The sequence below is a fragment of the Elgaria multicarinata genome, chromosome 12 (assembly GCF_023053635.1).
Source record: "Elgaria multicarinata webbii isolate HBS135686 ecotype San Diego chromosome 12, rElgMul1.1.pri, whole genome shotgun sequence".
NCBI lineage: Eukaryota > Metazoa > Chordata > Lepidosauria > Squamata > Anguidae > Elgaria > Elgaria multicarinata.
The window spans coordinates 31,050,795-31,122,883 of record NC_086182.1 but is presented as its reverse complement, the minus strand read 5'-3'; the positions used below and the strand labels follow the sequence as shown (position 1 = coordinate 31,122,883).

At 44.8% G+C, this 72,089-nt stretch overlaps 1 protein-coding gene across 1 annotated transcript; it reads left to right on the top strand.

The window, feature by feature from the left end:
* Positions 1–14,869: 14,869 nt before the first annotated feature.
* Positions 14,870–45,476, top strand: TTC12 (tetratricopeptide repeat domain 12). Its single transcript, XM_063139025.1, has 17 exons — positions 14,870–14,898; positions 16,337–16,458; positions 18,698–18,757; positions 24,720–24,791; positions 26,280–26,340; positions 26,568–26,756; positions 27,053–27,122; positions 29,444–29,532; positions 30,547–30,715; positions 34,358–34,450; positions 34,841–34,904; positions 35,859–35,993; positions 37,406–37,510; positions 39,855–39,923; positions 41,120–41,221; positions 43,812–43,911; positions 45,178–45,476. The coding sequence occupies exons 1-17, from the start codon at positions 14,886–14,888 to the stop codon at positions 45,474–45,476; spliced, it is 1,812 nt and encodes a 603-aa protein (XP_062995095.1). The 5' UTR covers positions 14,870–14,885.
* The last annotated feature ends 26,613 nt before the right edge of the window (positions 45,477–72,089 follow it).

The window sequence follows — 72,089 nt, the reverse complement described above, 5'->3', positions numbered from 1 at the left end:
AATTTTCAAAAGAAACAGATTTTAACTTCTGTTGAAAAACCTTCCACAGTTCAACAAGCTTAGAGCAGAATACAAATTGATCCTGGTCTTGGGAAATGGGAAAGGAGGCGACCTCCAGGTGCTCAAAAGTTTTGCTATCTCCACCCTAAAAGAATGGTTGCGCAGAAATGACCAAGGCCATTGTTAGACCAGGGTTTAGCCCAGTGCGAGGCCCGGGCTCCCTGCTGTGCATGCAGATGACGCACAGGGGATCCCGGGGTCAGGCCTGGCTAAACCCTCCCTTGACGCGGGATAACCGGATCCACTTGTGGGCCAGTTTTTCCGCAGCCCTGGGCTGAGCTCGGAGCTGCGGAAGGTCTAGCTGGTTCCGTGGCTTTTCCTGGCTGCTCGCTTACTCGCGAGTAGCTGGGAGAAGCCGAGCGCTGTAAAATCACGGGGGGAGATGGGGGCTGGGGGGGAAAGAGCAGACCCGGTGGGAGAGATGGGGGGGAAGAGCGGAGCCAGGGTGGGGAGATCACGGATGGGGGGGCAGGGCGGAGGGGGCATCAGACATGGCAGGCGGGTGATCAAGCGGGCATGGCAAGTGGGCGGGTGAGCGAGCAGGGGGGAATCAGACATGGTGGATGGGGGGGAAGAAGAACGGGGCCAGGGCAAGGAGATCAGGGACGGGGGGGGGAGAAGAACGGGGCCAGGGCAAGGAGATCGGGGACGGGGGGGAGAAGAACGGGGCCAGGGCAAGGAGATCAGGGACGGGGGGGGAGAAGAACGGGGACAGGGCAAGGAGATCGGGGACAGGGGGCGGAGGGGGCATCGGACATGGCGAGTGGGGGGTGGATGAGTGAGCGGGGGAATGGGCGGGCGAGCGAGCGGGGGGCGGACATGGCGAGCAGGGGGCAGATGGGTGAGCGAGTGGGCGGGGGGGCATCAGACATTGTGGGGGGGAATCGGGGGCAGGGGGAGCGGGGAACCCTTTATTTTTTTTAAAAAAAAAGACTTACCATTTCATTGGTGCGCTCCTGCGCACACGGCCCCTTTAAGATTAAAAAAAATGGCTGACGCGACGGGGCTTTCCCTTACCCCGTTGCGTGTTACGTCTAGCTAGGGGTGACGGCCTGCGCTAGCTGTAGCGCGACCTCGCCCCTACTCCCCACCGGATTATCAGGTAGGTCTAGCAAGGCCCCAAGTTAACTGAATATGCTGGTCTGAGAGATGGACGTCTAAAAACGGCTCGTTTTTCTAACGCCTGGCACCCTTTCACTCTCTATATGAGAGATTTAGACATCAATAGAAAGAACTATTTCTCCCTGTTATAGCCTGACCAAAGGGGGAAGCTTACGAATGTACTCTCAATAACCTCTGTGATCGGTGTCACTTTATATCTTTGTTAATTTTCAAATTTATTGATGTTAAATGCTATTGCGGTTTTTTTAATTAATTTTTAAAGATAAACATCCCTCATCATGGGCTTTTTTGACTCTCACTTAAAAATCTGCTACCATGTGTGAACTGAAGATGTAACAATTTTGATTTGATCACAATGAACTATTTATCATTTTTATTTATCATTTATTTACCCTTGGTCTGATCCAACAGGGCACTTAGGGTCTTATAGTCGATAACATTCACTGTGAACAATGCTCTTCAAATCTCAAATCAGTTCTGAACTCATTAAGTGGCCTTAGGCAAGTTACTATATTCTCTCACCCTCAACCTTCTGTTTGTAATATATGGCTAAAGTTGGCCTACTTTACTGGATTATTCGAAGGTTTGAGAGAATAGGAAGGAGAATTGGAATAGGAGGGCCTTCTCTGCTATGGCACCCCAGCTGTGGAATGAGCTCCCTAAGGAGGTTCGCTTGGCACCTACATTATATGCTTTTCTCCCAGCATTTTAACAGTCTATAAATAAATTTTAACTTGGTGTTTTAAATTTGTAATTTTGCATTGCTGCTGTTTTTATCTGGTTGAGCTTTTATATTGTATTTTATATTATGGTTTTATACTGTTGTTTTATACTTTGAATGGTTTTAATTTTTGTGAACCGCCCAGAGAGCTCCGGCTATTGGGCGGTATAGAAATGTAATAAATAAATAAATAAATAAATACTAAAAGTATTATTATTGCCTGTTGGCATACCAGGGGCTTCTTCTCATGGAGTTTTTATTCTGCAATTGGGATTGGTTACTTGTGGAAGTTTGTGGGTCCTTTACATGATGTCGTCAAGCTCCAGCGCCTCTTCTGTGCTTTCCCAAGCATTTCTGCAGCTTAATTTTGAAACAGAAATAATGAGCTAACAGAAATCTCAGCTGTCAATTGATCTTACTTGCACGTAAAAAGAGAACATGGTGCTATACATCAGCCACTTGATGGCAGTGTTGTAAATGAAACATAGATCTGGCAGATAAATGGGAAAAAGGATTTGGACGGTGGTCAGCTAGTAAAGGACTGATCTTATCCGGCGAAGAATCTGGAAGTGATAAAATCCTGGCACAAAATGCCTCAGGGTGGAGAAGGTCTACAATGGAATACAGAGTCTGATCAAATAAGAAAGTTGATTAGAGAGAATATTTAGAAAAGCAATGGATTTGTATTATTATTATTGATTACATTTATGCATCACTTCCCACCACAAAAAACAGTCTTAAAACAATTTACACACACATTAGATATCCACAGTTAATATAACAATAAGAAGAAAAGGGGAAGCTTGCATACCCCAAATCAATATAAACCATAACCGGCACAATACAAATAAAAATCAATACCGCAAAAACAGGCCCTAGTAAGTTCTAAAGCCCTAGTAAAAGGAAGCAAGATGGAATTCCTATTCCATCACTTTTTACATCCTTGAAATGCACAAGAAGTTGTCACTAATTTTTTATACTTCCACAATGGCCAGGTTCAGACAACGCGCTAAACCAGGCTGCTTAACTACAAAATGGTTAACAGAATGCATTGACCTTAACGCATTCCATTAACCATTTTGTGGTTAAGCGGCATGGTTTAGAGCAGCCTTCCTCAACCTGGGGCGCTCCAGATGTGCTGGACTGCATCTCCCAGAATGCCCCAGCCAGCTGGCTGGGGCATTCTGGGAGTTGTAGTCCAACACATCTGGAGCGCCCCAGGTTGAGGAAGGCTGGTTTAGAGTGTTGTCTGAACCAGGGCACTGTTTCTTTAAAGGCCCTGTGACCAAGTTTCTGCATTGTAAATGAATAAACTGAGGCAAAGTAGGATTATTTTACTGGAAAATTAGCAATGCACTTTGTGCTTCCAGTTGAGGCAAGTAATAAGGAATAGGGCTTCATTATTGCTGCTTCAAAGTTTACTGATGCTGAAAAATCTGTCATTCAGTATTCTGTGTGAACCTTTCAGTTACACTACTGAATGTAATTTTGAGATTAGGATCCAGTTTGATGGAAGGGGGGTGGGGGGGACCAAAGGGTGTATTATATTCCTGCTATGCCTGCTTGACTTTCTAGATGAAATACACAGTAAACTGGTGGTAAATGTGAATCATTATCTTTTGACAGAGAATGATAGTTTTGCTTTGCAATATCAGTTGGATCCTTGTGGGCAAGGATTCGGCCCGGCTATCTAGAGAGGATTCTTGATTAGGTGTTTGATAGTAGTGGCGATTTCATATCTTTACAAAAGACCGTTGGTTGTTTCCTTGTTATAACACACATATTTCCCCTTTGGAGAAAGCCATGAACAATCCTGGTTCTTTTAGAGAAAGTAACATTTGCCTTTCTCTCTTTTGTAAATGAATAAATCCAAGGAATGGAGGTGACGTGATTTTATTTGAGCTTGATAAACAAAACTAAAATAATAACCATAAACTCAGAGAATCTGGAAGTTCGAAGAGGAAGCCCATCACTATAATATTGCTGAAACGGGTTGATACAAATAACTGCCATTCTGTATTAACCTCAACTGAGACACATACTATATGCTAATGAGGTGAAGCAAAAATTGCCGACGTTTCTGGCTTGCAATCCTTTTTGCAGGTAAGTGGATTTGCTTGTCCATTGGATTTCGTAAGTCGGAAAAGACTTCCCATCCGGGGTGTACTAATAGCCATTAGTACATTAAGAAACAGAATGGCCATTGAAATGCATTGGTTCATTCTGAATGTTCATAGGAAGTCCTTGGAAGAGTTTAGGGATCATTGACCTTGATACTTTTACCACTCTGTTGTGCTAAAAGCAGCCATATTTTAAAGGACAAAAAATTAGAAATCCCTGTGAGGCTCACTCTGCTGCCTCATGAGTACACTCTTGTTCCTGAGTGGACCTTATCAACCTTGACCGTCTCAGTGCTATGAAGCATAAAAAAGAGCTATTAAAAGAAAGGGAGAAAGAAGGGTGAAGTCCTTTGGGTGCTTCCTTGTGTCTTCCCAGCTCTAACTTGAGAAGGGTTGTCTCGGGAAGCTAGGGTGACCATATGAAAAGGAGGACAGGGCTCCTGTATCTTTAACAGTTGCATAGAAAAGGGAATTTCAGCAGGTGTCCTTTGTATATATGGAGAACCTGGTGAAATTCCCTCTTCATCACCACAGTGAAAGCTGCCGGAGCTATACTAGAGTAGCCAGATTTAAAAGAGGGCAGGGCACCTGCAGCTTTAACTGTGGTGATGAAGAGGGAATTTCACCAGGTTCTCCATATATACAAACGACACCTGCTGAAATTCCCATTTCAATGCAACTGTTAAAGATACAGGAGCCCTATCCTAGGGTGACCATATGAAAAGAAGGACAGGGCTCCTGTATCTTTGAACAGTAATGTAGAAAAGGAAATTGCAGCAGGTGTCAATTGAAGTGGGTGAAATTCCCTCTTCATCACAACAGTTAAAGCTACACTAGCTATAGTAGAGTGGCCAGATACAAAAGAGGGCAGGGCTCCTGCAGCTTTAACTGTGTTGGTGAAGAGAGAGTTTCACCCTCTTCCATTGACACCTGCTGAAATTCCCTTTTCTGCATTACAGTGAAAGGTACAGGAGCCCTGTCCTCCTTTTCATATGGTCACCCTACGGGAAGCTGAACATTTGCAAGGCTGTTAACTTTATGGCGGAATTCCTCAAGTGACGCGTGTTGATTTCCTTTCTCTTTCTTTTTTCTTCTATGAGCAAAAACCAACCTCTCCGCTCCTCCCCCTCCCCTCCGGCACATTTGCATAGCGTCCTCCCGTGACCACGCCCCTTCGCTCGCCCAACTGAACCCGAGCCGCCATCTTGGACTCTGGGCCGGTTGCCATGGAGACCGCCGGGACGCGACGCGGCCTGCGAGAAATCGAGGGGAAACCGCAGCCTTAGGCCCTAGCGCCCCGCTCCGACGCGCGGTACTTCCCCCCCCTTGCGACCCCCCACCACTTTGCGCTCCCCCTCTTAATCACGACCCTTCCCCTGCCAATTCCCCACCCCTCATCTCCGCTGATAGGGCTTCCCCCCCCGCCCGCCCAGTGTGGGTTTAGGAGACGGGGTGGGGTGGGGAGATAGGCAACGTTAGTCCTCTTCTTAGTCCGATTCCCCCCCTTCCCCTACAGCAGCCTTTCTCAACCTGGGGCGCTCCAGATGTGTTGGACTGCATCTCCCAGAATGCCCCAGCCCTGGAGCGCCTCAGGTTGAGAAAGGCTGCCCTACAGCCAACCTGTTGATTGCAATAGATACGGCTATGTAGAGCTATAGGGGTGTGTGTATCATATAATCTATTATTTTTACATGTATACCCAATTTTCTTATTGGGGTGGCCCTATGGAAAGGAGGACTGGGCTCCTGTATCTTTAACCATTGCATTGAAAGCAGGTGTCATTTCTATGCATGCAGCACCTGGTGAAATCCCCCTCTTCGTCACATCCGTTAAAGCTGCAGGAGCCCCGCCCTCTTTTTATCCCGTCACTAGATACAAAATTAAGCCTGTTTTTTTGGTGATATCATGATCATATCTCATTAGGACCTGAGCAGTAGGCTGTTTGCAATGCACATTTGCCAGTTCAATGGCCTTGACCTCCCCTGAGGTGGGGGTAATGGGTATTTGAGTATTGCGAGGCTGTAGCACTGAGGATTCTAATTGCCTCTCCAGAAATTTCTCAACAGAAGCTGCAGCGGTAAATTTGGTTTACATGTATACAGTAGGGTGAGGACAGGGCTCCTGTATCTTTAACAGTTGCATAGAAAAGGGAATTTCAGCAGGTGTCCTTTGTATATATGGAGAACCTGGGGAAATTCCCTCTTCATCGCAACAGTTAAAGCTGCAGGAGCTATACTAGAGTGACCAGATTTAAAAGAGGGCAGAGCACCTGCAGCTTTAACTGTTGTGAAGAAGAGGATATTTCCCCAGGTTCCCCATATATCCAAATGAAGGAAGGAAAGGAACCTCTTGTGCAAGCACTGAGTCATTACTGACTCTTGGAGGGACGCTAGCTTTCTGCTGAAATTTCCTTTTCAATACAGCTGTTAAAGATACAGGAGCCCAGTCCTCCTTTTCATAGGGTCACCCTAGTATACAGGGTAGGCACAGCTCAAGAGTGGCATTAGAAAAATGACTGCTTGTAAACTCTAATAAATAAATTTAAAAAATCTTAAATCAACCACAAGGTGGCAAGCATTAGTTAAGAAATAGTTTGTTCTCTTGTATCATTCTTTCCCCCTCTTGTTCTTCCTTCACACAGGTTTTCTCAATATTGGCGGTTAAGATGGCTAAACAGCAAGAAGAACAAGATTTGCAGAAGTTCCTTAGAGACGTGGATGAAGTTAGTAAGTAGACCATACATATGTTTAAATAGAGCCACGCTTGAGCTGAGGCTGTTGACCATAGCCCACCCAGAGCACAGTTTTAAAGGCTACAGGGGCCATTAAGGGGAGCTCTGAGCACAGGTACTTACTTTCCAGAAAAAGAATCCCCACAGCCAAAACTGAGGAGACTAAAATAGCTGCTAAGCCAAATTTACTTGCAGTATTTCAAGCCAGGTGTAGTATTATTGTAGCAGAAAATGACTTGATTGTCAACTTTATTGTTTTAAATGATATTGGAAGTGTATAGGTAATATCTACATAAAGGTTATATAATAGTTACTACTTTTTCCTTGTTTTCTCTGAAACAAACATAAATGACCTACATGTGTTCTACACCTATAGGAGGTGATGGCAAGAAGTAATGATTTGCATGAGGCAATGCAATGAGATTAGCAGATCATTTATTATAGGAAGCTGCCTTTTACCAGGTCAGGCTCTTTGGCCATCTAGCCTAGGGTGGTCTACTTGACCGACAATGGTTCTCCAGGGTTTCAGGCAGTCTTCCATTACCTGCTGTCATGATCCTTTAAATTGAAGAAGCCATGGATTGATTACCTGGAACCAGCATTTAGCTATGGTCTCTTCCTAAACACAGCCTTTTATCCACTGTACTGTATCGACCCATTTGCTGAATTACACTTATGATGAAGTCAGATGTTTATGTACCATCTTTTGGGGGGAGAGTGGGAGGGGACTCAAGTCCACACAGACAGAGTTCCTAGTTATCTCTCATCCAGTTGCTGACCATATCCAGACTGACTTTGTTTCTGTGAGGTTGCTGCATTATGTACCTTCAGACCATGCCCTGAGAAAACAGCCCTGTGGTACCTTAAAGAATAACATTTATGGTGGCATAAATCTGTTAGTCTTTAAGGTATCACAGGACTCTCTTTTGTATTTGCTGTAGCAGCAAATGAGTAGTTGCTAAAGAATCTGTCATCTCTGGTGAAGTCAGTGCAGCTTTCCTGGCTTATTGGGAGCACTATGACCATCGACTTAAATGGATTTTAAAATTATACGAGTTAGAACAATGTATTTTAATTCACTTCTATGTAGTTTTTAATAAGAAAGTACCACCCTCTGGGTCTAGAAAAAACTAGCTATCTGGGTTTTCTAGCTTTTATCTGACCATTCAGAGATTATAAAATGTTTTTAACAACATTTAGCAACATAGAGAAGAGGTTTTTAAAGCAGAGATATAAATAAGTAGATGATTTATTAGAACAACTTTTTTTCTAGTAGGAAGACGCAGAGAGATACAATAGTGTATGTTCAGACATTTGATCACAAGAGAATGCAGTATTGTAGGAATATCTAACAATGTTGGGTATTAGAGAATAAATCAATCAATAGATTACTGTGTTGCAAAAATTGCCTTTTAAATGTATGCTAGCAAACACTCACATGACATTCAATAATTTAAAACCTTTTGAGTTGGAAACTATGTGTTGTCTTATCACCATAAAAAAAAATCTCACTAGGCATCTTGACTGCTAATTTCATCTGAGAAATTGAAAACTTTTTATAAACACTTATTTATGCAGTATCAAAGCCTCTTTGAAGAAGATAACCCTGATCCCGAGATCCAGCAAATGAGCACAGTACTTTAAGTGTGAATAGCAAATCACTGTTGCGGATGAGCAGTGTAGTAAGACAATAAAGAATCCACACTATGCCACACACACTCTGATGGAACTGCAGCAGAAATGTGGGTCTAAATCATAATTCCCTCTGCCCTCCCCAGAAGGTATTCTTCGATAAAATTGCAAAATACGCTTAGCCTCATTTGAAAACAGTGTGAGGCTGTATTATAAAAAATGATATACTTTTGAGAGTTTTTTATATTCTGCTTCAGCTGCTGTAATGCAATCCACTTTGGCTAGCCTTTGATTGATTGTACCTAGTGCACTTTCAAATTTAATATTCAGTCTTTGTGATATAAAAACTATCCTTCTTCTAAGGGACCTGAAGCTATTACTTAAATCAGGCTTTATATTTCCAAAGGAAGCATTCCCACTTCAGCCCACCCTAGCCCATTTCATGCATAGTAGTGGTAGAAGCTTAGGGTCATCTGAAGATTTAGTAGCATGGTGAACTGTAATCCAATTAAGTATCTTTTTCAACTTAATTATCTGCTCCAAGTTCCTTCCTCCCGTCTTTTGAGTTTTGCATTTGTTTGCACGTGTGTATTAATATTGTTTGATGTTTTAATTTTAAACAACATATCTTGGTTGTGCTTTTATATTGTATTTTATATTATGGTTTTATACTTTGAATGGTCTTAATTTTGTGAACCGCCCAGAGAGCTTCAGCTATTGGGCAGTATAGAAATGCAATAAATAAATAAAAATAAATAAACATATCACAGAAATAATAATTCTAAACATTCTTTATGGATTATATCATAATTTCATAACTCAAAAGTTTGCCAAATATAAACCGCTCAGAGAGCTTCGGCTGTTGGGTGGTTTAGAAATACAATGAATAAATAAATTATAGTGATAAACCAAGGATATAAGAAATAATTATCTATTTATATAGTCCACTAGTATGTTGAGATTCTCACATTCTTCCCTTCAACTACTTTTTTGACTTGCCATGCTGAACATATGGAATATATGTGAATATATTTCACATTAGGTTGGATCCAGACTTAGCCATATTAGAGTAAACCCACTGTAATCAATGGGGCTTAAGTTAGTCATGACTGATTTGCCTTATTAATTTCAGTAGATCTACTCTACACCTGACTACAACTGGAACCAACCCACTGAGTATAGCTAAAATTGCTGCCCTGTCACGTTATATGAACTCTCATAGGGAAAATCCTCACAGGGTAAATATGCACAGTTGCACCCACTTCCAAAACAAGAGAGTCAAAATCCAGCAATTCATTATATTCCTGAAAAGACAACACACATATGGAATCAGTCTTTCTGATTTCAATAAACGATTGTTTGAGGATTGTGAAATTAACTATGTGCTGCTATAAAAGCCTAGAGAGATTTAGCTTTTGGGGGGTATAGAAAGGCAATAACTAAATAAATAAATAAAATAAAGGGTAGGCCATAGCACAAGTGAAAAAAGGTAAAAGATAAATCCCGTTAGGCCATCAGGGCCAGCTCAGTATTATACACCAAAGGAGTTTATACTCTAGCAAAAGTTTGGTGTTCGGTGCTGCCCTAGTGCAGAAGCTTTGATTCCTCTGCTGTCTGCTTTACTTGCAGGGTATAGACAGAGAATGGATGGGTCATCTGGGAAAATGGAATGATAAAGAGGATTGCCATTGTTTGTTCCAGCTTTACTTCATTCTTGCCTCTTCTAGCCTCACCCCCAGTGTTGGTTTAAATTGACTTTCTAATTCACCACTTGAAGAAACCTTAGTGATTACTTGGCTCATCCATTTCCCTATGAACATGAGTACAACAAAGTCAGAACTTCAATGAGACCAGGCATCCAGAACAGCCAATCTGTTTCACAGAGATAAAATGCTGAGTTTGGAATTAAAACTTGGCCTAGTTGCACCACCTCACAAAAACATTTCCCCTTTCATATCTTCTGGGACGCTTCGGGAGGGGGGGGGTAGGTGCTGTGTATCATGCCATGTGTTGGCTAAGGCCCCAGATTAAATCTGAGCTAAGCAATTTGTCCAACATTGAATTCCCATCAAAAAGGTATTTTGAGCCAGAGGCCAGCAAGTAGTTTGCATATTTGAAATGTATGCAGTTAATATAATTTGCACCTCATTGTGCATGATGGCTGCCAAGCCACAACTGTTAAATGAATTGCGTCTGATTCCTAGGTCCTTGAAAGTTGTTGTTTTTTAATTACACAGAATCAAGCATTTCTCATGGGTTTTAGGGGGATTTTTTCCAATAATGTAGTCTTCTGTCTTCATCACAATAGTTAAAGCGGCAGGAGCCCTGCCTGGCAAGACCACACACAAGAGAGGACAGGGCTCCTGCCGCTTTAACTGTTGTGATGAAGAGGGCATTTCACCAGGTGCTGCCTGCATACAAATGACCCCTGCTGAAATTCCCTTTTCTATACAACTTATTTATTTAAGCATTTTTATTCCACCATTCAGCCAAAAAAGGCTCTCATGGCGGCTTACAAAAATATTTCTTGACTGTCCCTGCCCACAGGCTTACAATCTAAAAGATATGACACAAAAGGAAAGGGGATTGGGAGGGAGGAGGATTAACCACAGTTTGTCTGGGTTTGGTTGATATGTCAAGCTGCAGTTAATTTAAAATGGAAAGAAGAGCTTTCAAAGTCCTCACAGCCATGCCGGAAGTGGGGTGGGGCTTGTCTGCACTTGTTCTTGTAATGCTAGGGTGACCATATGAAAAGGAGGACAGGGCTCCTGTATCTTTAACAGTTGCATAGAAAAGGAAATTTCAGCAGGTGTCATTTGTATATATGGAGAACCTGGGGAAATTCCCTCTTCATCACAACAGTTAAAGCTGCAGGAGCTATTCTAGAGAGACCAGATTTAAAAGAGGGCAGAGCACCTGCAGCTTTAACTGTTGTGATGAAGAGGGAATTTCCCCAGGTTCCCCATATATACAAATGACACCTGCTGAAATTTCCTTTTCAATACAACTGTATTGAAAAGGAGCCCTGTACTCCTTTTCATATGGTCACCCTATGTAATGCTAAACTATAGTTTAATACTAGTTCTAATCCAATCCAGCCCAGTGTGTTTCCAGGGATAGGCACTATTTCTGAAGGGGTGCTGAGTTCCTGCACACCAAGATCTTTCTTGGAGGTGCTTGTCTGGATGCTCCCGCCTTCTGAGATCAGGCAGGTAACAATTATGGGAAGGGCATTTTTGGTTGTGGCCCCCCACCTCTGAAATGCTCTCCTCAGAGAAACTCCCCTGCTGCCCAGGTGAAGAACATTTTATTTTCCCTAGCTTTCAAAAGTCTGATTGATATAGCCTTTATCATGTTGCTGTGGTTTTTATGTTATCCTGCTGCTCTCGCTGTTTCTTTGCATATTAATTTATTTGTTTTATTATTTGTTCTTTACTTATGAACCACTCTGGAAGAAGTGTGCTGCAGATGTGAGATATATATTTTGAAAATAGATAGGTTTATATCAAATTTATAAATCAACTTCATACATGACCCACGGTAGGATTTAACTGCTGTTCTGTCTTAAGCCCTTTCTGTTCCACATTTATTTATTTTTCCTACTGTTTTCAGCCAACTTAATTCAAGGCCTGAATTCCACAGACCCTGCTATTCAGGAAAAAGCCATCACAGATACAGAGAAAAAACTCCTCTCCACTACAGTCAGGGATGAGAATAAACACAAACCAAAACTGGACAAAACACTTATCAACAAACGAGTTCTGGTAAATCTACTGCTGCTATATATATTTTTAAGATATTGAACAATTACAATTCTATCTTTTAGCCATTATATAGCATTATATACCCAGCTGGTTGCTAATTGCAGTCTGCTACTTCTACCTTTTGCTAGTTTTCTCCTTGGACGTCACAGAAGAATCATTTCAGAGTTTGCTGTATGTTGATAATTGCAGTATCATTTTTCCAGTGTGCTTTTCAACCCCAATAACATTGCAGGATATGGTGCTGTTATTTGAAAATAGTGTTTGTCAATATTATGAAAAATAAGATACTTTTTTTTTATAGTCTTTTTTTTTTTTTGCTGTTGGAATGCTATCCAGTTTTATTTTATTTTGGTTGTCTGTGGTTACATTGTTGCTTGTGATAACACTTCAGCCTTTTCAAACAATATGGCTGTAACTGACAGAGGCTGCATCTACACCGGAAGCACAGTTAGGTGGTAGAGTCATGAATCTGTAGAATGGACTGTACCAATTCCGAATGTAGACAGGGGGTGGCATTTTTAATTCTCTGCCATCTCTTCTTGATCCTCCCAGAGTGCAGGACACGGAATAACGGGCTCAAGTTAAAGGAAGCCAGATTCCAGCTGGACATCAGGAAAAACTTCCTGAGTGTTAGAGCAGTACGACAATGGAACCAGTTACCTCGGGAGGTGGTGGGCTCTCCCACACTAGAGGCCTTCAAGAGGCAGCTGGACAAGCATCTGTCGGGGATGCTTTAGGGTGGATTCCTGCATTGAGCAGAGGGTTGGACTCGATGGCCTTGTAGGCCCCTTCTGGCTCTGCTATTCTATGATTCTATGATATTATGAAAGCACAAGTAGAAAACTAGCAAGCCTGTTAATTGTCCTTCATCTCTCTGTGGTTTTTAATACCCCTGACCATGGTATCCTTCTGGACCAACTCTGTGGGTTGAGCGTGGAGGCACAGTGATATGATGACTCTTCTCCTTCCTACAGGATCTGCCTTAGAAGATAGTGTGGAGGGGAGATTCTGCTTGACTCCAGGGCATTTCTTTTACACGGTCTGGTGGGTTCCATCTTATCCTCCATGCTTTTTAACATCTATATGAAACTACTGGCCACTTGAAGATTTGGAGTGAGGTGCCCTGAGAATGGGAGTTACTCCAGACTTCCTGCAAGATGGGCAGGAATCTCCAAGAGAATCATAGAATAGCAGAGTTGGAAGGGGCCTACAAGGCCATCGAGTCCAACCTCTTGCTCAATGCAGGAATCCACCCTGCATTAGGGTGGATCAATAGGTTGCCACCATGCCTGATTCCTTTAATCCAGTCAGGGACTCCCAGACCCTTGAGTCGGCTTGGGTTCTGCTAAAATAAGAGCTTACCCAGACACCCTCTCTTTTAGCCAATCAACTAGGATGTTACACAGTAGCCAGTGGCATCGCCAAGAGGCACTGAACTTAGCACTGAGGCTTACCCAGAAAGAAGCACACTCAGGTCTAGAGGTAGATAGCTTCTACCTCTAGAGAGCTTCGGCTATTGGGCGGTATAAAGATGTAATGAGTAGTTTATTATGATGGGGAAAGGAAAAGAAAATTAAAGTCGTACAAAGAGTTACAGGGAACCTTTGATACAATATCGCAAGCAAAACAAAACACTAATTGACCTATCCGAGGTGTCCCCAGACAAGCTCGCAGCCAGGGTTCAAGAACGCACCAACTCACAGCAACTTGACACACAAAAATGGGAGACAACTCAGCAGTCCTCTGTTACTCCTTTTATCCATCAAACCCTGGCAACCCAAGGCAGATCTCAGGCAGCCAGTCCTGGGTGAACGGGGTTCCCCACCCACCCTGACGGAAGTTGCATTTTCTCACCAAAGCCCAGCTCTATTCATTCATCCCAATTAGCAGAGCCTAGCCATGGCCTTGAACACAGGCGCTGCTGCCCCAGTGGCCTTGCGATAGCACATTTGCAGTTGGCTACATCATGCGTGCTAACTGGGCCTATCCCAATGGCTGAGACAACCAGAGGGAAAGCTGATAATCTGCTTGCTATTCTTGACAGTAATTTTTGTTTTAAGGATTTTCATCTGTTTTAGCATTGTATTTGTCCTGTCCTGCAATTGGCTGTACACTCCTCTGAAACCCTTAATAGGATAAAGGGGAGTATATAAATGTTTTAAGGAAATAAACAATAAATGAATTAAACACATTGGTTCAATTTATGCTTTGTTGTTTGCTGGTAGAAAAATATTTTCAGGATCAACCCTTAAGCATTGCATCATTGTAAGTGGGAGTTTTCTGCCAAGAAGGACTTTAATTATGAAATGTATAACAACATGCCATTATTGGTCCTTAAAGCATCACCCCACAGCTGCAATTTGCCCAATTGAAGTGTCTTCAAAATCCTTTGCCAAATTGATTTTTGGATGCTAAGCCCATGAATTATTGGTGTTTTGTTGTTTGTGGGTTTTCCTGTCTTCCTGTGGCTTTTTCAGGCAATTGATAGAATTAACTTTGACAGCTTTGGAAATGCTGTTTTTCTTTTTGAGGTATAGGTTATTATGGAGTTGTGTTTTAAGTGGCTATGAAAAATGAGCCTGATTCATTTTTCTCACTTCCCATTTGTTTTGTGCACCAGGTACCTAAAAAATAACATTGAATAATATGTTAAAACCCACCCTTTCTTTCTCAGAATTTGCAGCTAACGTTTTGTTTTGACCTGCCTTTTTTAGGGTTTGCCAAATAAGGAGGAAATGATGAATCCAGGTAAGAGGCTGGATATATCATTTCAGTGTATTTTGAACTGGTGTACTCCAGGAATCTCTGTGGTATGGAGGCTGAACAAATTATGTATACATGTATTGTAATCTGTTGCCCTAGCACAGATTTTCCAGTTTTCAAGATGTTATTCATGTATTTCAAATTCTGCCCATATATGGGTAGATTTTGAAGCCCAAGAAATCAGGATCCCAAAAGACTTCTTTTCATGGAGCAGGGTGAAATGAAAGGAGGAGATACTCTTTCATGGGTTGACTTGCAAACTAAAGTTTGATTATCCCACTGGCTCCAGGTAGCCGCAGGAGACCCTGTGAGGAGAGATCTTCATGGTGGTGGCAAATATTCTGTACATCGTAAGATCCCTATGATCATTTGCATGGGACGGGAAATGTTGACCTGCCCCCTATACCTTGATTGGCTCCCTAGTTTGGAGCATTCTCTACCTAGTAGATAGACTGGAGTGCAGTTGTCTCTTCTCATTCATGATACCTTCCACAGCTGGAACCAGTTTTTCCTTTTCGTTCCAAAATCAGAACTGATTTCAGTTATCTACATAACAAGCCTAGTTAGCTTAGATCTTCAGTGTATTAGAAAGTTCAATTCAGCATATTTTAATCACTTCATTATCCAGAAATTAGAAAGCCCCAGTGTCATAGAAATTTAGCAGTTTCAAAGGCAGCATTTAAATAACTATCAGCATTTATGGGTCTCCATAAATGGAAGCTTATAACTCCCATTCCGATTCGGTGTTACATTAATGCAATGGTCCCTTTCGATTTCATGTCTCAAAAATGACTTTGCTTTGCAATCTTTCTTTTCCCTTTTAATGATCAAACCCTTTTCTTTTGATTGAATGTCTATCTCCACTCGATTGGCTTTTAGAGAGCTTCATGAGTGCTTTAGAAAAGGATTCCAAAGAACGATCAAGGAGAAGGAAGGAAAATGAAGCCTCAGCAAATGGTAACAGTTGGACTCTGCTATTTTATGAGTCGGGTGAGGAGCTATGAAGAAAGAATCAGATGCACTGCGCTTTAACAAGTGTCTCACAGTGCGATGAGGTTATAGGAGGAGGGCGTTCCATACCTCCAGCACCCTGCGAACAGCATGGTTAAGGCATTTCATTAGTCTAAAAGTAATTTATGGTTTGCCTGATCATGTATCATCAAATGTGGCTAACCATAGTCAACTATTTTGTACCATCAATTAAATACAACTCCGCAGTAACAAAGACAGTTGATGAGAGCCTAACAGGTTATGAGAATTTTGCAGACCACGATCTAGCTGGATATTGTGAATCAATACGCCATTTCAGGTCCACATGGCCTTGGCTTGATACCATCCTGGTCCTAGCCCTCAACTTTCTGTACTCTTTCCAACCAACAACGTAAGAATGAATTTTAGACATGTATGTTTATCATCCCCACAGCGCTGAAAGAAAAAGGGAATGATGCTTTCAGCAAAGGGGACTATGCCCTGGCCATCCAGAGGTACACTGAAGGTCTAAAGAAGCAGAAGGACATGCAGGTGCTATACACCAACAGAGCACAGGTCAGTGTAGAGGAAAGGACAACTACCCAATTCCCATTCTCTTTTTAGGGCAAAATCATTTGTGCAGATGTTTAGTTGGTGTAACTTGGATTCATATCCCTTACAATACCTTTGTCATAATCCCTTACAATACCTTTGTCATCAGCTCCTGCCAGATGTCCTGTATTTGAAACATATCTGTTGTCATTATCCACTGAATAATTCCAGGCTGTTCACGGCCTTGTCTTGATACCATCCTACTCCTAGCAACCCTTGACTCTACACTTGTTTCTGTAGAGGGAGTGCACAGTGGGGCATTCACGTGTACTAGTTATAAGCTTCTTTTCCTCTTAAACAGGCAATGTCTATCTCCATATCTGGGATCTGGTTACCTGAAGGATTGCCTTTACTCATATGAACCTGCCTGAGTTTTAAGAGCATCGTTTCAGGTTCTGCTTTTTGGTCCCCTTCTAAATCATACCTGTTTGTCTAGTGCCAGGTAAATCTCTTTAGTGGCACCAAGATTTTGGAATTCCCTCATCAGGGATATCGGTCAACCCCCTTTATCTGTTTCTAAGTTGACTTTAAAAACATTTTTAAACCAGAACACTTTTTTATGTTTGAATTGGTTATTGCTGATATGATTACTTTGGTTTATGCTATGCTGTTTTGTCACTTGAGATTTTATTGTTTTTATTATATTAACTGTAAGCCATCATGTGATAAATCTATTCTTAAATGTCAGGGTATGAATATGTAAAATAAACGTCCTGTACTTTCTCGTATCATAGAGACAATTTGGGTGTGAATTCTGGTGGCAAAGGAGAAGACAAGCTCTTCGTAGAATCATAGAATAGTAGAGTTGGAGGGGGTCTATAAGACCATCGAGTCCACCCCCTTGCTTAGTGCATGAGCTCAGTGCAGAGCTCTTGACAAGCTCTGCTCAAAAAGTATATATTTGTAGGATTTCTGTCAATACATATTATTTAATTATTTATTACATTTATATACCGCCCCATAGCCGAAGCGCTCTGGGTGGTTTACAAAAGTTAAAAACAGTAAACATTAAAAAAAGTATACAAAATTTAAGAACCATCAGAAACATAAAAACAACAGTATAAAAACAACAGTATCCATTTAAAAACAACATTTCTGGGGTCCGTTAAAAACAAACAAACTTAGCGTTGTTAAATGCTGTTAAATGCCTGGGAGAAGAGAAAAGTCTTGATCTGGCGCCTGAAAGATAACAGTGTTATCTTAATATTAAATATTAAAGCCCAGTGGGTGTAAATGAGGTATTTGCCATCTTTCAGGCCCTTTTGGGAGCATTGCTAACTGAAGTAAGATGAACATTACAGGTTCTCCTTTGGAGTGTAGGCAAATCTTCAGCAGCTTAGAACGAAGGACAGGTCAGACCAATGCTTTGTGAGCATTTCTGGAGTCTGGGCATGTTCAAGATGAGCTGCAAATTCTGTGCAGCGCTTGCTTCACCTTTCACTTTCCTTATAATCGGATTTGATGGGCTTTGTATCTTGCCATGTTCTCAACCATTAATATTAATAGGATATTTAGGAGAAAATATGATCGAGAGTTACTCATTGAATATTGCAGGCTCTGATCTTTGGCAAAACTCTTTCAGTTCCTGTGCTGAGCTCTGTTAAAAGAGGACACCACTCAGATCTTGCTACTGTTGACGTCCTGAGAGGTGACAGAAAACGAAGCCAAACTCTCTGCTCCTCTGCAGAAGAGCTTGGTGCTCTTTGCAGCATGAGTAGAGCTCTCAGGACCTTACAGGAGAGCCAGCTAGTTCAAAATCCAAGTCTCCGATCTCATAGTTTTCTCAAGAATCGCGTTCTCTCTAATTTAGGGCCTTAACTCTTCATCTATTTTGTTGAGCCGGGGCACTTTCAGCCCTAATTAAAGGTATTTTTGACAGTAATGAAAACTCTCTGCCTTGAGACCTCTGGCATAGGGAACCCCAAATGACTATGGGTTCAGTGACTGTTGACCCCTCCATGTTATCTCTATTTTAATTCGTCTGATAACTCTATGGCCTGCAAGTGCCCTGGGAGAGTAAGGGGCAGCTGCCAGTCATTCCCCCAAAGCCAACTTTTGTTGCCTTTTCTGAGGGTTGAGGGTTGTCACTTTAATTAATTAGTTGAGATCAGACAAGTGCTTTGAGGAAGGAAAGCTGCACATAAACGTCTAGCCTTTTCGTTAGCAACACTTATATGCTTAAGCTGCTCCATTTTTGTTTCAGGCTTACATGAAGTTGCAGAATTATGAAAAGGCCATCAGTGACTGTGATTGGGCTTTAAGGGTAAGAGCCTCCTATCTTTTTCAGTTGTTTGGGGTTAAAGAGGGAAAGCAGATGCCCAAATGAACCAGTCTTCATAGCGTCGATGGCTTCTTGCTGTTGCCGAGGATCAGAGAAAAGTCTTTTGCTTTTCCAAACTTCTCAGCTTCACTGGCCTTCATTTCCATGCATTTCTCTATTGCTTTGTGATGGCATTGCAGATCTTGGTATGGCCAAGTGGATCATGAGTTGCACTTGATCTAGGAGAAAGGGCTTTAAATCCCATCTCTGCCATGGACTTATTGGTCCTGTTCACGTGATCATGGGGGGAGGTTGGGGAGGGGAACTATAGAGCAGGGAGGGGTAGCAAAACCATGATGCGTGTGCACCTCACACCATCTGCAACCATGTGGCACATCCTTCCCTGCTCCGTAGGAAGATTCCCACCCTCCCACCTCCTCCTGGCTGCTCCATCCATCGCTATTCAATGGCGACCATAGAGTCTGGTTGCGCTGCCTAGAGCTTCCCCAGAAATTCCAGACATTTTAAGTGGCCATCTCTATGGTTGCTGTGTTTTTCCCCACGGAGCATCCAGATTTAACGATGATGCACCCGCCATGGTAAGCCATCCAAGAGCCCCTCACTCCTGCTGCAGAGGGTGGGTATTTACCGATCATGGGTAGGGATTTCATGCCCCACAATACCCTAAGCCACTGTGGATCGCTCTCAAATGTGCCCCATGGCCGCTTAGTGTTATGTCTGAACCCAGCCATTGTGTGGTCCTGGGAAGTCACTCACACTCTTTCAATCTCTGATCTCTATTCTATAAAATGGGAATCACAAGCAGTCCGAATGTGCTAAAAGTTCTAAAGCTCTTCACACTTTAAAGGTTGTGAGTAGTGGATTAAAAATTAAATGTTGTGCTTTTTCAAGAGATACTGAAATGTTTTCCTGGGCACAATTTCTGTCTTTCCATTAAAAATGTAAATGAAATGCTAGATGTCATCAGCAAGGGAGATTATCATTTATACTTCTTCTTTGTGGAACCAGACTCCCAGCTTTCTCATTTGTTTGAATTCAAATATTTAATTAAAGTTAGATGTAATTAATGATAAATTAATTATATTGCGGCACCTCCTGAGATCTGTGTAAAATGTTAATCTGTGCTAATATTCTGGTTAAATTTTCCCAGCATATGCGGCATTCACTTGACACTCAGAACAAAAAGCTGAACTCATGTCGCATCCTAAGCAATTTTAAAATCTTGATTTCCATTCAGCAGTGCATTACTGACATATCTTAATTGTGTTAGCTCAGATGTATCAGTATATTTGTGGGTTTGTTGAGACAGAAGAGACCAGTCAGTCTTCTAGCATTTGGAACCTGATTTTCCTTGTTTGTTCGTGTGTGTGTGTGCGTGTGTGTGTGTGTGTGTTTTTAAAAATGTCCTCAAAATCTCTATCAGCAAGGGCATATTTCCAGTGACACAGATGGTTTTGCAATCATCTTGTGGGATAACTTACACCTGCCTGGAGCAGTCACTCATGTGATAGTGGCCCTTGGCCTTCCAAAGTGGCATTCTAAGTTGCCTTGTGAACCCCTGTCTTGGGGTCCACACACCAGTTGCTGGGGAACATGGGTGGGAGGGTGCTGTTGCACCATGTCTTGGTTGTTCATCCCTGGCCGATGGCTGGTTGGCCACTATGTGAACAGAGTGCTGGACAAGATGGACCCTTGGTCTGATCCAGCATCAGGGCTCTTCTTTTGTTCTTACAGGGTCTCCATTTCCTTCCAGGATCCTTCTTTCACAAAGCTGGAAGAGGAGATTTGCAAGGATGGGTCTTTTTTGGTGTTACAGAAATGAGAGGGGGATTGCACTCGCTCTTGGATCCTTTCTTCACAAGAGTTCCCCCCAAAAGGATTGCTGATAGGCTGCAACCACAGGCATGTTCTCACCTGAACACTCTAGGCTGTCCAGTTTGTGGAGATCTGAGCCCTTCCACCAAAGATCCCTCCCTTCAGCCCAGCTTGAGGAAAAAATAAAAAGGAGGGCACTCTCTTGTTCCAAAGCTCAGAAGGCACAAAATTTAACACAACCTTGTGAAATATCCTTAGAACACAAGGATAACTTAGCAATTGTACTGTCTGGCATGGTGGGAAAGTTATCGTGGGAAATTCCTTTTTAAAACAATACAGCCAAATGTCCAGATATAAAAAGGAGTTTATTTGGGGAAAGGGAAAATTAGGAAGAACAAGGGAAAGCAACATCACACACACAGAATTCCAAATAAAATCAGTCTAACTGAAGTGGTTACATGTTACCTGCTTGAGTGAAGTCTTGTGTTCCAGACCACATGCAAAGTTCATTGCAGAAAAGAAAGTCTGAGAGGGGACATCTTGGACTCCTGTTTAGGTATTGCTAGGAAGACCCAGACTGAGAGCAAAGTCACATGTTTATGGGACTCTGAGGTCAGTGAAAGTCAACCTCTTAGCAGAGACTGACTATTTCTTTCTCCAGTGGGTGATAAGCTCCATTTCTGACGGCCTTGATCTAGCCAGCAAATCAGAAAACTACTTAATGGCTGGTCTCACATTCCTAATGCCTCCAAACTTGAATTATTAAAGATCTGACCAGTTCCAACTGGACAAAGCATTTTGCAAAACAGCTTGAGTTCTACATACATCTTCAGAGACATAACTGAGGATGTATGCTAATTCAGTCTTCCTTGTAGGATGCCAATTTATTAGGTGCTGTTGGGGGCGCTGTTGAGCTACATCAAAATGTAGGGGTTTCTCACACTTGGAGTTCCTGGGAATTGCACTCCAGCTCTTAATTCCCATGTAGTCCAAGAAAAAGACTCATTCTTGCATACCTCCTCTCCAAGGTATGTGGCGTGTCCAAGGGAGCTGCAAGACAATGGTGGAAGCACTAGCAGTAGGGCAATTGTGAGAGCCCCAGGGTGGGGGTTCTCAAGACAGCATGGGATGCCGCCTTAGCAGGTCAAGGAGTACAATCACATGAGGGATCATACCAGGCAGCCAGTATAGGATCCTCTGGATAAGTAGATGCCACAGCCACAGGGTGACTGCACAGCCACCTGTGGCTCTCCTGTAGATTGTACAGTAAAAATCAGAGAATTTTGCCGGCTCTGCTATGGTACAAAAGCATGAAACCAAAGAATGGATCCTCAGGCTTTTATATGGGATTCCCCCCAAAACCACTATCAAATCACAGAATAAATATGTGGACACAGAGGCGGCCTGTTGATTTATTGGTGGTTTTTGGAGGGATCCCTTGTAAACTATGCGCTCTCTCTGTCACTCTATCCTGCTCCTTTCCTGAACCCCCACATCACCCCTCTTTCTCCCTTCTGTCCCCGGGTCAACCTTCTTTTCCTCCTTTCTTCTTGGTCTCTCTTCCTCTCCTTCCTCCTCCTTGGCACTCTGTCCTCCCCACCCCCTGCTTCCCAACTGCCGTGTCATCCTCCTTGTTGCCGGTCTCCACCTGCCTGGCTTTTCTCTCCACACCCTCTCCCTCACATTTACCAGGTATGTGCTCCGCTTTAAAACCGGGGAGGTTAAGAAAACTGTTTGTTGTCAAGATAGATGACTTCAGGTGTAGCAGTAACATTAAATTAATGTTAGTTTTTAATGGGCCCAGCATGTTGGGCTTAAGATTGGCTCCACTTTTCTGAACTACTGCTCTCTTAATGAAAAGTTAGCTGTTTCTGTTATGCTTTTAGTGATTGTTGGAGCACTGGTATTCATTCTTCATCGTGGTCTCTGTGCATCACACACTTGGGCTCTGTGTCTGCGCGAAGCCCCGCTTTGGGAAATTTTCCATAGCTAAGAGCGTTTGGGCAGGAACCCTCCCCTTTCGTATTGCGCATGTCCAGGAGGGTTTCCGCCCAAATCCCTCAGTTCTCCTTCGACCGCCATTGCGACCACCTCGTCGGGAACGTCTCTCTGAAAGAAGAATAAGAAAAATAGCTATCTCCTTTTTTCAAACTTTTTTCAGACTTTTCTCTCGTCTTTTGCATATAAATCTCTAATTCTCTCATCTTTTCAAGACTTTACTCTCAAGTTCTTATGGCCCTCAGGGCACTGGTATTAATTTCCCCAGCTAATACACTCATAGTTGGGGATATTTTGCATTGTTCCATGCCTTTCCATGCTGGATTGGAGAATCTATCCCATTCCTTCCCAGTGAAGGGGCTGCTTAAAAGTTCAGTATCAAAGTGCTCTTCCCTTGGGCTCCTCCTGTATGGTGGAGAGCAATGTGGCTAGATTGGGCTGGGAATCAGCCATTTCATAGTACTGAGCTTTACCTAACTTTTTCTACTTCCCTTTTATTCTATTCCCAACAGACAATTTCTCTTAACTATTTCAGAGTTCGAACCCCACATCTGAAACACACCAGGATTTTCCATCTCCTTCTAGTCTTGATTGGTTTCAGACATCCTAACTTTTGGGCTGTGCACTCCCCAAAGCCAGAAGGCACATTAGCAGCACTTTTCATTGCCCTGCCTGTCAACAAGACACTGAGTGAATGTTTTCCCCAGCTGTCATCCTCTAAGAACCTGCAGCCAAGAGCTCCTTTGGTTTCCAGAGCTTGTGGTGCCATCCCCACTCATTTCCCTTTGAGACAAGAAGAAGACTGATGTCCACTTAGGGATGTGTTGAAAGCTTTCTGAAAGATTGTTTTCTTGTCACTTGTAATACCATAAGTGCCATTGATTGAGGGGGCCTCTCTAGACAGCAGGCCAGCTACAGTATGGCAAAGCTGCAGCTGTTCCGAAAACCTGGTGGGAATCTTGCCAGCATAAACAATGGCTACATTTCAGTACAATATCCCCACAGTGGCTGAACTGTGTTGTAGATGTCCTGATAGGAGACATCCTTACAGATAAAAGCAATCTGTATGACTTCAGTTCTAACTCCAGGTGAAGAATTCCCACCTTCTAATGCACATGTTCAGCGTGTTGTGGTCGATAGCGTCACCGGCCTTGAAAAGAAGCATAATAACAGGCCATTGTTACCTACATCACTCGGGTATCAGTCAGACTAGACACATTTTCAAATGTGACTTCTAAAAACCGGCATTGGTTTTTCCATGCTTGTGTGGTTTTGAATCATGTTAAGGTTTGCGCTCTTTAGCAGCCAGAAATGACGTGCCTTCAAAGAAGTGGTGGGCAGTTGGCAAATGCCTGGATTTTGCTTTGGTCCAATGAAACAAAGCCCTATCAGGAGAGACTGAAGGCATTGGGCATGTTTATTCTGGAGAAGAGAAGATTGAGGGGAGACATGATAGCACTCTTCAAATACTTAGAATCATAGAATAGCAGAGTTGGAAGGGGCCTACAAGGCTATTGAGTCCAACCCCCTGCTCAATGCAGGAATCCACCCTAAAGCATCCCTGACAGATGGTTGTCCAGCTGCCTCTTGAAGGCCTCTAGTGTGGGAGAGCCCACAACCTCCCTAGGTAACTGGTTCCATTGTCGTACTGCTCTAACAGTCAAGAAAGTTGAAAGGTTGTCACACAGACGAGGGCCAGGATCTCTCCTCAATCCTCCCAGAGTGCAGGACACGGAATAATGGGCTCAAGTTACAGGAAGCCAGATTCCGCTGGACATCAGGAAAACTTCCTGACTGTTAGAGCAGTCTGACAATGGAACCAGTTACCTAGGGAGGTTGTGGGCTCTCCCACACTAGAGGCCTTCAAGAGGCAGCTGGACAGCCATCTGTCAGGGATGCTTTAAGGTGGATTCCTGCATTGAGCAGGGGGTTGGACTCGATAGCCTTGTAGGCCCCTTCCAGCTCTACTATTCTATGATTCTGTGAGGCACTTTGGTATAAAACCAAAACCTAATGTTAATTCTGAAAAGCACAGAACAATTGCTGGCTTCTTGTACTAGACTGCTGCTGTTATTGTAGCACATGGAAAGCAACATCTACAAGTTTTACTAAATAATTCTGTTTAATACAGTGTGATGAAAAATGCATCAAAGCTCTCTTCCACATGGGGAAAGCATACTTGGCCCAGAAGCAGTACAGTAAGGTAAGGCCTGTGAACTTTCAGGTGTTTATGTCAGCTCTTATGTGCAAAGTTATTCCTCTATGAATATGGAGCATCTTTAATGATTGAAATTGTTGCCCAGAATTATATCGGCGTTAGCACAGCTAACTTTTATTTACGTTATTAGTCATTTTTTTTTTAGAAAGAAAGGCAAACAAATAGGAACGTACTTGGTCTTCACGAAATCATGTTCGGAATTCATAACTGTGCTGCTTTCGCACTTAACTTGTTGACTGAAATGTTGGAAAGCATTTTAAAGGGGTTTATTTTAAATTCTCTGATAGCCTCAACCCGAGAGGGCAAAATCAGGGAGGGTGTTGGTGTCTGGGTTGGGAGCATTAGCAGAAAGGTCTAAATTTCCCTTTTCCTGCCTGGTTATTTTAGGGCGAAAGTAGGAGTGAAGTTAAATGCATTTAATATACAGTTTTCTAAAGCACAAATTGCATCAGCTTGTGTATATGTTGCGGGGATGGGACACGGTGTGTGTGGGGTGGGCATTAGTAATTAATAGGATTGTAGAAGGCATGGAAGGGGAAATTAACTCTTTCCTTCCCTGCTGAGTACGTGAGGAAAATCTGTCATCCAAAGCTAGTATTTGCATTGGGAGGAAATCTTCTATTAGTGGGAGTGGGAGATTTCCCCGTAGAGCTAGTTCTAGGTTTAGAAGAGGGGATGCAACATGCATTTGTGGGGTGGTGCCTGATCCTTTTAATTATCAGGGCCCCACCTAATGCAATTTGCATATATATATATATATATATATATATATATATATATATATGAAACGCTTAGGTATGTTTCTGTACAGGCTTCAGCTGATACAGGTTGCTAAGCAACAGTAACAACGTGTAACGTCAGCTGATACAGGTTGCTAAGCCCCTCGCCCTACTCCTCTGGGCTTCCCAAGGTAATCCTACCCCCCTTTCCTCCTCTTTGCTCCCCCCCACCACGAAGGGGGCAGTGCCACAGTCCGGAGCATGAGCGAGGCACGGCCGGGGCCCTTGGTGGCCGGGTGGGAGGCCGCTCGCCTGCTGCGAGCTGGGCGGGTGGCCCAAGGCTGACAGGAACCCCGGGGAGAGGGGGACACCTGCTCCCCCTCCCCTGACCTCCCTGCCCCCCAGGTCTGCCAGACGGCGCTGTATCGGCGGCCTCCAAGCAGCCCCCTGCGATGATATTTAATTAATAAACTTTAAGATATGCTACAACGGCGTTTGTTATGCCGAGTACAGCTACTGTTAAAGATTTGCACCATGCCATCAGATCTAGTTTGGCCCTCAGAGTCGTGACCTGAAAGTTACAAAGGGAGCCAAGAGGCCCAGAGTTCTTATTTAAACCACAGGAAAGAAACTGTCTTTGTGGTTTATAGAAGCCACCAGATCAAGTTTTTGAATGGTTGATTATTATTTTATTTTTTTAATATCCTTTCTGTTCTTTCATTGTCCCCTGTCTAAAACCCTGTCTTTCTTTAAGTCCAGGGAGTGCTACCTGAAAATTTTAGAAATCGATCCCCAAAAAGAGAACCTGTGCAAAGGTAAGAAGTATAAGAGCCTTTAATCTTTCTGCTACTAGCAATCCTGCGATCAGTTTGCAGACAAAAGTAATTCCCTGCATTTTGAAACATAGCATTTGTGCCTTTGGTTGCCCCCCTATCCTAGCGTTTGGACCTTGCCGTTATCCTTGATAAATTTCATTCCATTTGATTTTGCTCTAAACTCTTACGTCCTGCTTATTTCTCCATTTTGCCTTTTGGACTTTCAGATTGCATAAATGAAGTAGACTTGGAGGAAAAAAGGCAATACGAGGAGGAGAGAGCCTTACAGGAGTTAGAATCTGGAAAGCAAGTTTCTGTATCTGTGATCGAGTTGCTGCAGAAACTCAGCAAGCCTGATGAGAACGCCTTCTTCTATGCGGGTGGGATTAGGCTCTTGACAAAAGCGATACAAGATTGTGAGTCCCCTTATGATGAGTCTCCCTGCTAGGTCGAAATGCTGAACTGTGGCAACATATAAACAAGGGGCTTTCAATCTTGACTGGTGTCCAGCACATATGACCCAGAGTGCAGCTTTGCTGCTTGCCTCAAAGACGATTGCTCTGAATGCTTTGTGCCCCATGGGCTGTTTTTCTTTGCCAACCCTGTGGCTTTATTGAACTTGTCTCTTAACGCTGGGTGTTGGGTGAGCAGGTATCCATCCGCCTTCTCTTGAGAAACTTCTCTGATACGGTTATCTTTGAATATGTTACAGGCACTGAACAAATCTTGTTTAGAATGAACAATGGGTTCAGTATCATCAATGACAACGAGGTCGTACGACGGTAAGGGCTCTCATCAGGAGAACAGTAGGATGTTACAGGGCAAAGAAATAGCCAGACTGTTGGCAAGAAACATGATCGACTGTATGAAATTCAGCTGGGCTGATCGGCTGGTAGTGCAGCAGTCAGCTGCGAAGCCTTAGTGACCTTCAGAGCGTCCTCCACGCTCTTTCTGAAAATGTAGCCTTTTTGATTTGTCAGGGTTAGAAAAGCACAACGTAAACGGCTATTAGATGCAAGAGCTCTAAGGCGCTGCTGCGTTCAAAGAGAGCCAACACCTTTGGCAGAAGTGCCTTTCCAAGGGCGGCATATGCTGTACTACTTTTCACCCTAAAGAGAATCAAGGGAGAGGAGCTTTCTGTAGGATCCATATTTTTCTTGCTTCGCATTGGTTGTGTGGATTTGGCAATGTGTTACATCACTGGTTCCCAAAGTGGGCGGTACTGCCCCCTTGGGGGCGGTGGGATTGCATAGGGGGGCGTTAAGAGGCAAGGGGGCAGCGGTGGGGGGCGCGCTAAGAGGTAAAGTGGTGGCAGGGGGGTGTTTGGGGTGGTTTTTTCTGAGAAGTGCCTCTCCAGAAAGTCTTAAAACCCAGAGACATTTTTATGGGAGAAGGTAGTTTAGTCCCAAGCCATATAGGGGAAGAATCCACACATGTATTAATACCGTTTAAGAAGAGTCCTTTTAATGGTGAATTGTAATGTTTCAAAAGCACCAAAATGCTAATGAAGAGACATACCCTGCTTGGTGTGCCCCGCCACGCTGGCTGCAAAACAGAGGCATTCGCTCTCTTTTCCCTTCCTCCCTAGGCAAGCCTGCGGTGGGTGCTTTGGATTTTGAATAAATATTCAATTAATTGTTACTGTTTTGAATTTTATTGTTATTAACTTCCTTAGTGGGTCAATGAAAACCGCTATTCTGAATAATGATTTTTATAGTGTAGGGTAGGGGGGCGCTGGGCATGAGTTTGTGGAACCAAGGGGGTGGTGACCTGAAAAAGTTTGGGAACCACTGTGTTACATTAAACTTCTTGTCAAGGAATAAGTCCAATGGCTTTAAATGCCTCCCTCAGCTGCCTACATTTGATGCCCAGAAGAGATCAAAGGCATCTGCTGGTTTCTTTATAAAACATTTTTGTTGGTGTGTGTGTGTGTGTGCGCGCGCGTGTTTTTAAGTGTTTTTATCTTATGTGAACTGCCCAGAGAGCTTCGGCTATGAGGAGGTATAGAAATGCAATAAATAAATAAATAAATCTGAAGGAGGGAGAGTTAGAGAAAGTTTAAATAAAAAAGAATGTGAGTGGAAGCAGTCTGTACAAAATGGAAGTGGTTACTTGGAGTACCCAGCGACTGGATGCATTTGGAGAGGAGGGTTTTTTAGTGGCCCTGTGGGAGCTAATGGGAAGAGAAAGGCGGGGTCAGTCGAAGAGAGATTGGAAAAACGCCCCCCTGTGTGGTTTTCCTGATCTAAATTGTGCCCCCCTTAAAAACAAAAAAAAAATGTGGAGAAAAACATACAAATGCAAGTATTACCTGCATTACCTGGAGAAAGGATTAATACTGTGACTCCCATTACCCTCGCTCCAGCCTTACTCCCCTTCACTTCTTTTTTAACCATTTTTTTTTAAAAAAGTGGGAGATATTACCACAATCTTCTCACAATCTCATTTAGTTGGGTCCTCGGTTGCACTTTCTTGAGAATGAAAAGTTCATTCTGGCTAAAGTTTAGCCTGGAGAAGAGAAGATTGAGTGGAGACATGAGAGCACTCTTCAAATACTTAAAAGGTTGTCACACAGAGGAGGGCCAGGATCTCTTCTCGATCCTCCCAGAGTGCAGGACACGGAATAACGGGCTCAAGTTAAAGGAAGCCAGATTCCGGCTGGACATCAGGAAAAACTTTCTGACTGTTAAAGCAGTACGACAATGGAATCAGTTGCCTGGTGAGGTGGTGGGCTCTCCCACACTAGAGGCCTTCAAGAGGCAGCTGGACAAGCATCTGTCAGGGATGCTTTAGGGTGGATTCCTGCATCGAGCAGGGGGTTGAACTCGATGGCCTTGTAGGCCTCTTCCAACTCTGCTATTCTATGATTCTCCTACATCGCATACCTGGGGAAATACAACATCTGTTTTTTTCTCTATTGAGCATCCAACCTGCGGAAGCATCTTGTGTGACTCAAATCATGCGCCTCTCATTTGAAAACCCTGTTTGTTCCAATAAAAGGCCATGCCTCGCTTGCTCTGTGCTTCTTTGTTTCGTGGGAGCCACACAGCTCCTGAGATTGTGTGGCCTTCCTTGGTGTTTAAGGAACCCATTTATTTTCCAGGGTCTTCTGCACCAAGACAACATATGCGGCTGAAATGGAACTGACTCTTTCCCTTCTCCTCCTCTGGCAAGCAGTCTGCAATGGGAATGGTAATCAACACAAATCACTGTTAACCTACTGCTAATAGGACTTCAGCTGTGTTTGAGAGCATTGTTTTCAGTGAGAGTTGCTCCTATGGGTACTGATCATGCCGGGACCTCGCTGTGCATCAAAGATTTACAGGTTAAATGCAATTTCAGCAAGTAAAGCATTTGTAGCAAGCCTGCAGATTGCTCCACCCTCATCTCATCTCCCTGGGGTCAGTAATAAATCTGTTCATCTTCAGACTGTGCATATTAAACTTATTCATCTGGCTGAGCGGAAACTCCTTCTCTGACCTGCACTGTGTGTGCTTGGCAATTCGGCCCTTTTCAGTTAGTAATATCAGCGATGTTGCAAGGTAATCTCTCTTCAAGCGAGGTTTCCAAAGGAGATGGATCATGCATTATCTTACGGGGGGGGGGGGGCACTGTCCTTTGCGTCCATGTGGCTCTCAAGATCATTGACTTAAGAAGTTTGGCATGGTCAGATATCTTTCAGTTTTGCATCTGAGACAGAGAGGTCTGGCTGGTGTCAAGCTTTTTACAAAGGCCTATCTTAGAAGTGAAATGGCTTGTGGGGTACAGCCGGAGCAGGAGGGACCACCCTTCTTTGTGTTTCTCAAGGAAGTGGAGTTTGGAAGGGGGCGTGGATTGGGAAAAGTAGACTTTTTGAACATGGAGTTGTCCAAATTATCTTTCATTCACACTTCTCATAACCTCCAATGATGCTTGAAAGGTGGCGCTAAATGAGACATGAATTGCTTCCCATGCATGCTTCAGATGTATAATTTACCCTTTAAAAATGGCATGAGGGAAGGAGAGGGGAAAGGAAGGGAAGCAATAGAGAGTGCCGATGTGCCACTCTTCCTTTCCCATCACTCCTACAGACAGATCATTCGAGTGGAGGACAGAACGCTGTCCAGAGCTGACTGGTTTGGGGATGTGGACCTAATTACCGACAAAGTCAGAGCACCTGGTGTAGCAGGCTGAAACGTTCTTGGTGTGTGTTTTCCCCCCTCCCAGAAGAGAACCAGCGTCTGCTTCTAACTCACCCTGATGTGAATGTGCAACTTCCCACTCTATTGCTTTCTGAGGTGCCCGAAATCCAAGAAAACTGCATGGCCCTGCTTTCTCTCTATGCGGAGACTGAGAATGGGAGGAGCCTGCTGATCCGACACCTGAATACAACCAAGTACTGTATTTTAATCCAGTTTGCTTAAACAACCAGGGTCCCGGGGCCCAATGTGAGGTGCTCACGCAGGTTGGAACGCAACATCATTGTTCAGGCTTTGAAAAACTCCTGAAGATCCAGCCATCTTTAAGAGTTTGCCTTTGGATTTGAAATTGTCCTTGAGTCCATTGAGTTTTACTTCACTTTCTTTCAACTACCAAAGAATTAGATCTTAACACTTTGCTCCCCGGTGTCTTGGTAGGGAAAGAGCAGCTCCTAATCCAATACTGCAGGCAGAGTTAGCACATCATGGCCTCTGTGAGTGCAAAGAACCAAAAGGAAGACAGGGAAGGGTATTCTTCTTCTTCCTTCTTCAGGAGGAACACCTTCCTTCTGGACGGGGCACCAGATTTTGGAAGGTGGCAGAGCATTTATAGGAGGGGTGGGGAACCTGTTTTTTCTGTCAAGGGCTCCATTCCCTTGGGGGGTAATTTGCTAGGTGGTGGTGGTGGGGATATGCCAGCACTGAAACCAGTGATGGGAAGAACCAGCCCTTTTTTCACTCTCTTTCTGCCACTATTTATTGCTTGCTTGCATTTCAGGTCGACTCAGCCTTCTATCCTTCCGAGGTCGGTAAAATGAGTACCCAGCTAGCTGGGGGAAAGGTAACGGCGACTGGGGAAGGCAATGGCAAACCACCCCACTACAAAGTCTGCCAAGAAAATGTCAGCGAAAGCAGGCGTCCCTCTAGGAGTCAGCAATGACTCAAGTGCTTTGCACGAGAGGTTCCTTTCCTTTCCTTTTCCCCCTGCATTTCTATACCGCCCAATAGCCGAAGCTCTCTGGGTGGTTCTCAACGGCTCTTTTTCTTGCTCTCGCTTCTCTTTCTGACAACCTTTTCTCTCTCCCCCACTCCCCTATTATTACCAGACGTCTGAACTGATTGCTTGCAGTGAGCTTTTGACATCAGGTCAAGGGCTGCAGGTTTCCCACCCCTGCGTAAAAGGCAAGCTGAAACAAATGTGTATCTTGCTCCTTAATTTCTTTGGGGCAACATCGATCATTCTTTCTGGGTCTTTTTTCCTCCTTGGTGGCAGGTTTGCTGGCAATAAAGAAAGCATCACCCCAAAACACAAAGATAGTCTCTGGGGAAAAATGCTTCCTAGAGATGTAATTAAAACTAAAATAATTCACTTTTATGTATTGGAAAATTAGCCAGCAGTAAAAAGCAGCTCAGTGCACTGCAGAAGACCCATCTGGTGTTGTCATGAAGACCTGGGTTGGAAATCCTTGCTAAAGCTTGTTTAATCCTGCCACATCCCCACATAGGGGGGTTGTATAGAACAGCATTTTACAAAGGGCCCAGGGCTTTGTTAGCTGACGTGCATCTGGATAAACTGTTCATCGGGACACAAAGCTATCCTCTGGGATTGGGAAGCAGCAGACATGGACCAATATAGCAGGAGACAAAACAGTAGCAGCATTACCTACCTATTCTCTGCCATGCCTCCCCAACCCATGCTGCCCAGAAAGTCTCTAGGTGTGCCGCACTCCAGCCAAGGAGTGAATGAGTGGGGAGAGCTTTGTCTCTTGCATCTCCATCAGGAGATTTACCCAGAGTCTGGGGTAAGACATCAAGCGAGACACAAGAAACCAGCAAAGAGCTTTACTTGGCCAGGGAATGGAACATCTAGGAGGGAGACACCATTCTCTTTTGAAAACATGATATTTAAGCTAGTGCAGGATAGGTGAAGCTGTAAGTTTCAATGAGAGATTAAGAGTAAGGAGAAAAATATATATTTTACTCTGCTGATTTTATTCAGACAAGCAAGAGGAAAATAAAATCCTCACTTACTGCAAAATGTGGCCAATTTCGTATCGAAGCACATTCTTGCACTTAAGATATCAAGCTTGCCCAATATAAATGCTTACATAAGCAAATGTTCCAACTGCAATCTGAGCAAATTTTAGTTATGAACTTGAGATGGATGGGGGCCGGGGGGGTGAGAGAGAGAGAGGAATGCCTGCGTTCTTCTAGCTCTTCATTTGGATCTTCCATCAAATTCTTTTTGTATGCTTTGAGTTTCAAGGTGGCACTACTCTACTCCGTAATTGGAATTTATGATCATTCCTAGGATTTCATTGTCAGTACACAGAATTTCGGAAATGTGAGGGTGGCAAAGCTGCTCAGCTTCGTGCTATTTTTAGCTTGTCCAATCAACCCACCACACACACACCCTGTACAATGAAGAACAAATGAACAAAAGAGTCCTTTGAATACATTTTGACACTTGTACCAATGTGTTAGCTATGATGTCCTAATATCCAGGCCTCTTACATTTTTTAAAGAATTGAATTGTTATTCAAATAGTGCTGGTGAATATTTTGATGAGTCAGCCTGCTTTGTCCACTTTTGCAAAAAGGCCAGCCCCGCGCTTCCCTGGCAGCTTTGCTGCTTCAGCTGATACAATTTGTCTGCGGAGCATAATGAATTTCTGGCCTCCCACCCCGAACTTCACATACTCAAAGTCTTTTCAAGTGTCCATGTGACCCATTTGGCTTGACAGGAAGTACGTCGGAGTTATTGGGATTGCTAGTTTCCATTGGGAAAGTGTCTGCTTCGAGTCCTTTGCCACGAACGTAGTTTCCCATTGGTGACCTGGAGGGAATCTACACGTCGTACTGAAGGCGCTTGCGTGCGCTGTCAAAACGATGGTGTAGACGGAGAAAGAAGAGGCGGAGGAGGAGGAGGCTGGCTTCCGCCGAGCTCTCTGACCTGGGTGGCTCTTACCCCGGCAGCAGGAGGCCGGCGGGGAGGCGGCGGCGGCAAGGACGTGGCCGGTTCCCCAGCCTCCTCCTCCTCCTCCTCTTCCTCCGTCTCTTCTTTCTCCATCTACACCATCGTTTTGACGGCACACTGGAGGCGCACGCAAGCGCCTTCAGTACGACGTGTAGTTTCACTGCCAGGCCGAACTCAAGTTTCAGGCAATCCAAGCTGGATTCTCTGTACGTGGAATGCACTGCTCTGTTTGTTACCAGCGCCATCTACTCCTGAGAAAGCTCATCAGAAGTCTCTTAGAAGTCTCTGCCCACGTTACTGCCTCCGAGTTTTTAGGCCGTCTTTGCCTCTTGAAAGGGTTTTCACCAAATTACTTGAAGGACTGGCTTCCCCCCATATCAGCCTGCCCTCACTTTTAGAATAGCAACAGAGAACCACCTTAGTTATGTATTATTTATTTATTTATTACATTTATATCCCGCCTTTTTTCCTCCAAGGAACTCAAGGTACTAGAGAGGAGGCGACTTTCCTGTAGAGGCCAGCCATTTCTGGAATGCAAGGCCATTGCGGATCACTACAAGCTTTTAGGAAGGACCCCTTACTTGTTTTCTCTGGCCTTTTCCTGATTATGTTTTATTGGACTGTTTGAATGGGTTTGTGTTTTTTTAGCTTCTGTTGTGTGTCAGATTTCAGTAACATCTGGGCTAGATGTTTCATTGGTGGTGTTTTTTGGTTTCATTAATGTTTGCTGTTTTATCCATATAGGGTTTTTTTATTGTGTGGAATTTTGGGGTGAGCTGCCTTGGGAGGGCTCTTGCCCTAAAGGGGAGCTAGAAGTATTTTAAAGTAAAATAAAATAAAGATGTGCTTACCTTTGTTTTCAGGTGGCTGCAGATTTTGATGTCCTTCATCAAGGTTTTTGACAGCAGGGCAAGCTGTGCTTTGAAGCTGCTGACCAACTTAATCATGGAGGAGAAGTAAGTTGTACTTTTCAACTCCTTGGTCATCTTGGGTTGGAGTTTTGGGGTTAACCGAATCCTGACATTCATGGCAAAACTGTAGACATCTAGCTATTGGGCCAGTTCAGAAGACATCTTAAACCCTGCTGGTTAAGGCTTTTTGTTAAGGGGTCTTGTGCGATGCGTTTTGCTAAACCCTGCTCACTCACTAACCACAGTCCGACCGTCTGCAGCAGGGTTAGTGGCTCTAACCATGGCTTGATGTGTTGCGTCCGACAGCACGGCTTGTGGTTATTGCTAACTTCAGAGAACCATAGTTTCGCTAACCACAGAGCCAGAAGTGTCATCTGAACAGGCCCATTGAAGAACAAAAGCTAAGACCTAAACTCAGTCTGGTTTTGCTAACAGGTTCAAAATCCAGTGTCGTATCAAACTCTCCACAGAGGCTTTGCCGTTGTTTACACAGTTGCTGGTAAGAAAACCTCTTTATTCTGAGTAGGCTGGGAAGTTGGGGGTTTTTTTTGGGGGGGGGGGTTGCCACCCCGTTGTCTGAGCTCCTTTCTTGAATAGTCTGGAGCTGTTTGACTCGCCCAAAGTCAAGTGACTTTAAAGCAATGTGTGGCAGATACTTTCATAGGATAAAGAATAAGACTCAGGCCCTTCTAGAACTATGAACAATCAATCAATCTTTATTTACAGTCAACGGATCATTATTATAGCATGTAGGCACACAGACGTTAATAAAAACACATGATGGTAAAAAGAAAGGGTACAAAATCTGTAAAAATGCTGGAACTATGATTTTAAACTTTGGGTCTACTTCTGCCTAACTGGTTGCATTGAGACAGGGGGAATTCATCACAGCATTTAAATCCCTTTGTGTTCTTTTCCTTGAGAACTGGTCCAGAATATGTTTCTCAGTACTTCGCAAATATTAAACGACGGTAAGAACATTCAAATAGAACTTTAGGTGCCCAGATATTTCTCTTGTCACTGCTGCTCCATTATTGTCCTTTGCAGTACTGGGAAAGCAGTCCATGGCTGGTGCAACATGCCAGGGCTGAGCTGTTTTTTAAGCCGCACCACTGGAAATTCCGCCATCGCTTCTTGCATTGAGTGACAAGGGCATGGCATGGAATCATCATATCAGCTGGATGAAGCCATTTCGCTTCACCTTTCTTCCCGAAAACATGTTACCGTTTCCCCCCCCCCCCCCCCGGGGATATTTCAGTGCTGGCCAGCAGGGATTTGCTATATTTTCCGGAATATGCATTACATTAGTTTCACTGGAGCGAACTTTCTAATTACAGTAGCACCCTTCTATGAATTCAGATCTGTTTACAGCGCAGTCTTCGTGGGCATTTGCGATGGGGACAGCATTCAGAATGTCCCAATAAACCACAAGTTCTCACTCTTATTTCTAAAGGGTTCTGTCAAGACGGTGAATCAGCTCGCCCTTGCACAGTGTATCGCCATCATGGGAGATCTCTGCTCAGACATGGTCATCCGAATGCAGATGTCTGAAAGCCAGGAATGCTGGCAGTGTTGTTTGTGTTTTTTGGTGAGTAGACGTGCTGATGTTAGCTCACCTAGCAGCGTTCCCTTTGTCTGTCTCCAGCCACCTTCTATCATCCTAGGTTGTGTGTACACTAGGACAGTGGTTCCCAATTGGGGGTCTGGAGTCCACTGATGACGAATTCCTACCAGAAGAAAAATATAACATCACTGAGCACCTGCAACTAGCTTCAGAGATTACTTCCCTGCACCTAATCCTGAAATCTCATGGATAAGGAATCCTTTTGAATGTGGTGATGTACAACTAAAAACTCTCTCTGCGGAAGAGCAAGATGCACTTGTTGACGTGACTCGTGATGGTTCATTGAAATCATTTTTCAGAGAATATAAACTGGATCAATTCTGGGTGACGGTTTTTCCTGATTATAAGAAGTTAGGTGAAAAAGCTTTGAAACATCTAGTTCCCTTTTGTTCCACATATCTTTGTGAACAAACATTTTCGACATTTTGTTATGTGAAGAACAAGCATCGAAATCGGCTCGATGTTGATCCAAATTTGAGATTAAAAGTAGGAAATATTGAACCGGATGTGGAAGGGATTGTTCGGGACAAAAAGAGGCATGATTTCTCCCATCACATTTAGGTTTAGTAGCCTCTAGACATGTCCTATTTTTTCAATTGTAAACTAGACATTAGTAAAATTTAATTGTCTTTATATTCCTAACTAAATTTTATGGTCTGTTTTTTAAGTATACCTAAAATCCTTTGATTATTAGGGGCTACCCCTTTATTTTCTCCAGTGTGAAAGGGCAGCCTTTTTAAGCAGAAACGCAGAGCTTGAGACAAATGGATACTGTTGTTTTATACTGTTGTTTTTTATATATTTTTGATGGTTTTAAATTTTGTATACTTTCTAATGTTCACTGTTTTAACTTTTGTAAACCGCCCAGAGCGCTTCGGCTATGGGGCAGTATATAAATTTAATAAATAAATAAATAAAGATTTTCAGGAAAATAATAATAAGTGTGATTTGTTAGAAATAAGGTGTATAAGGTTAAACAATTTATCTAAAGCATTAGAATGAAAACAGGCATTGACAGAGTTAAGGAAATACTAGAATTATCATAGACCCCACTAAGTACCAGCAACTATATATAAAAGTAGATTAGACAGCTGTGTAGTATTTGCGGCAATTAGTTGTGTAATTAGTTGTGTAATTAGTTGTGTATGGAAAGCAATGGGGGAGATGGACAAAGGTGTAACCTATTTAGGAGTTTTCAGGGTTTGGGTTCCTGCAGCGGTATCGGTAGATTAACATCTAAACAAGGCTCAGAGGTTTACATGCAGCTTCTGAAACCTTGTAATGGAAGGCTTCTACTTGCCCTTTTGAGACTGAAATGGAGCGTCCTAGTGGGGCTAGCAGATTTGCCAACATCATTTTGTCTTCTCCATGCGCAGGATGAATGCTGGACTGAAAAGAAGGTCACCATATGCCCCGAGTGCCTATATGCAGTGCTTGGCCTAATGATGAACCTCTCTGTGGAACCCAGTTTGATCATTCAGGTAAGTGTTAAGATTCCCCTCCCTTTAAGTTGATTAGTGAATTTCCCAGAGTGGAACTGTTTGGAACGGTATTTTAATACCTTTCTTGACCCTTCCCACTGTTGGTACTGTACCTGTGAATCTCTGTGGGGTTTTATATCCCCAGGATGTGCCTTAATATCCCACTTCCTAGGGACAGTTGCACCAGCCAGTGCCCTCTGTTAAGTATATGAAAAGTATGATACTTGCTTAGTCATTAAAACTGTGTATGTATGGCTATCTCAGGGTTAAACAGAGAAGGACTATCTGTGTGCAATTACCTTGAGATACACCGGGAGCTGTACAGGGAACCTTGCCAGGATTCTCTAAGATATCATGGTGTTCATGATATGAATACACCAAAGATCCTTGAGGCTGGGTTAGCCTAATCACAGCTGTATGTAATGTAGATAAGAACTGTGTAGATATGTATGTGTATATAGTTTCTCACTTTTGTAAAATGGAACTGGACTGCACGGAACTGTAAAAGAAGCCTGAAGCTAATATTTATTTATTATTTATTTATCATACTTATACCCCGCTCCTCAGCCAAAAAAGGCTCTCAGAGCGGCTTACACTTAGGAAAAAAGACAGTCCCTGCCCTCAGGCTTACAATCTAATAAAGACATGACACACAAGGAACAGGAGTTCAGGAGGGAGGGAGGGAGGGAGGAGAGAGAAAGAAAGAGAGAGAGAGAGAGAGAGTCCAGCAGGAGCAGGCCCCGATGTTACTTCTGCCTGCTCCTGTCCCCTCGGTTAATAAACTAACTCTGCTGTGTAAGACCTGCATGGCGTGCGTTTGTTTCTGAGCACGGACAGAATCCCAGATGAAAAGTTCTGGCACCTAACACCCTCTTCGTGCAGAGCTTGAGGGACTGACCATCAGAGTAGCTGGGCTTCTCACATGACTTAGATGTTCTGGTGGGCTTCATTCTCTGCCCATGGGTGGAGAAATGTTCCAAGGAGTTCTTCTGCAACATTCCTTACAGTATTGCTGAAAGCCAGGGTCCAATTTAAGACCTTACTCCTGGCCTTTAACGCCCTGTGCTTGCACCACCCAGCTTACCTGTCCTTCCACTTGTCCTCGTATGTTCCGGGCCAGGCCACCAGATCCATGGGTCAGACCCTTCTGACCCGCTCTATCTCATGGATCGCGGTGTCCCGGTATCGTGCATTTCAGGACCTTGTCCTTCAGCTGTGGAACTCACTCCCCCTGCTTCTGCAGTTAACTGAGAGTTTGGAGGTGTTCAAGAAAGGTTTGAAAACCTTTCTCTTTGAATAAAGGGTGTTTATTTATATTTATTTATTTATTACACTTATATACCACTCCCATAGCCAGGGCTCTCTGGGCAGTTTACAGAGACTGGTTGTTCCTGAGGAAGAGCATGCTGATGGTTCTTGTGGTGGCCACGACACATTTTATATGATTTTTTTATATTCTTTTAAATCCAGTTAAGGTCTTTTATTAGAGTTATTGTATTTATTCCATTTTTTGTCAACTCCTGATTTATTTTATCTCATGCCCAGCACTTTGTTAGAAAGTGCTATATAAATAAATTTTGTTGTTGTTTGCTGAATACCATGTTCCTCACTTTTGCAACTGCTTCAGATGACGGTGATGATATTGATGAGTAATAGTAGTAGCAGTAACGGGACCTCGCAACAGAATGTTGCTGCGTGAAGCGCTTCCGTTCAGGGTTGTAGCCATTCTTGCCACAACCCTGATTGGGGGGGGGGGGGTAAGTTAGGATGAGAAATAGTGAGTGGTCCAGATTGAGCAGGGATTTGCACCAAGATCTACCCAGTCAAAGTATGTTATCCTTTGCACCGTAATATACCTTAGCTAAGATTTTGTGAACTGCCCAGAGAGCTTTGGCTATTGGGCATTCTAGAAATGCAATAAATAAATAAATGGAGTCTTTCTAGTATTGTGGTTGCTTTCCAGGGCACTAAGAGCCTTGTGTGGCGCAGAGCGGTAAAGCAGCAGTTTCTGCAGCTGAAACTCTCCCCACGGCCTGAGTTCGATCCCAGCGGAAGCTGGTTTCAGGCAGCCAGCTTGGGTCGACTCAGTCTTCCATCCTCCCGAGGTCGGTTAAATGAGTAGCCAGTTTACTGGGGGAAAGGTAATAACGGCCGGGGAAGGCAACGGCAAACCACCCCGCTATAAGGCCTGCCAAGAAAACGTCAGCGAAAGCTGGCGTCCCTCCAAGAGTCAGTAATGACTCAGTGCTTGCACAAGAGGTTCCTTTCCTTTTCCTTCCAGGGCACTAATTAAGCTGTTATACTGATGTGTAAGCTGACAGTCTAACCCTAATGGTTGTTTCAGGAACATGCAGAAGAAATCTCTGAGAAATGCATGTCGCTTTTCAGCAGTAAAGATGGAAGAATTGTGACTGTAAGTGCTACCTGACTTAAAGGCAAGACTTGAGGAAACGGCGTTCGTTAGGAGGGAGAGGCCTCCTGCCGAATTCCTGAGTGTCTTTGCAATCAGAGTTACAGTGATAAAAGGGATCTCCGAAAGGTCTTTTGAACTAACTCCCGCCCCCCTCCCAAACTTACAGCAGTATATTAAGGAGGCACGGGGGATTGGGCCCAGGACGCTGCCAGCCAAAGTGAGCAGCAGGGAATGGTTTGAGAGCAGGAGCAGTGGTGTGAAGGGACAAAGCAGGTGCTGGCTGGGAAAGCCTGTGGCTCAGTTCAGACAACACGTTAGTCAACGCAGTGCGAAAACCCCACAGAGCCTGACACACAAAAACACAACGGTTGTGCAGGAGCTCTCCTCTGCACAGTGTCAATATTCAGTGCGGAGTGTTTTCCAAAAAACTCCCCACCAGGCAACACGTTTCTCATCGGTGGTGTAAAACCTCCACCGTGGAGTTCTAAAACCGCCGTTGAGAAATGTGTCATCTGAACTGAGCCTGTTGAGAAGCACCACTCAGAACTGAACTCGCTTGGATCTTTTGAGTCCACTTTCTTCCCAGGGGGTCGCTTGCCATTGTTCTGAACCACGATGGCTTAGTTACGCCGGTTTTAACTGGGGGTCTTGGCTCGAGAACTGCGCCTCAAAGAACGGGGCTCCCTCCCGACCGTTAGAAACGTTTGGCGCCTGTTTCGTTTGATTTCTTTGAGCCCTCTGTGACTTCGTTATTTTACTCTATAATAGTTTAAATCCTTTAAGACGGTTTATTTTTGCCTTCTGGATGTGGCTTAGTGTGATTCTATATCAGTAGCCTGGTCACTCACTGAGGTGGAAATATTATTTGTAAATATGAAACACAAATAAATTCAGGCACTACCATCCTACGGTCTCAGCCACAAGAGGTCAGGCTATGCTGTGTCTCCGATTAATGGCGAAAAAGCGACTGTTGTACAGCTATAACGAGCTGGCTTCCTGGATCATTAACGTTACGCTTCTGCTTGCCATTTCATTTTCTGTCTTTGCTGTAAACAGCAACGTATAAAAACAAAAGGCTCAGTCAGCTCAAGCAAACTGCTATGAGGTGAACAAATACGATAACTTATTTTGAGCAAAGATCATTTAGTTTTGCATGCGCACGCGCGCACACAACACCTCATTTTCTTTTCATTTAGCGGGCAGTTGGGCTTTTAAGCCACGTCCTGCCAACAAGTCAAGTGGCACTGGAAGAGGCAGTGAAACAAGACGTGGTGAAGAAAATGATCAGATTCCTGAAGGTAACTGGCCAGTTCAATTTTGTAGTTTACCTACAGCGTGGTGGTTTTCATTCCAGTATCCTTGAAACGCCTCTGCAGAATGCATGAACGTATGAATCTGCCTTGTACCAGATCAAAATATCCCCTGCGTTAAGTGCCAACGCACACTTAGCCTTCTCTGCTTATACAGGAACGTGAATTGCTTATAGGATTGCCTTGTTCCTTCTTTCCTGGAAACGTTGACTAAATTAAGTCAAGCATTGCTGCATCTAGCCCAGTAGTATTTGTTGCAGCAGACTAACACGGCTGCCTTTCTAAAATGGTCTACTCTGGCAGTGGCTTTCCGAAGTTTTGCTCGCCACCTGCTACCTGAGATCCCTGTAGCTGGAGTTGCCTGGGGCTGAAGCCGGTGCCTGCTGCTTGCGAAGTCTATGTTCAACCACTCCTCTGTGGGCTCAGCCTTCCTCTAGCATAGGGGTGAGGAGGAAACACACACACACCCCAGCCTGAGAGCAGATGCATCCTGCCAGCATTCAAGTATGTATGTAAATAACGTCAAGCCCCCTGCTCCTACAGCTCAGCTTTCCCTGCTTCTCAGCTGTTCCCTCTGATCCGTTGGGCTCCCCTTCCTCAGCACGCAGAGGGAAACGCAGCAAGCTGGCGATGTAGGCGGCGGTGCAGGACAGGTGATCTCTTCCTGCATCGTCATCACCTTGGCTGTGCCACGTCTGCAGTGCTGTTTTCTCTTGAGGGTCGGCTAAGTAGCTGGGGAAGCAGAGGAAGAAAATAGAAGGAGGGGAGAGAGACAAGGACATCGGAAGACAGAGAGATGTGTGCGAATGAGTGTGTGCGCGCGTGCATTGATGTATAGATGGGTTTGTTTGCTTGTTTATTCAGCCAAAAAGTCTCCCGAAGCAGCATACATATAACCAGTAAAAACAGGACAGTGTTCCCTGCCGCAAGGTTAGAATCTAAAAGAGACACACAAAAGGGGTCAAAAAGGATAGGAAGGAAGAAGAAACAGTAATCTCATGCCCCAGTTCTTCAACTTAAATATCTGTCCTTATAATGACCAACTGGAAAACTATTCAGGAGAAGGAGGAGCCTGCTGGAGTTGATCTTTTTTCAGGGCTGGTGGAATGGCCTCTGATGCAGCCTGCTGGAAGGGCAGCTGCCTGTGGACACTTGAATTGAGGGAGGAGCCTGATGGAGCTGATAATGTGTGTGTGTGGGGCGGGGGGTTACATTTGTATTCCCAGCGTACTGAGTTATGTGTGTAGCTTTGGCCACGTTTGGCATTTGCCCAGCCTGCCACTGGCATGCCGCTTCCAGAAGGATGCAGGTGAGGCAATGCAGCCCCTCGGCAGAAAAAGTCCTCCCCCCAACACATGTCCGAGCACATGTTACAGCCTTATGTTACAGCCTTATGCTACAGCACATGTTACAGCCTTACAGACACTTCCATGGGGATTTCTGAGCTGCCTGATCTATTGCTGATGGCTGTCTCCTCCATCAGGACTGCAGGGCTCTTTCCAACGGAAGGAAGGGACACAGCAATACTATCCTGGGTGTGTCTCCGCTCCTTAAAGCTAGAAGAGGCAGCCTTGGCAAAATGTGAGGAGCAACAGTACCTCCATCAATAGTAGTACTGTCGTTGCTACCCAACCACGAAGATTCCTAGAACTTTTAGTTTAGTGGTCAAGGCCCCTCACCCTTTTAACAGAACTATTAGGCTCAAGTGACCTTTTGGGGGAGCGGGTCAGACAAAGTACGCTGGTCTAATTCATACTGAATTAGACTTCAGTCGCAGGCATCTCCAGCTAAAGGGATCTCAGGTAGCAGAGAGCTTCGGCTATTGGGCGGTATAGAAATGTAATAAATAAATAAATACTGTAGATATGCCCCCAGTAAAAGCCTTTCCAATCTCCAGCCTTTTAAAGAACTGAAAGTAGAACTATTTGAGGCCTCGCTTCGGCATCTAGGATGTCAGCAAGGAAGTCAGTGCCCAGTTTTGCCATGATTCCAGCCACATCCATGCGCGTTACCGGATGGCATAGGCTACAGCTCTTCAGCATTAACGAAAAGTCTGAAACTTTTAAATTTCTCAAGAGCGAAGAGGAAGGAGAAGAATTCCCAGACTGTCGGAGGATCTGTGACGTCAGCTCTTTACTTCTGAGTAATGTTACAGCCTGGTGAAAATGGTCAGGATCCCCATGAAAGCTGAAATACCTTTTTATACTTTCCATTTAGCGTGCAGCAAAGGCAGCCCTTTGATGGATTTATTTCCTTATTAGCAATTCATGTATGGAAATGCCCCTTAAAAAGAATCGTTAGGATTGTAGATTTATTCTTGGGGGTGCCTCTATCCCTAGGAAAGGTCATATATATCTTGTGGCGGCGCTAGTTTTTGCATCCCATTTCGAGGCTTTGCCTGGGCTGAAGCCTGTTACATTTAAAGAGGAAAGGAAATTATAAATCGCGGCATGCCTAGAGACCTCGTGACTTCGTGTCTTGTCATGAAGCATCCATAAACAATTCTCTGGCACTGTGGACTCCCCCCCCCCCCGGGAAATGTACATTTTATGGGTGCCTGTTTCTGAATCCAATCCAGGACAGTGGACCAACCACAACTAGCTATGCAATGAAGACCCTTGCCGCTTGTGCCAAAAGCAGCCGACGGGCGCAGGAACAGATGGTGAAGTGGGACAAGAGTAAGTGCCAACTCCTTTCTGCAGAGTTAATTTGGGGGCAGGCCCCTTTGCTGTCTTCAAGACGAAGCAGGAGTGTCAATCACATCTTATGCCCTGGAGAATTCTGGCACATTGACAGAACCGGGCAGCCTTTGTGCCTACCCAACGTGGCTTCCAGTCATCTTTAATATGCACAGACCATAAGTGGATGCTGTTGTGCCTGCTTTACATTAAGAAAATAGCTTTGTGCGCATAACGAACTCCACCTTGGAAGGGAAGAGGGCATCTCACAATCTTCTTACGGTAATAGCCTGAGGATTGGAAGAGAAAGGATGTGCAGTGCCTCAGGGACGGTAGGCAGGCTTGGGGAGGATTTACACATGAGAAACACGAACTTTACTGCCCTGCTTTTGTCTCATAATGCTACAGTGGAGACTGGGTGGCATTTGTAGGGCAGTAATTAACCCTTTCCCCTAGGTGGATGTAAATAATCTGGGGAGGGAGGTTGGGAGTGGGATTTTCTGTGGAGAATCAGGATTATTTGTTTTATTTACTGCATGTCCCCTCAGCAAAACATTTGCACAAACTCATGCTTGCCATGGTAATGTGAAGAGCCAACCATAGAAGAGAATTGGGAAGAGGGTTTAGCAATCTCCTCAATGCCCTTCTGCATTACCATGACAAACATAGTTTTTTGCAAACATTTTGCTGAGTGGACTAATAAAATAAATAGAAGTCTTACATTGACGCCTGAGTCAATCAGGTTCCAGCTTGGTTAGGACACGTGGTGCAGGTCAGCCTAGAATGAGGGCTGCTGAGACCTCGCTTTCGCTGAAGACTTTTTAATCAGCAAAGCAAAATGGAACCCAGCTTGGCATATCTTTAGACTTCTAGATTATTAGTGTGTAACTCCTGCTCGCCATGACATCTTTTGCGGTTGAGGGGTGGGCAATTTTGTTAGCGTTTTAGAAGTAGCTCCAAAATACGGATGGTGACATGTAAAAACCCTTGGATTTATCTGATTTCCCCTTGATGGAAATAGATGCTTCAAAAGAAGCCCGCTCCTCCTGGCTTTAGCTCCATGATTCCCTCGTGAAAAATCATACCAGTCCCTTTCTCCACTCTCCCCACCCACATGGCTGAAGCATTACCGCTACTCCTATTCTTGTCGTTCTCACCAGCCATTGTGTTGTTTGGCACTGAGGGGGCACTGGGACTTTGGTTATATCCTTCACTCTTCTGTTGATGTTTGACATGGCATCATTCCACTCCACCCCCTTCTCACAGAATGTAACACATTGCTAAAACTCCTGCGCTCCCAGGATGAGATGGTAGCAGGAAATGCCGCTTTCTGCCTCGGGAGATGCCTTGAGGTGCCCGGAACAGCGACGAATTTGCTAGACACCGACGTCGTGAGGATTTTATTGAAAGTCAGTGGCAGGGATGCCCAGAAGACCTCTGTGCAAGAGAATGCAGCCATCGCTTTGGGGAAGCTCTGCACAGCTGACGCCAGGCAGGTATCCGTAGGAATGGGCTCACCCAGGATTGTCCTCAAACACTTTGCCTGGATTCATCTGAACAGCTGAGATGAAAAGAGCTATCAAGTGGTGCATTGTTAGTATGTGTGTGATTGCTGGGATGTTCTGACACATCACAACAAAATGGTGAGATTATTGTGCCTCCTGTAGTTCCTTTTGAAATGTGGGATGGGCCAGGAGAAGTTGAGCTGTGAGCACACGCAGCTGGGCTGTGATAAGCGGGGAACAGTCACTGGAGAACTCGCCTCCTTGATGGCTTCACCACCATCTCAGTTCATGCTCAGCATCCCTTTGCAACATAGGAAAGGCTGGACTTGCAAATGAGCTTTCTAACTACTGAACACATTTTTATTGGGTTGCTTGGTAACTGGAGCTAAGTGACCATCTTTAACTTTTCCTACTGAAAAGACACCATGGTCAGGGGCGTCCGATTCAACCACCCAGGAATATCTTGGGCAGAGTGGCTAAGGCTGCATTCTTATAATACATACTGGCGGTGGGAGGATCTACTAGATTCTCCATCTGCATCCTATATGAGGAAGCCATGGGCATCCAGAGGACGCCTTTCTCAATCGTCATAGCCCTGGAACCAGAACTTGAATCTAAAGTGCTTGCCTAGGGGAAACAGTCCTGCACAAAAAAGATTCAAATACTGTGATTAAAAAAAAAACCCACCCATGTAAATAAGTGAAAAACATCCAGACGTTCAACTGGAGTTTGGTCTGGTAATGGACACTCCCCACCGCACTCCCCACCCAGCCACAGATTTCATGGGCAAAGAAATTGATGTGCACAGTTCTCATGCCTCCTTGCACCTCTTTGAAGCAGGATGTTTTTTGCCAAATGCAGGCAGGGGTCGGGGAGGCACGCTGCTGTTTTGAGTCAGGTGATTAGTACAGCAGGAAAGCAATGCGACCATGTGCAGTGAAAGCAGGGATTGCCTTGCACTGTGGACATGAGCCATAGCGGTAGTTCCCAGAGTGTGAAAGAGGCTGCCCTAGGCTGTTGTAAAACGCTTGACAGGGAGGTGCACGCTCTCTTCCTTGGGTCCGGAATACGATGACAGGTTTGTGCAGCCAATCCGGCCTCCTCCCTTCCCCCATCATGATATGCCTCCAGCGATGTCACTCTGTTGTGTCAGCAGGAAGAATCATAGCTTTTCTATTTTCTTTGTTGGGAAATCTATTGACTATCACATGCAGGTTCCTTCTAAACCTGCTGCCCGTGACTCTGCTAAGTGAGTGACGCACAAATCCATCTCTTGCTGCCCTGACACTTATCTTTCACTTCATCTTGCTGTTTTGCTGTGGTCTTTGCAGGCACACCAGTCGGTTGCGGGAGTTGAATGGAATGGCAATCCTCAGCACCTGCATGAAGTATGTGCAAGGACTTTAAAGACGTCTGCAAATGTTCTGAAGAGTGTTTACGGCGCTTTGCCATGGCCAGGGCTGCACTTTCCCTTTGTGATATAGAGGATTAATAGGGAAAAAAGGCCGCTGTTCTGTTCTCAGAGGAGATAAAACATTAGAAGAACGGCTGAGTTAATAAAAAGCCTTGGGCAGTGCCTGGATTGCAGTGTCTTTGTTCCCTTCCTAAATGGGGGCCTCTTTTCCATAAGCACATTCCTTCATCTGATAGGAACTGCCACATTTCAAGAAGACTCTGGAAAAGCCTCTAGATTCCGTACAGCAGAAGTTATTCTCAAAGACTCCAGGAGAAAAGGCAGTTTGAGGTGGGTCTGTCACGTGGACTCCCTAATGGTGGCTAAACCGGATTTGGGTGGGTTGGAATCCTGATCCGATGCAGCAACGAAGCACAATCCTCCTCTTTCTGAGCGATCAAGTAACGCTCCGAATGCATCTACAGATACAGTGTAGAAATGAAGATGGCCCTGGCCCTCAAATTGATGGATTTAGCATCACCGTCACTCTCTTACCTAATCCAGTTCCAGTGATATAACCCAAGTGGGCAGAGAAAAAGGCGAGAGGAGCTAAGCACTCAAATCGACTCCTTGATTCTTCCTCCTTGACACTTTTAGGTGGCCATTACGCCAAGAGGAGCAGGTGTAAAATTATATATCGGCTCCTCTTGGGAGCGGCTGATGAGTGTACTAATCTTCCCCACTTCAGATGAAGGTGCTATCTGGAGCATGCGGGGCTCTCTTCTCTTGCTTTTACAATCGAAACTTCTCCACCAGTGCAAGGTTCATGTCAAGTTACATTTGCTCAGCTGGAAAGGCTTCAGTCTGCTATGGGTTGTTCACAGTTGTCAGTCTCGGGTGTGAGCTGTGATGGATGTCTGTGTTATTGCCAGTTGCTCCTCCTCTCAATGGTCGCTGTATTTATTTTGCCTGGTCCAGATTCTACCTTTTGCATTCCTTTAATGCTTCTTGAACCACCCCTGGTTTACAACAGTTCTTTCCTTTTCCTGTACACTCACGTTTCTATCAACCTGCCAACGGAAGATAACCTTGCATCCGATGAAGTGGACTCCAGTCCTGGACAGCTTACGGCATAATAAACGTGTGGTTTCGGGGCTTCAACACACTAACATAGCTACCACTGTGGATTCCCCTCCCTCCGGTTAAGACACCTTGTGTTTGCATAAATATACACAGTGTTCATGGTCATACTTATGTGGACAAGCCCAACACATTTGTAATAGGGGTGGACAAATCTGTCAGTTTCACTTTCTCCCAAATTCGTTTTAAAAACACACACCAGAATATGAAGTAATTTGCCAATTTTGAAAATTCTCATGAAAACTGAAATGGAACTAAATTCTCACCCATCTCTGCATAGCAGATTCACAATTTTATGGTTCAGCATGTTGGGCTTTAACGTGTTATTCTCAGCTCACCATTGAAGTCTTCTCTATTGAGCTTTCCCTTTAATTCCAGGCACTGGCCAACCCAGACCTTCTTAGCTTCAGCAAAGTTGTTGCATCAAGGGCCTTTGGCCATGACTTGTCCCCCGTTGGGTGGTTCTTCGTACCTACAGTAGCAGAAACCAGCTCTTTCTGCAAGGTCACACTTTTAATGGACGGTGGCTTTGTTCCTACAGCTGTGTGGCCTTCATGCAATACAGAGAGTATTCCGTGTTTGTGATCATGGCGCACCCATCTCAAGTGATGGAGCAAAAGACTCCTGCGGTTCCTCCCCATCCCCATCAAATGTGAACTGTCTTTTTTGCAACCACTAGATGGCAAACTGGTTACTCATCGAATTCTTCAGCCAAGGCACATATTGAAATAATCTTAAGTGTTGCTTGGACAATATCTACTGCATTTACTGATCAAAACAGACAGTTGACATCCAGTGTGCCAGGAGGATTATGTTTAGCTACACTGAATCAGAAGTATGCATTTGTGTTAGCATTAAGATATAGTGTACAGCTTAGAGAGACTTCCATTGATGCTCCCTTGGACTGATTTACTCAAATAGAGAAGGGATGAGATAGGAGGATGAGGTTTAGCTACAGAAAACACTTCACAACTCCTGATTGGGTGGTTGCTGATTCTAGATGTACAACTGTGTAATCAAGGAGCCATTAAGACTTTATAACTTTTCAGAGTCTTTAATGAAGCCAAGGTTGATGCCTTCAGTGTAAAACCTGATTTTTCTGTGACAGGACTCCCACTTAAAGCATTTAACATGATAAGAGAACTGAGCTTACTTCTCCATCACTTGAGCTACTGCAGTTGGGATTAAGACAGAGCTTTCAACTTTTGGGGGGTGCTCCAACCTGTCTAATTTTAGAAATTGAGAACTACTTCTTCGAAAACTTGCTGAGAGTTCTGAGAGCCACGAATGCCACCTGCTCAGTATGGCAGTAGCAACAGCAAGATGATGTGGTGGGCTGGAAAGAAGATTTCGAAACACACACCCTCCAGTAGTAAGACCCCTGGGGAGATAACATTTTATACCATTGCCCCCACAGTGTTTCCACTAGCCACTGTCCCTGAGCATACCAAAAACTCGGAGCCATTGTTACCATCTGCCCAGAGCATCAGCAGGAACATCTAGTGGACGTGTAGAGACATCTGCTCCCACCCATTTGCCCCCACCATTTTCCAGGGAAACAACTAGCAGTAGTACTACAGAATACCAGTGTTTGATACCACCAATGGCACCTGGCATTCTGGTTCTGCCATTGCGAGGGCAATCTCATCTACCTATAAATCCTATGTAGAATTTATTTTTCAAGTCGTACTGGATGGGGCTAATCTTCCTCTGAAAGAGAGAGCAGCTTCAAGGTGCTCCTAGAACCAGCTTTGTCATTTGCAACCTGGGTAGCTTTCGGGACACGGAGTACCTTTTACCAGCTTTGGCTGGTTTGCCACTTGCAGCCATTTCTGAACTGGGATAATTAGTAGGCATGTGCTCCGCTCCGATTAGAAGCGCAGAAGCAGGAGCGAATTGGCCTGCTCCGCCTTGCCCAGAGGTGGAGTAGAAGCGGACCGCGGACCCCTAGAAGCAAGGCGAAGAGAAGCGCCCATTTTCGGAGCGCTCCGGTTTCCGCAGTCCGATCCGATCCGATCGCCATCTTGAAACATTTCGCCCATAGGATTGCATTGCGGAAAAGAAAGGGGGATAACTGTGTTGTTTTTGAAGCTATCTTTCTGAAAATTCTTGTGCTTGGAGAGTTGTGGATGGGGGCCATTTTGAGACTACTCTCAGCTCTCTGTGTGCTGCGGTTCGTGTGCTAGAATTTTTTAAAAACCGGCGGGAAAATACCTTTTCCGAAGGGCTGAGGGGCAGAGTCAACTCCCGGTCATGATCACATGATCCCAAAGTTGGAGGAGGGGATAGGCAAAACGGGTAACTTGGGATTCTGGGAACTTCTCTTTCTTAGTCTGAACGGACTTTTCCCAGTGTTTTTTAAAACAGTAGCCCCACCAAATGCACAAACACAACCTGAAATGATATACTAAGCCAAGAATAAGAGATAGAAACACAGCACTGCTACCCACCCTAACTTTGGGGAACAACTGAAAAGATGTGGTGCAAGGGGATGAGCTCCCCTAGGGCATCCCATGTGGACGTGCCCCCACTCTCTCCTGTACTTGGAGGGCTATCAGAGCCCTCCAAAGAGAGTAAAGCAATGCCTATCATGAGTTGAAGTGACAGTTCCACTTTTCAGAGCTCTTGTGGTGGAGCAATGGCTTTCATGAGTTGAACTGGCAGCTGCTTCCCCCTCCCCTGGGCACGTCCCCCTATTGCTGGTAAAAGACAGATATAGCCTTTTTTAAAAAGTTCTTCTTGTTGTTTATTCAGCAACACTGCTTCTTTTAATTCCACCCCTCCTTCGTTTATTTATTTATTTATTTATTCCATTTTATATGCATTACTGGCTTATCCTTGGCTCACTTCCTTATGCCCCCAGAAATGTCTGCTGCCTGCCTGCCTTCCCTCTCTCCTCCCCTGCCCGCCTCGCAGGGATGTTGTGTGTGTCTGGCTTTGACTCAGGGGAGAAGTCCTTCCTGCTCTCACTTGGAGTTTTGGAAGTTCCAAATCCATTTTTCAAGTGTGGAAGAAGATTCATATAGGTTTATCTCTACTCCCCAATTCATGGCATGTTGGGATTTTCTTTGAAATGGGCCCATTGAGATATCTGCAGGTTTAAGCCCTGCCAAAAATCAGGGGATGATGGGACTGCCTTGAGTCTTGGCCTGTGTGTGTGTCCCTGGATAAGCTATCATGGTGGCGAGTTTGAGGTTTTTAACGTGCAAATTGACGGAGCTATCGAAAGGGGTGTGAATGGAGTGTTGGATTTTCCTAAATTCCCCAAAAATCAGGGGATGATGGGACTGCCTTGAGTCTGGGCATGCGTGTGTGTCCCTGGATAAGCTATCATGGTGGCGAGTTTGAGGTTTTTAACGTGCAAATTGACGGAGCTATCGAAAAGTGTGTGAATGGGGTGTTGGATTTTCCTAAATTCCCCAAAAATCAGGGGATGATGGGACTGCCTTGAGTCTGGGCGTGCGTGTGTGTCCCTGGATAAGCTATCATGGTGGCGAGTTTGAGGTTTTTAACGTGCAAATTGACGGAGCTATCGAAAGGGGTGTGAATGGGGTGTTGGATTTTCCTAAATTCCCCCAAAATCAGGGGATGATGGGACTGCCTTGAGTCTGGGCGTGCGTGTGTGTCCCTGGATAAACTATCATGGTGGCGAGTTTGAGGTTTTTAACGTGCAAATTGACGGAGCTATCGAAAGGGGTGTGAATTGGGTGCCCGATTTTCATAAATTCCCCAAAATTCAGGGGATGATGGGATTGCCTTGAGTCTTGGCGTGTGTGTGTATACCTCCGTGAGGTGTCATGGTGCCAAACGTGAGGTTTCTAACTTTCACAGAAAAAAAGTTGTATACTTTTTTAGCTTAATGCAAGCCTATGGGGGGGGGGAAACGGAGCTCCGATCCGGATCCGGAGCTCCACAGCGGAGCGGAGCGGGCATGGGTGGAGCGGGGGCGGAGCGAAGCGGCCCGATCCGCAAATCGCGGATCTGGAAGTGAAGCGGAGCGGGGGGTCCGTGCACGCCCCTAATAATTAGCCAGGGTGATCCATGCTCTGGTAATCTCCCAGTAGGATTATTGCACCTGAAGTTGCTTTAGGAGCTCCAATTAGTGCAGAATATGGCAGCCAGGCTATATGATTTATTGCTGATCTAATATTGTTTTATTGTGAAATATTTTTCAATTGTGCACCATCCTGCTGTCGCTGTCCGTTGCTCGCTGTTAATTGAAAAACAGGCTGTTGACTAGATTCAACTGGCTCTGATTCAGCGATGTAATACTGATGTCCTAACATTTATTTTCTCCATAACCGAACTCCTGCTGCTTTCTCTCTTTCAGGGCGCCCGTGCTACTTTGAGTTTTAACAGGATGAAGTGAATAAACTAGTGTTGGGATTTTTGTGGCGTTATTTACATCCCAAAGGGCTCACCAGGGTATTTTCTGATTTATCACTGAAATGGTACAGACGAGCTCCTTCCTAGAAGCGTAGTAACTCATGGAGGAAAACACAATGACAGCTCTTAAATGTGCTCTGAGTTAAAAAAAACTCTCTGAAGGCTATCCTGGCTTGTAATAAATCCTGACACCTTATTCATTTGTTTATTTTTAAAAACATGTCCCATCTTTCCAGCAAACATGCCATTCAAGGTGGCTTTCTATATAACACAGAAGCTGTGAGTAGCACTGTTCTGATGGTATGTGTTGTGCTTTATTGTTCATGCTGCATTTTCTTTTTCCATCTGCCCTCGGCGTCTGGCAAGGAGGTTATGATTACTTCATTTGACAAGATCTATTCAGTGTCTTTAGAAAGAGGCAGACACAGCTGGTCTGGCCATAGATCTCCCAAAATGATGTGTGGATTCACAGACAAGGTTAACTGTGTTGCATCTAATTGAGTCTTAAACTGCTCGGGGAACTGTGCTACTGGGTGATGAATAATGAAACATGAGCAAAATGTGCCCTTTGAGAAACGATTTGTGTGCACCTGGCCAAGCACACACACAGAAGTGTACTCCTGGTGTGAATTTTGGGCAAGAACCAGAACCTTGTCTTATCCAAACAAAAATTATGGGCTGTGGTGGTCTTAGAGCCAAATCAGAAGTGACATTAAATGTGTCTAACGGTAGGGTGACCATATGAAAAGGGGGACAGGGCTCATGCAACTTTCACAGTTGTGTAGAAAAAGGAATTTCAGCAGGTATCAACTGTATGCATGCAGCCCCTGGTGAAATTCCTTCTTCATCACAACAGTTAAAGCTGCAGTGACCAGATACAAAAGAGGGCAGGGCACTTGCAGCTTTAACTGTTGTGATGAAGAGGGAATTTTGCCAGGTTCTGCATATATACAACTGACACCTGCTGTAATTCCCTTTTCTATGCAACTGTTAAAGACACAGGAGCCCTGTCCTCCTTTCCATAGGGTCACCCTATCTAACAGCGAATATGCAGATATTTTAAAATGCAAATTATATCAGCTGGGCGGGGTAGGGGGTGAAGTGATAATGGGACCGGAGAAGGCACAGAGTGGGTATTTAATAATTCTCTCCTCTGTTGTGTTCCTGAGGAAAATCCCTCTTCTGAAGCAGCAGTTGCACTGGGAGTAAATCGCCCATTAACTGAAAGAGCTCTCCCCCCCCCCCCAATCTCACTGCAAATGGGATCAGGACCACAGCAGGGGAGTTAAATTCCTCAGCAAGGGTTAAATTCCATCTCTGTGCTTGTTCTGATGTTTTTAGTTATCCACCCCTCCCACAGCTGATCTAATTGGCATTTTAAAAAGCTGCGCAAGATGCAAAACAACATTTAATGTCAGATCTAGTTCCGCCAGTTATGGACACCATCACCCATGTCCAAATGGGCAGCAGATTTTGTACATGGGCCAACAAGGGAAGACTTGATAAGATGAGGCAAGGGAAGAGGGAAACCATCGTTCAGTATTAGAGCACATGCTTTGCATGCAAATGGTCCCAGATTCAGTCTCTGATCTCTCACAAATAAGCCCCCTGGAAAGAGACCCCTCTCTGTTTGAGACCTTGAAAAGCTGCTGCCGTTCAGAGTGGACAATACTGGGCTAGGTCTACTAATAGACTGACTTCGTTTAAGGCACATTTTCCTAACTAATTATAACAGTCCGGGGCGTGGGCGGCTGGGAGCGTAGACTGGGTGCTGGGACCTGGGAGAGCAAAGGTGTACAGACACTAACAGACACAAGCTGTCTGGGATAGACCGGTTTACTTGTACAACCACGACATGGCAGGAGCAAGAGGCAGGGGCGAGGTTCCGGGGGCAACCCGGTGGCGCAGACCAGAGTCCAACAGGGCCAGCGGTAGTAGCAAGTCCAGGGTCAAACAAGAGTTCAAAAGCGAGGTCCAACCTGAGTCCAGACAGGGCCAGAAGCAAGGGCATGGGCCAAAGAGCAGTCCAAGGTCAGGAACAATCAAGGCACGGCAGAGGCAAAAGCAGTAGCATAGTCTGGGGCTGGTAACAAACCGGGCACTTGGGAATAGGCACCAAGCACCACTGAAACAGATTTGCTGTGGCAAAAGCTGGAGCCACAATGTTGGTCTTAAATAGCCCTGACTCTAGCTGTTCCCAGCTGCACTGAATTAACCCACCATGAACTGCTGCTGGCCAGGGCCGGAGTTCTGCCTGCACACTGCAGCAGAGCAGCCCTTTGAGCGCAGACCTGGGTCCTGTAAGCACTCCTCAATAGTACCAATCCTGACACTAATGCTGAAAAAATAGGCTTTTCCCTTCCTGGACCAGATACTACAGGCATAATAGGCTCTCGCAGACTGTAAGAGAACAGGGATAAAATGAGGGTACCAGTAATTCCAAAAGTGATTTTGGAAACCGTCTAGTCTTCTGTCGCGACGGTGGAAATTATCTTGGTATCCGGTGAAGCCCTCATCAAAACTTCTGATAAGAGGACCTCCATATTCAGGGCTAAACTGGTCTATCTGCCAAGCCGTAGCGAGGGTGGGCAAAGTGGAAAGCGTAGTAGTATAAAACTAAAATTATAGTGTGTTACACAGCATTTTAAAGGAAACACTGAAGAACAACATTGAAAAGATAATGGCAGAAACATAAGCATAATAATTTAGCTCCCTGTGCTAAATGTTTTGTCTTTCCAAGCAAGTCAATGAAGATGGATGAAAGCACATATCTCAGACAAAGAATCTATGAAAGTGCATTCTGGTGGTAGCCATTGGAAGTTGTTGTTTATTCATTCAGTCGTTTCCGACTCTTCGTGACTTCATGGACCGGCCCACGCCAGAGCTTTCTGACGGCCATCGCCACCCCTAGCTTCCTCAAGGTCAAGTCTGTCACCTCCAGAATATCATCCCTCCATCTTGCCCTTGGTTGGCCCCTCTTCCTTTTGCCTTCCACTTCCCCTAGCATCAGCCTCTTCTCCAGGGTATCTTGTCTTCTCATTATGTGGCCAAAGTACTTCAGTTGCCATTGGAGGTAGCCATTACTTTTCCTGAATTTATCTAATCCGCTTTGCCCTCCTCCCCTAAAAAAAACCCCTCCATTAAGTTCAGAGTTAAAATTATCTAATTGCACTACAGTTATGGGCTGTTGTGTTGTGTGGCATGTGTTTTGTGTGTGCATATCAGTCTTCTAAATAATGAGTAATAATAGCACGGATAATACTGGACAGGCTATATCCGACCCAAGGCCTATTTCATGACTTCTCTTGACCTGCATCATTCCTACCCTGCCTGGTTGTGGCTATGTGTGTGTGGGGTGGGTGGTGCATGGGGTGATCTGGGAAAAAAATGATTTTTTTATTCAAAGGCACCTTGACAGATGATTGCTAACAATCATCCTAGAGGTTGTGTTCAGAAACCCAAAACAGCATTTCCCCCAGATTTTATAAGGGAACTCTCTTACAGACTATTAGAGAAGGAAACAGCTTCAAATCACTGCCTAGAGAGGATTATTTTTCTATATACCATTTCAAATCATATTAAGCAAACGTGTTGAAGGTGATCAAGCGTTACTCGTCAATTTCGTGGTTCTGCCTGGAGCTTTTTCTTCTTTTTTTAAAGGCTATGCCACCTCTAGGATGCAAGAAGTATTTTATTCATTTTTCTAGTTAACCCACACAAGGGCTGCTTTTCAGAGCAATTTCTGGCAATGAGGATGTAAGCAAATTTTTGAGATTCATGGAGTTATTTCAGAAGGAGATTGCGAAAACATCTCCACGATATCAACTGTATTTCTGGAATACGAAGTTAAAAGAGACCGAGGCTCAAAGGGTCAAATAACCGTAGTTCTCTTAATGCAGCCTAAAATCATATTAGGGTGCAATCATACGCATGTTCAGACAGAAAAAAAGGCCTACAACTCCCAGCATTCTCCAGCCGGCTTTTTGTGTCTAAACTTGCATAGGATTGCCCATCCCTGCCACAAGAAAAGCACAGTCCTGGAAACAATAGATAAAAGCGCCAAAATGAATGTGGACATACAGAGATGAGCAGCATCCTGTACAGCCACTCTGTACACTGTCTCACTGCACAGTGGGCATTTTGATAATGATCTGTTTTCAAAGCACATGCATTTGCCACAAATTTAGCAAAACGCTCATCTTGCTTGTAATGTGACTTTGTAAATACGGCTTTGTGAAAGATAACCCACATTTCAGAAAGCTGTCTTAGCCTCCTGCCTCTCGGCCATCCAAGCCAACTCAAATCTCGAAGCAGAGAAAGAAGAATCAGACACAGGGTTGGTTTGTGTCATCACTAGCTACACCTCTCTCCCCCCCCCACCGCCCCCCCCCCACCGCTTTTCTAAATCGGCATCTTCCAATTGGCTGAACCTTTTCCTCTCTTCTTTCTTCTTCTTTTTTTTTTTGGAACACTTTGGAATGGGCTGCTCTCAGACCTAAAAAAAGGGCCTCTTTAAAGTACGTGACTCCATACTCCATACATGCAAAGCGAGGTTTGCAAATGCTCAAGGCAAAGATACTGCAACATCTTGCACCACCTGCGTGAGTAAGGTGTTGCCCATTTTGCAAGGGCTCCTGCACAGAGTAGCAAGATGGAGGAGAACTTCCCCACTTCTTTGTTGTTGGTGGCAGGTGTGCTAAGACTGGCTGGTAAGTGAAACTTTGCTTTCTCTCTGTAATGCTTTTAGTAAAGGAAAGCCTCAATTAGGATCAGTCTCTTGTTCCGTCCCGTAGAATTTGTAACAAAACATAGCTCATCTGCATGCATGCAGACAGGCAATAAGTATGTTTTTGGATTCCTCCTCTGCTTTGTACATTGAAGCAATGCACAAATAAAAGCAATAAAAATAATAGTATACATCAAACTACAAAAAGGGGAAAAAATCCTGACAAAGGCAATCAAGAAAAACGCACGCATGACAATAAAACCAGGGTGCATTAACAGAAACATGGAATCCACGTCAGGGGAAGCAATAGTTCCACTTTATTCTGCGCTGGCCAGGCACATTCGGAATATCGTGTCCAGTTCTGGCTGTCACATTTTAAGGACATTGGCAAACTGGAGCACATCCAGAGAAGAGCAACCAGGATGGTGAGGGGGTCTGGAAACCAAGTCCCATGAAGAAGAACTGAAAGAGTTGGGTAGGTCTAGCCTGGAGAACAGACGACTAAGAGAAAACATGTCTTAAAATATCAGTATTCTGGCATGCAGAACAGGGAGCAGATGTGTTTTCTCTTGCTCAACAGGGCAGGATTAGAACCAAATGGGTGGAAATGGCAGGGTAGCAGCTTTTAGTGAAACTTTAGGAGAAACCTCCTAAAAGCAAGACAGTGGGGTGGTGGGTTCTCCTTCACTGGTGGTATTTAATCACAAGCTGGGAGGCAATCTAGCAGGGACGCTGTAGCTACACCCTACACTGCAGATCTTACATTGAGCAGGGAGTGGGACTAGATGTTCTTCAAGGTTCCTTCCAACTTTATGAGTCTATGAAAAGCTCAGCAGAACAATGTTGTATTTACCAGCCATCAGAACGACAGCAAAGAGGGAGCTAACCTAACTTTCCCTGGGGAGGAAGTTCCACAACCAGGGTGCTGCTACAAAAAAAAAAGGTCTCTGTCTCAAGGGCCCACCAACCTCACCGCTCTAGGAGGTGGAACGTCTAACAGGAACTCAGATGACTGATGTATATTCCGGGCAGGCTCAGATAGGAGGTTGCAGTACAGCATTCCTAAATAGACTGCTCTACAACATAGCACAAGAAGCCAGGGGGAGATACTGGATAAGGTTTGGGGCTAGGATTGGAGAGGCCTGGGTTCAAATCTCTACTTAACTGTGAAGCTTGGGCCAGACATCATCACGATCTTTCAGATTAACCTGTCTCACAAGGTTATAGTGATGAAAAGATGGCACACGTCAGATATGCCTCTTGAATTCCTTGGAGGAATGATAGGATAAAATATGCAATTATTAATAAAATGCATTAAAAAAACTACAGTAGGGTGGGAGGAGATTTAATTAATTATTTATTTTTTTTAAAAAAGAACACCACGGGGAGGAAGATTTAAGTTAAACTTGGGCACAATCACTGGGAATGTCTCCTACAAAGACCCCTTGGAAAATGTGAAAGACACACCTTGCACTCCGTGGAGATTGTGCATGCAACATTTCCTGTGCATTGTGCTCAAGGTCATCCAGATCAGGAGATTTACCCCCATAAAGTCCCCCCCCAAAGATTGTTTTCTACTTCTGCAGACCTTGGGCCCCCCCTGATCCCAAATGTTGGTTCCAGGTTTTGGAGAGCTCTTGAGCTTGGCTTCCTTCATAGTCCGCCTCTCTCAGTGAGTCAATCTTCTCACGGCCATTGTCACCAGCTTCTCTTGCTGCTGCTGCTCCTCCTCCTCCTCTTCTCTCATCATCGTTGCTGCCACTTGCTTGCTTGGCAGGCAGAGAGCCAGGGAGCAAGGAGGCAGTGACATCTCCTGCTCATTCTTCTCACCACGACCCTTGACTGAGAAGAACATGATTAGGCTGGTTTGAGCATGTGAAACGCCACACTCTCATTAAGCAGAGAGCTCAGCAGAAGCCTCTCTGGGCAAGGGCTGGTTCAGTGCCAGCTCCAAGTTTTTGAGGCCCCCTGGGCAAGACCCCCTCCATGGACCCTTTCCTTCAGTGAGTCTACCTTCTCAGCACCCATTGCTCCTCATCCTCTATCTCATCATTGTTTCCACTTCCTTGCTTGCCAGGCAGAGAGCAAGGAGGCTTCTTCTGCTTCTTCTCACCACCAGAGCAAGAGACAGAAGAACATGTAGGCTACAATGGTGAAGAGGTGGAGCATGTCCAGGAGGCCTTGTCAGTGGTCCTCTGCACTCAACCCAACCATGCCAGCCCTCCTCTGAGTATGTTCCTCAGTAGTCCTGTTTTGGCTACAGAGCGATCGTAACTCAGCACCTGAGTTAGCTATTAGTATGTATAATAGGCATGAATTAAACATCTACTGGGCATTTGTTTGCCCTCTCCATCTGCGATCAGCAGCTGCAGTATTTATATTCTCCAATAGTTCTCTAGGTCCAAGAGGGAAGCAGGGCTCCCATGACTTGAACTACTGATCCATAGCCAAGGTCTATACTGATCAGTTGAACTTAGAGGCTGCTGCCTGACCTCTGTTTATTCTTTGGCAAAATGCACCGAGCCCACTGGTCCCTGTTAATGGCCTCCACCTGGATTCATGGAAGCACAAAAACAAAGACTTGGCAAGATGCATTAATATACTTTTCCTCCTAGCAAAGTTTAACCTTCTAACCATGAGTGCAGGAAAGACCTTGGGGATGACAACAGCTGTGGAATCAGATATGTGTGGAAGATGATTAAAAAGAGTCCCTTTTGATCCAGAAATATAAAAGAATGTCTGGTTTTGATTTGGGGGGGTCTCAGGAGAGCAGATCGTACTGTGAGCGTGGTTGGTTTTGGATCCTACTGATGATACAAAGCAGCTCTAAACCAACTTTATGTGCCCACTTAAAGCAGATTTACAATCACTTTGGGTCTCCTCTCGTGGCACACAGAAATCTGATCAATGCTAGAAAGAGGAGCATTGACATTTATGAGGATTTACTGGGGTAGTTTTTGTCAAGATCAATTCTGAGCGAGTGAATCTGTCGCTTGATCATGTATTATGACTGTGGGGGAAAACGACGGGGCGGCTGTCATCATGGTAAGGGCATGGCCGGATGGAGTCTTTTCATTAATGGGTCTCAATTCGACACCAGTTGCTTACAGAAGAATGAGATAAATCCATGGGGTGGGAAGTCCACCAGTGGCAATTCTGCATGACTGCATGCTCCAACTGTGTCTGTTTTCCGGGTGATCCCTGTTTTCTGATCCTTGGCTCTGGTAAAGCATGGTCCCGATTTTTTGCCTTTGCGAATGGAGGCCTTGTTAAAGACGTTGTTGCTGTGAGTTGCTCAAGTTGGCATTTGTGGGAGTTCACTTTCCTTCCTGGAAGGGTCTCTAAAAGTTAAACATCTGGGTTGGGAATGGATGCACCTTGTGTCTAGTGCACATGCGCACACAGATGTATGTGCATGACCCTTGCTCAGCCTACCATTCCATGCACTGCAGCTGCTGAGAAAGGATGAATTAAAAAGAAGAAGAGATCAATAAAAATCAAGACTTGTGAATGCACGCACAGCGTAACAGGAGTAAAAACAGGAGAAATTTCTCCGGAAATGCTGATGCTTGATATTTATTAGGGTTGAATAGTGATCAAATATTTGATATTGTCAATGACCATTCATATCTTTATGGAAATATGCCTCTGTACAGGTGTATTCAAAGGATGTGGAAATATTAAGATCTTTTATTTATTTACTTATTTATTGCATTTTTATACCACCCAATAGCCATAGCTCCCTGGGCGGTTCACAAAAATTAAAACTAGGGCTGTGCACGGACCCCCCGATCTGCTCTGCAAATTGCGGATTGGGCCCGCTCCGCGTCGATCCGCCTATGGTCCACTCCTCTCTGCTGCAGAGTTCCGGATCCGAATCAAAGCTCCGCAGGGGCAGTGGTGGCAGGTAAGGCCCCCCTCCCTCCTCCCCCCTTACCTGCATCCGTCCGCGGTCCGGTGGCTGCTTCAACTGAGCCCGAGGACTCAAACAGGAAGACCAGGCCGCAGCCTGGTCTTCCTGTTTGAGTCCTCAGGCTCAGTTGAAGCCGCTGCCGGACCGCAGATGGACGCAGGTAAGACCCTTCCCCCCTGCCCCCTTACCTGGCTCTGTCGCCGTCGCCTCACAGACTGTGGTGGCGGCGCCAGGTAAGGCCCCCTCCTCCCCCTTACCTGCATCCCTTGCATTCTGGCAGCGGCTTAACCTGAGGCTGAGGCTCAAAGCGGAAGGGCAGGCTGTGGTTGCGGCCTGGTCTTCTGGTTTGAGCCTCAGTTGGAGCTGCCGCCGGACCATGACAGAGGTAGGTAAGCCCCCCTCCCCTCTACCCCCTTACCTGGCTCTGCCATTGTCGCCAGGTAAACCCCCACTTACCTTTCTTTCAGAGCTCCAGATCAAGGCGAAGGATCTGCCTTCATCTCGATCCGCTCCGTGATGCTCCGCTGCCCTCCCCCAATCCTTTTCGCCTCTGCCTTAAGGGGAGGCGAAGCACCCCGATCCACTTCTGCTTCTCCGACCTGAAGCGAAGCGGAGCACAGTCCTAATTAAAACCATTCAAGTTTAAAACTAACAGTATAAAAACATGATATGCAATACAATATAAAAGCACAACCAGGATTGTTGTTAACCAGGACCTTAAGATCATCTACAGGGGCCCTTCTCTGTGAGCCCCTGCCAAAGGAAGTGAGGCAGGTGGCTACTAGGAGGAGGGCTTTCTCCGCTGTGGCACCCTGGTTGTGGAACGAGCTCCCCAGAGAGGTCCGCCTGGTGCCTACACTGTGCTCCTTTCGTCGCCAGCTGAAGACTTTTTTATTCACTCAGCATTTTAACACTTAATTTTAAGTTAAATTTAAATTATACTGTTTTAACTCTGTATTTTAACCTTATATCAATTTTGCTGCGTGGTTTTATCCTGGTTGTGCTTTTTATACTGTATTTTGTATTTGTGTTTTTAACCTGTTGGTTGTTTTATGATGGTTTTAATTTTTGTGAACCGCCCAGAGAGCTTCGGCTATTGGGCGGTATAAAAATGTAATAAATAAATAAATAAAATCAGCAGCAGTGCAGAAACACACATTGAAAATACAAATTTAAAACAGCAACGTTAAAATTGGATGTATAGACTGTTAAAATCCTGAGAGAATAAAGAGGTCTTCACCTGGCATCTGAAAGAACATAGTGTAGATGCCAGGCAAACCTTTTGCAGAGGTGTGGCTAAGCATAGACAAAGTGGGGAAGAAGAACACCGGCAAAGCTTTTGTGTTCAGAATAATGCTTTTATTTTACCACGAATATTTAGAGAAAGAAAAGATTTGTTAGTGCACAACCCTTAACACTGGACTCCTGGCGTATTCCTTTGGGTAACGTATGAACAACAGGTGCTCACCTTAACCAAAAGTTAAACAATGAGTGGCTACAAAGTTAAGGAAATAATGAAACAATAAACTTATGACAAAAGCAATCTTTGATGTAAAAAAACAAAGAAAGGAATAAAACGTGGAACACTTTTTGTAAGCGTACACCAAAGATAATAAATATACAGATGGCAATAAATCTGCTCCACAATATCTGTAAGTGAACGTCTTTGTTGTTTTTACATAAAAGATTGTTTTTGTTATAAGCTTATTGTTTCATTTTATTATTATTATTATTATTATTTATTTATTTATTTATTTATTTATTTATTTATATAGCACCATCAATGTACATGGTGCTGTACAGAGTAAAACAGTAAATAGCAAGGCCCTGCCGCATAGGCTTACAATCTAATAAAATCATAGTAGAACAATAAGGAGGGGAAGAGAATGCAAACAGGCACAGGGTAGGGTAAACAGGCACAGGGTAGGGTAAACAGGCACAGGGTAGGGTAAAACTAACAGTAGAAAGTAACAGTAGAAGTCCGCACAACATCAAGTTTTAAAAGCTTTAGGAAAAAGAAAAGTTTTTAGTTGAGCTTTAAAAGCTGCGGTTGAACTTGTAGTTCTCAAATGTTCTGGAAGAGCGTTTTCTTAACTTTGTAGCCACTCATTGTATTCCTGTGGGTTCCCGAATAGCATGGAGAGAGCAAGAAAAGAGAGAGATGAGAAATGATCGTTGGCCAAGTAAAGAGTGGGGATGGTGCTAGGGTAATAATAATGGTGGCCTTGGGGCTCATCTACACCAAGCAGGCTATTCCACTATGAAAGTGGCATGAAAGCAGTATATAAAAGGCAGGAGCCACACTACTGCTTTAATAGCAGTATTGAAGTGCACTGACAACTGTTGGGGCCCATTGTCACAAACTATATACCGCTTTCATAGTGCTATATCCTGCTTGGTGTAGATGTGAAATGGGCCCCAACAGTTGTCAGAGCACTTCAGTACCACTATAAAGCAATAGTGTAGATCCTGCAGTGCACTTCAATACCACTATAAAGCAATAGTGTGGCTCCTGCCTTTTATATACCGCTTTCATACCACTTTCAAAGTGGAATATTCTGCATGGTGTAGATGAGCCCAGAGAAATTGTTACCCATTACTCTTAAAATCGTCTCGGATATGGAATTGTTAGGGCTTCCTGTCTGCATATTCTGTTTCCAAATACAGGATAGCATTCATGCTCACTCATTTCAACATGTTGCCCTCTGCACTGTTAAGCAACTGAAAGAGATCCCGATTAACAAACATCTGCGTCTGTGTGGAATTGCTGCAATAGAGTCTCTTGATAACGTGTTCCTTTATTGTAATTTGTATAGAGGCTGCAGCGATTCTCCCTAAGAACTCTGCCAGGATGATCTTCTGAAGACCTGGTTTTGTTCTGCTTCAGGGATGATTCATCCTGTATTACTGAGCGAGTTGCAATTATTATTATTTTGGTGACTTCAGTGCAAATTAGGAAGAAAAATATGCTGGCCTCCTTTTAAAACCCACTTGATTTTATCTATTTGTTCTTAATTAGCTGCATTTGGCTTTTGTACTAAAATCCTTATTGGACTACGACTGCGATGAATAATTCATTCGGCAAGGAAAACTTCCGTTTCAGTGGCGAAGAGTCAGTCGCGTAAGGGGAAGAATGGATAGATTTAGAGAAATAATAGTAAAGTGAGACAGAGAAAGGAAGTCAGAGCGGTTATATTTACCATTTCTAAGGAGGGGGGAACTGCAGGAAATTTCTTGGTTGCCCACTGGCTAGGTAGGGAATGAGATGCCCAACTCAACATCCCACAAAGCCTGAGCTAAATGCCCTTGGCTCTTAGCTTGGCCGCAAGAAGGGTCAACCATTGAGCTTAAAGCCAACCATTCTTCACCGTCACACTGACTACCCCCATGACCTGGGATCCCTGGATCTCCAGGTGACACAGAACGGTCTGTAACCCCAATATAGTGGCTACGCACACAATGTGCACAGTATCTCAGGCAGATGACTGAGTGCCCAGTGTGACTGGGCAACACCATTGAAATGGGTGTTGCCTACATGAAGTGTTGGGTGTTTTACAAGGGCATGGTGCTCTATTAGGGATGATGATGACGACGACCCGCCTCTCCCTCTGGATCGAGGTGGGGTACAACACCAAATACAAAACACCATACAATACATATAACATTAAAAACATACGAAGCTAATACATTATTAAAAGCTATCTTAAAATTCGACTGGGTAGGCCTGCCGGAAGAGATCAGTCTTTATGGCTTTCTTAAATTCCGGAAGACTGTTAAGTTGATGAATCTCTCCTGGCAAGCCATTCCACAGTCTGGGAGCAGCAGAAGAGAAGGTCGAGGCAGCAAGGTAGCACAAGTAGAGAGGAGGAAAACGCTGGCCCCCAGAAACATGGGTTCAGCCTGGGAGGGAGGGATGGTGCCAGAAGCAGATCATGAGGAAAAGCTGGAGTACCAGGTGAACCCTAGGAGAATCACAGATAAATGCAACATGGGGTCTGCATAGATGAAGTCCTGTGATCAATAGGGAGAGTTGGAACTCAAGGGCAGATATAGAGAACATGCAGAAGACACAAAGGGGATTGTGACTTTGGCATTCTTTGGTTGGGGCTGTTGCCTCCATGCCCTGTTGGTCACCCTTCCAAAGGCATCTGGTTAGCCACTGTAGAAACAAGATTCTGGACTAAGATGGGCCTTTGGTGTGATCCAGCAGGGTGGTGGTCTTATGTCAACATGCGATGGCATTTAGATCTCTGCCTGAATCAAAACAACAGAGGAAAGCCAACAACTCTAAAGCACTCAAATCTTAATTTTGAGGTCAAGCATTGCATTCTGAATTCAAATTTCAGTGAATGGTCAAATTAGAAGTGTGGGTGGATTTGAAATATGTGTGAATATTCACTTTGGCGGCAGCTGACCTGAGTGGCAGTTGCAGGTTGCAGTGGAGGCCTGTTCCATAGACTATACCTTGTTTCTCATCCACTTGAAAATTTCAGGAAGGGCCCAGGAAGCTGCCTGACGCTGAGTCAGACCATCTGAGTCCATCTAGCCCATCACTGTTGACACGGACTAGCAGCAACACCCCAGAGTTCCAGACTTCCCCAGGTCTACCTGGAGATGCCATGAACCAAACCTGGGAATTTCGACATGTGAAGCATGTGCTCTATCCCTGAGCTCCAGCCTCTCCCTAACTTCTCCAACTTCTCCTAATCGGTGGTGCACATTTGCACAACATTTCTGCATGTGGGTGATGTTATTCCTATGGCTAAATTTGGATCTTTGTCGGATTTGGGAGACTTGGACCAAGAGCGGAATGAAAAGAGCGGGGAAGGGGATCTTTCCCTGGGATCTGCCTGGTTCTGCACTGTTCTATCATGGCAGATAGCAGGATAAGCAGCTGATGTTGAGCAGGATAAGCCAGAGAAGTGTTGAGGCCCCATCCAGACGAGTTCTGGGATCTGGTGGGAGCAGGGTGCTGGTTGTCAGTCCAAAGAGATGAAAGAAAGGTATATGGTCCAAAGCAGGCAGGGGGCAAGATGCAATGCAGCAATCGAGGAAAGGGCAATATCTTGCTAGACACAAGTTGCTCTGATTGAGGAGCAAGCTGTGAAGGTAGGGCTTTATAGAGTTTGACGGGCTATGATTGGCCCCCTTAGGGTCAGCTGATTTGAGGCTCAGACAGGCTGGTACTGCAGCCTAGATGGCACCCTCCGAGGGCAGAACTCACTCTGCCAAGCTTCCAGAAGGAACAGAGCTCTAGCAACACAGGAGGCAAGGTTCCAGAGTCCACTGGAAGCTGTGGTTTGAGCTGTCCTCCAGTTTCTTTCAGAAGTGCAAATTCAGCCTTGAAATCAGGGACTATTTTGGCTCTGTGAGGCATTAACTGCTTGTGTGGCTGATATCATCAAATCAGAATAGTGGGGTATAAATATTATTCTAATACTAAATTAAATCATGCTGAGGTTTCAGCTTCCCCTGGCTGACTTTACATTTCAAAGGAACTCCAGAAGAGGGAAATCTCTATTGCCTCCAATCGTAAGAATTTGTCAGAAAGAGGAAGAGTAGGGCATTTCTGAGCTCTCTTCTCTTGGCTTGGACCGACCATCACAAACAAACCTAATTCTGCATTAGTCCATTGACTTTCTTTTCATTTCATTTTGGCCTTCTTTTTTTCTTTATAGTTACCTGCAGGAGTGAACCTTGGTCTGGTCACTCAGCAGATCAACACTTTCTTCATGATGGCCCAATGACAGCCAAGAGCCATCTGGTTTCAGTGAGAGAAGAAGCCACAGATGCCATGACCCCACGGTTTGAACGCTTGATATCTGATCTTGCTAATGACGGCATTTCTCTCTTGCATGAGGTCAGCGGAACGGAGGCTGAAGGAATCACCACGTATTCCTTTACAATCCCTGAGAACTCTGAACAATCCTTATTGGGTGGAGTCATCTCAGATCACCATAGCAAAGCTCCTGTCACTAGCAAGCCTTTGATTACCACTGTTGCGTCAAAATCAAAACCCATCAGCCCCCTGCCAAAACATTTATCAACATTCTCATCTACGGAAGAGGAAACGGGCAGTGATACGATGCAGACGCTCAGCAGGAACGTCAAGCAATCCGCTACCATTCCAGGCGAAACAAATCGGCTTGAAGCCACACTGCCTGATTCAGAACCCTCAGAGGGTGCTGGGCAGAGGGTGGGACTGGCCACCAGCCTCTCTCTAGCCACATCCACAAGGAATCTCCCCTCATTTCCTCAGATCAAGAACAGGACAGAATCAGGAGGACGTCCTAATGAAACCATGCAGATGTCTGCGGAGGCAGGGATGGAGAAATTATTAACGCTCATCTCCAAAGCTAGCGAACCTCCGCGAGTTAAGAGTGCACAAACCCCACCGGATATTAGAACTTCAAATGTCGCTACAACTCCCGGTCTCCTGGCACAGCTGAGCAGTCCGTCCATTAAGGGGTGCTCCACAGTGATCTTCCAGCAACCTCTTTCAGAAAAGCATGCTGCAATTACTCCCCGGACAAAGGGGGCGGATCATTATTCTTCCTTGGCTTCCTCTCCACATGGAGGAATAATGGAACATGAAACCACTGAGCTGAGAATGAATGAAAACTCTGCCCTTCTGACTCCTTCTCAAAGTAACACTCACCTTTTCCCGTTATTGTCAACTCCAAAAACCCTCTCTTCAGAATCCTTTCTGAAATCTGCCAGGGCAGAGGGCATCAGTCCAAGCAGTCTGTCCAAACGTCTCTTTCCATCACAAGTTCCTCTTTTCAGCAAATCCAGCACATCCAGCCAAGGAGAGGAGCATCTTCCTGAAGTCATGAACTCGGTTTTGCATCGTGAGATTGATCTTCAGACCACCACCCAGACCTCCCAACTCTTGCTGTCCCAAACCACTGGGGTTCTAAGAACATCACTGACTTCACCCAATCTGCAAGGAACCACTACTGAGGATTGGCCAAAGGTGTCTGTCCCAGAACATTCCAAGGCACAACCACCAGGCACTCTTCCCCTTCTTTATAGCAAGCCAAGGGTAAGCATGTCCACCACATCTCCGCTAGCCCACTCAACCTCGTTTCATGCTGTAGTGACAATCGTGGCTACCTCTTCTCCTGTTGAGTCACTACCCCCACTCAGATCTACTGCTGCTCCCACTAGTGCTCCTGTCACTAGCAAGCCTTTGATTACCACTGTTGTGTCAAAATCAAAACCCATCAGCCCCCTGCCAAAACATTTATCAACTTTCTCATCTATGGAAGAGGAAACGGGCAGTGATACGATGCAGACGCTCAGCAGAAACGTCAAGCAATCCGCTACCATTCCAGGGGAAACGAATCGGCTTGTAGCCACACTGCCTGATTCAGAACCCTCAGAGGGTGCTGGGCAGAGGGTGGGACTGGCCACCAGCCTCTCTCTAGCCACATCCACAAGGAATCTCCCCTCATTTCCTCAGATCAAGAACAGGACAGAATCAGGAGGACGTCCTAATGAAACCGTGCAGATGTCTGTGGAGGCAGGGATGGAGAAATTATTAACGCTCATCTCCAAAGCTAGCGAACCTCCGCGAGTTAAGAGTGCACAAACCCCACCGGATATTAGAACTTCAAATGTCGCTAGAACTCCCGGTCTCCTGGCACAGCTGAGCAGTCCGTCCATTAAGGGGTGCTCCACAGTGATCTTCCAGCAACCTCTTTCAGAAAAGCATGCTGCAATTACTCCCTGGACAAAGGTGGCGGATCATTATTCTTCCTTGGCTTCCTCTCCACATGGAGGGATAATGGAACATGAAATCACTGAGCTGAGAATGAATGAAAACTCTGCCCTTCTGACTCCTTCTCAAAGTAACACTCACCTTTTCCCATTATTGTCAACTCCAAAAACCCTCTCTTCAGAATCCTTTCTGAAATCTGCCAGGGCAGAGGGCATCAGTCCAAGCGGTCTGTCCAAACGTCTCTTTCCATCACAAGTTCCTCTTTTCAGCAAATCCAGCACATCCAGCCAAGGAGAGGAGCATCTTCCTGAAGTCATGAACTCGGTTTTGCATCGTGAGATTGCTCTCCAGACCACCACCCAGACCTCCCAACTCTTGCTGTCCCAAACCGCTGGGGCTCTAAGAACATCACTGCCTGCACCCAATCTGCAAGGAACCACTACTGAGGATTGGCCAAAGGTGTCCGTCCCAGAATATTCCAAGGCACAACCACCAGGCACTCTTCCCCTTCTTTATAGCAAGCCAAGGGTAAGCATGCCCACCACATCTCCGCTAGCCCACTCAACCTCGTTTCACGCTGTAGTGACAAGCGTGACTACCTCTTCTCCTGTTGAGTCACTACCCCCAGTCAGATCTACTGCTGCTTCCACTGGGCACACCCTACAAGGCACTAAGCCTCAACTGTCTGAGACATTTTCCACTGTCCATAGTGAGCCAACATCTCTCAAAACATGTCTTCCGTCTCATATTAATTCAGAACCATTGGCCCTTTCTTCTTCTCCTGCTCAAACCAAGCCAGAAACACCTGGCTTCCATGCTGGGCCACCAGGACCTGGCTTGCTTGCTCCTTCTCATGTTGAACCACAACATGAGTCAGAAGAACCATCCATTGTGCCTACTATGTTAGCTCACACCAAACCACATCTGCCAAGGAGTTTTGCCTCTCCACGTGCTGGGCTTAACACAGTGGGTGTGACTAATTTGGCCCTCTCTAAACCCAAATCACCCGTGTTGTCAACTCTTGCATATGGCGAACTGAAGGGAAGAGCATTGGGAACATTTGCATCATTCCAGGTCAAGCAGCAGATGCTAGGCAACTCTGCCTCTACTCATAGTGGAAGTGCTCCTCTTGTTGAGCCAGATATGGTACCAGACATGTCTTCTGCTGCTGATCTGAATGTCCCAGGCACTTCTGTCCTTGACCACACTGAAACAGAATGGCCATCAAACATCTCTATCCCTTTTTATGCAAAGACACCATCCCTGCCTGACCAAGTCTATGCCAACTTGCAAACACCCAGCGTTGATCCTCCTGCTCATCATGAGCAGTTGGTGAACAATTCGGGCATGAATGTGTCGTCTCATGCCAAGGAAGTGCCACCACGTAGTTCTGCCTTTCTTATTGATGAGTCCCATCTACTTGTCACATCTGTTCCTGCTCATGCCAAGCCAAACACAAATGGAACCCTGGTGGAAGGAGGAACACCAGCTCTTATTGATGTCAGACCAGAGAGAGAGGGTGCTTTTGCCTCTACTGCTGCCAAAGCTCAGTCACTAGCCTTGTCCACCTATCCTCAGATAGAACACCAGTTGTCAGGTGTAGATGCTAAACCAAGGACTCAACCCATACCACAAATTGAGGCCCAGACACCAAAACCAAATCCTTCTGCCTCAGCCCAGCTCCATTCATTTGACATAACTACCCTTGGCCATCTCAAGGAAAGACCACCTAGCACCTCTGCCTTCGTCCACACTGAATCCCCATTGCTAGATACATCTCTCTTTGCCGATGTTGGAACCCAGTTCCCAAACATACTTCTATCTGCCCCTCCTGCTTTACAGACTCAAGTCACAACTCTTCTGCCTGTAATGCTTCACACCCCTGGGAAACAGAGTGAAGGAAAGAGCTCTCTACAAACCAGCTTTCCAATATCTCAAGCTGGCATTGATGGGACAACTTTGCAGGGGGGTCCTACTCCTCTCTCCTCAAGGAGAAGTCCTGGCTTTGACAATCCAGACTCCTCTATCAGCCATCACAGCAAAGTAAACATTCCTCTTCTGCGCCCAAGTCACATGGAAGAAAACATCCTTGGCTTGAGGACCACATCAATGCTGGTGGGGGCTGGTGCTCAGGATCTCATGCAAAGCTCCCTAGACTTCATCCAGCACCTCAAACAATCAGATGACATAGCTGCTGGAAGTCTTGACTCTGTTCTGGATAGCAGCTACCTTGGAACATCACTCCCCCTTCAATACTCGTCACACTTGGTCCAGAATGCTGAAAGCAAGGTGTGCTTGCAAGGTATGCAGAATACCACTCCATCTTCTGGAGAACTGAGTGCCAGTGGACAGGAACTGCTGATTCTGTCTTCTGCTCTTGGCTTCTCCCACCTCAGTGCTTCAAATATAATACAAATGGGCCCATCCAGTATCATTCTGGTTAAACCTGTGTTTGTCTTACCAGCTTTGCTACCTTCTACTGGGGAAGGAAAACAACATCAAGCTAGTCTTCCATTCACCAACAAGGCTGTTCTGGGTTTGGTTATGTCTGGTAGCAGCCATGAACAGCAGGTGGAAATGAGCCCTCCTACCTTGTCTACCATTCAGCATTCAGCAAGGCCAAATATTCTTTCTTCTAAGGCTTATTTGCCAGATAAGAGAGTAATTTCTGGGCCAGTCATTACCACTTTTCCCAGATCAGAAGTCAGGCTGGTGAGATCCAACAATTTCACAGCAAACTCATTCCCCCATTGGTTGAGGAAACTAAGTACCACAACAAAGTATTTAGCAACCAAGAACCACAACCAAGGGGTTCTGGCACCTCCTCTAGATTCCCAAGCTCTAAGAGAGAATAATCCAGTGGCGTTATCTGTTGGAACTCCTGTGAAGCAACGTATCTCAGCTGCTCCACCAGTCATGGCGCCTGTCCTGCAAAGATCCCAAATATTGCCACCCCCAACTGAGCTGCGGACGACTTCTTCCACGGTTTCCCCACTGCCCTCCTTGTTGGCGCCCTGGGCCTCTCAGATACTAAGAAGCTCCCTTCAGATATCAAGGACTGCAAGGAAGCGTCAACTGAGCACAATGCAAATGCTCCACACCGACGGTCATCCATATAGATCAGTAACCCCCATTACTCCCATCTGTAAGAACTTTGAAGAGCATTTGAGTGCATCCTCAGCTGGGAACATGGAACTGCCATTAGAGGTGGGACAACATCTCACACCTTCACATGGGTCCTTAAGCACTGAGTTACTTGGAAAGAGTCTTTCAAAAGTTCGTCATGTTCCCAACATGCAGTCAGATGTCCTGCCACTCTCAACTGGAAAAGAACACAAAGAATCTGCAGCCTTAAATGATCCCTCCTCAGCAGCAGCAGCTCCTTTCCCAAT

Bases quoted from the DNA above. Each gene is read 5' to 3' on its own strand.
- TTC12 (XM_063139025.1), top strand. The intron at 29,533-30,546 runs GTAATCAACACA...CCCCCCTCCCAG, and splicing joins AGCAGTCTGCAATGGGAATG to AAGAGAACCAGCGTCTGCTT. The intron at 41,222-43,811 runs GTAACTGGCCAG...AATCCAATCCAG, and splicing joins AAATGATCAGATTCCTGAAG to GACAGTGGACCAACCACAAC.